The sequence below is a fragment of the Pagrus major genome, chromosome 4 (genome assembly GCF_040436345.1).
Source record: "Pagrus major chromosome 4, Pma_NU_1.0".
Lineage (NCBI taxonomy): Eukaryota > Metazoa > Chordata > Actinopteri > Spariformes > Sparidae > Pagrus > Pagrus major.
This window is the reverse complement of record NC_133218.1, coordinates 2,781,084-2,853,172: the sequence shown is the minus strand read 5'-3', so window position 1 is coordinate 2,853,172 and position 72,089 is coordinate 2,781,084. Positions and strand designations below refer to the sequence as shown.

Sequence of the window (72,089 nt, the reverse complement as noted above, 5' to 3'; positions counted from 1 at the left end):
TATGAAGAACCACCCCTGCAGCTTGCATTACTGACTGAATTGAACCATTTATTGTTGTTTTTTTAAAATGCATCCACACCGCACATGACCATATTAATAAAGGCTCTCTATGTGTTTAATATAGCCGAGCCTAGAGGTTCTTTGTTCAGTCTCTGTGTGACTGAAATGAGCCTATCATGAAGCCTAATCCTCTGAGAGCACTTTAATTTTCATTCTTGAATCACATATGTTCATGCATTCTTTGTTCTGTGGACTAAATAAAAAGGCATAGAAAAAGATCTTTGTCTTGTCATGTCATTATAGGCTGCATTATAGAAGGTATAGGTCTATTGTGTTTCATATGACTGAGCCTACAATTAAAAATATTTATTCCTATCTCATAATATATCAGACTGTCTGCCTGCTCATCTCTGTGTCCAAGGACATTCCTTTATTTAACAAGGTCTATGCTATTTGATTGTTCTATGTAGGCTATTTTGTTGAAAGTAACTTAAAAGTAGTGTTATAAGTAATATATTACTCTACGCAGACAGTAATATTGTAACGTAATTAATTTAAAATGAAGGTAACTAGTAATATGTAATATATTGCATTTTGAACCAATTGCAAATTTTCCAACACTGACCACAGGGTGGCGCATGTAACACACAAGCTGCAACAAGAAGCACGCCTTACACTCAGGAATATAATAAAGTGACTATAAAATGTGTAACCAAAGTGTCTGCTGGCTAAACTGTCCATAATGAATAATGGATAACTCATAAAAAGGTGAGTAAGCATTAACTAGCAATCAATTAATAGCTAACTAATGTGTCATTTACTGAATGTTAATTAAGGAGTTAATTTATACATTATTTAATTGTTTATTAAAAGGTACAACAATAAAAAGGGCACATGAATTAACATTAATTAATGGATTAAGGTGTTAATTCATATAGTAGTTAATAGTTCATTAACAGTAACAAAAATAACAAGGACACATACTTAATGGAACAGTCACCATTAGCTAAAAGTCAATTAATAGTTAACTATGGTGTCAAGTAATCATTTACTAATTGTGTTCATATCATTTAAAGTATTTATTCATACATTATTTAATAGTTCATTATTTGTAACAACAATAACAAGGACACATTAATTAACATTAATGACTGAGTAATCATAATAACTCACAGTCAATTAATAGTTAACTAATGTGTCAAGTTATGATTTACTGATGTACTTACTTTACTGACATGTTTTAATAGTTTATTTACAGTAACAACATAAAAAGGTTACATAAATTAACATTAGGTAATGGAGTAATAATTTACTTACAGTAGTTATCTGACTTGTCAAGTCCATTAAAGCAACATTATGTAATCTTAAGATAACAGCGTCAAAATCATTTTAGTGGCACAGTGTCCTGTAGTAGGATGAATGGTGTCTCTGTCACAGCCACTCCGCCCCCTTACCACTTGTTTCTACATTATATAATTTCAGTGAGAGGGTAGGATCACAGTGTTACATACATGTTTATGCCAAGATACAAGTTCTCAAGATATAACATTGTTATGATGTAATGAATTTTGTTAGTAGTTAGCATCAACATTACATCTGACAAATTGTTACAGACCTGGGATTTGTATTTACAACAGTGGTGTTGCCAAATGCCAATTTCTACATAATGTTGCTATAACTAATTGCGTTCATGTTAATTAACATGTTAATTCATAAATTATTTGATTAATGGAGTAATAACATTTACTAACAGTCAATTTAAAGTTAACTAATGTTTCAAGTAATCATTTACTCATGGTGTCGATCTTAATCAAGGTGTTAATTCATACATTATATAATAGTTTATAAAGCCACTATTAACGGTTAATAAAACATAAATGTTAATTAATTAATACATTGCATTAGTAAATGCGGCAATAAGCATTAACTAGCAGTTCACTAACAGTTAACTCATGTGTCTGTTAATCATTCATTAATAGTGTGTCTGTTACATATGCAACATTAGTTTATAACGATTAGATTTAAATTTGTCAACACAATAATACGCATTAAGCAATACCTATACCTTGTCACAGACAAGGCTTATATCAAGCCAGGAGTAGGCCTAAGTCAGACTAGTAAAGCTAGGTCATTTAAGCGTGGCTTACATTTGTCTTAGTTAGTCCCAGACTGTGGAGTCCTAGAGTAAGCTTAAACGAGAACACCTGGGTCAAGCCTCATTAGCCTAAGTGGGAGCACAGCCTGTTAGCCTATTGGTGCTCATAAAAACATGGAATGGAATTGAGGACAGCTTTGCTGGAGGGAATTTTGACACCAAACATGGCTGAAGCTAAAAGAACACGCTCAAAGAACTATACTGAGTATGAAAAAACTCTACTTAAACAAATTGTGGGAAATCATGCTGTTATTGAAAGTAAAGGCCATAGTACTGCCATTGAACAAAGGAAGAGGAGTGCTTGGGCTGCCATTTGCAGTGAATTCAATGCAAATGAAAATGTAACCACAAAAGCGGTACAGCAACTGCAGGTGAGACATGTCTATTATGATCTGTATATCACAGATGTCATATAGTTTTGTGACATTGTTTATATTGAATGATATCTGCCTTCATAGACTCTGTGGAAGAACATCAAATTAGATTTGAAAAAAAGGAAGAGAGAGATTTACTACTGGTGGTGGACCCCCACCTAGTAAAGACAAGACCGATGAATTGGCTGACTTGTTGACTGGGATAATAGAGGACCAGCAACCTCTGGATGGTATACCAGATGATGACCATTTGGACAGTGGACATGAAGAACTGAGCAAAAATGGTAAATATACCATAGAAAGTAAATTAGTTACCTCATTCTGTACATACAGATTATTCCACTGTCTGTGTCTATCTTTATTTTTATTTCATTCTAAGGACCATGTGAGTTTTTGTATCCAACAGTGTTCTTTTCCCAGAGGAAATCATTCTAACCCCGGTGGAAGAGCCAGTGCACACTGACTGTGCACCCTCCACATCTGGTATGGCATCCCAGAGAAAAGATGCTGCCACCACCTTCCAGCAGAGACCAAAAAGGATGTCCATGCATGAAAAGTTAGCCTTAGAATTTCATGAGCAGAAAATGAAATATCTGAAAGAAGAGCATGACATGAAAATGAGAATTCTACAGGTCGAATTGGATATGAAATTAGAAGAGAGAGCTGTTCAAAGAAAGATGCATGAGAGAATGTAATGAAATATGTTGTGAAAATAAAATTTTTCTCACTTGACAAAAGTGTGAGTATTGTAGTCACCACAACCTACATTTTAGAACAGCCTTGGTTAAGTTTCTCATTTAATTTTTCAGCACACTATTTATATATTTTGTACACAACAAACACTATTAAGGCAAAAACAAGCCATAATCAATACATTCCATGGTTAAATGTATCTTTTTTCTAACTGAAGTGCTGCAATGTGAAAGCAGCTCTGAGCGCAAGTCCTCCTTGGTTATTTCCTGCCACGGGCATGGGCACATCTGGATCATTCTGGTTTTCCATTGGAGGGTCAGGACAATTATGCTGCTTCAGGTAGTTGTGCAGCACAGCTGTAGCAATGATCACCTTGCAGCATCTTCTTGGCTCAAAACGAAGTGTATTGCGTAAAGACTGGAATCGATTCTTCCACACTCCAAACATACGCTCGACCATCCCTCTAGTGCGAATATGAGCTCTGTTGTATCTTTGCTGCTCAGTTGTTGTGGGATGTGGCCAAGGTGTGAATACATAGGAACTCTGAGCATATCCACTGTCACCAAGTAGTAGTCCACTATGTTGCCCTCTCTCAAACTGAGCACACAATGAAGAGTTGTGAAAAATCCTTGAATCATGTGTTGCTCCTTTCCAACGGGCAACAATGTTTGAAAACTCTAAATTGGGAGTGCATACAGCCTGAACATTGATGGAAAACCAGTTCTTACGATTCCTGTACTCCTCAGCATCAGGAGTTGATGGACACTTGATTTCAACATGACATCCATCTATACAGCCAATCACTCCCGGGAAGTTCCCATATTCATAGAATTGCACTTTATAGTTGGCTTGCTCAGCAGCATCAGGGAACTTAATGTACAGATTTCTCAGTTCAAAAATGGCACTGCAGACATTGTGAACTATTCTACATGCTGTTGCTTCACTGACACCACACAAATCACCAGTCTCACGATGAAAGGTTCCAGATGCCAAGAATCTCATAGTGATCAGAACTTGGAGAGAACTGGGTACAGGCCTTCCTCTTTGAGACATGGAGCAAAGTCTAGGCTCAAGCAAAGTAATGATCTCCAGTACATATTCTTTGTACATACGAAAGCGGTCTCGGAAAGTTACTTCATCAAACTGATTCAATGGATTACTCCTATCCACAAGTATTTGTCTGGATGGCCTCTGTAGCGAATATTGGTCTTCATTTAGATATTCCAAATACTCCATGCTCCCAAACCATCTGTGCTCCCTTTCACAAACAGTACTAAGCTGAAGTTAAACCTGCTTCTTTGCAGGATTAATATAAACTTCAATTTAGTCCTAGAGTAGCTCTAATCTACCCTCTTGCAATTGGCTTTGTTTAATCCAGAACAGACTAAATCTATGACTATTTTAAGATAAGTCTGTGCAAGTGACTTAAAGTTAAGCCAGCTCAAACAGCATTTTAGTCTGGGACTAGGCTTAAGCCTTGTCTGCGAAACCGGGCATACATTGTTTTACAGAGGGATGGTTACTTCTTGGATATTAATATGGCTGGCAGAATAACCCTTCAGATATTACTCTGGTTAGTGAGTATGGTGTAGACCCAAAGCACGTATAGGGAAATAACTCAAGTCGAGGCATACAGCCAACATCCTTTACTGATAGGGGAATGGGTAGCGTTATCAGTGGGCTACATTAAACCGAAATTACAACCAAATTACAACAACATTTACAAAAATAAGGTACAGCATAGGGATAATATCAAGTCAAACATTCTTATAATTAAGGTCACTTAATCCTAATTGAGACAGCAGCCCAAGATTTAAGATAAGATAAAATAATCCTTTATTAGTCCCACAACAGGGAAATTTGCAATATTACAGCAGCAAAGGGAATGGCAAAAACAGAGAGCATCAATTTAAAAACAGTAATAATAAGCCATAAGTAAAAACAGGAAGTAAGAACAATATAAACAGTATAAATAGGAAACAAAAACTCCAAAGTATTACTCCAAAATATTTACACAATTGCACATTGACGAAAATATTTACAGCATTGCACATTTGATCCTGAAATTGCCCATCAGCATATTGAGCGGCATATTGAGCTTGCTAGCTGTCAGTTGGATATGTATTTGGGTCTACTGGGAGCAGTGCTGTTTGTACAGTCTCACAGCAGTGAATTCATTATAAATGTAACTGATGATCAATTATGGTGAAGTGATGCTTATGCTTATACCTCGAAAACCCTCATTTACATTTATTAATTTGCACCGAACTCCTCGGCTGGTGCAGTCCCTCCTGACCAGCGGCTGCTGCACACAGGCTAGATGTCTGAAAGGCGGGCATTCCCTCAACACGCAGCGGTGGCAAACATTGGCTTGCTGAAACCAAGTCGTTCAAGCTGGGATTGTATGGAGCTGCAGCCCTCCCTACAGACACTCTGCCTGTCAGCTCCCTCTAGCCGAGAGACACAGCTATGAGCTGAAGGAGTCTGTGTCTTTAAAGGGGAAAGTACAGCTCACAATCCGCACACATGTATAAATGCCCACAACAAGGTAGGTCATTTGCATAGGTTACGGCGTTGGCTCTGCGTAGAGCCTGCGTGCAACCATAAATCAGCCTTTATTATAACACTAGAAGCCAAGCTTGGTGGATAACTCAAAAAGGATTTATTAACCATTGTCAGGAAAGATCATAAAAATACTCAAACACACTGGAGTGAAATGCCCAGATGAAACTGTTGACAGGAGCACCGTTTATGCAGCAAGGAATTTCTGAATCCATCGGAGTACTTCGAGCTTGAAATATCAATTCCTTTAAAGGAAGTTATTCACTGATTCACTCATCTACCAAATCCATTTGCATTGAAATATATTTTAAATGCTTACAGAAAAACATTGGTATTTGCGATTAAGGTAGATTTATTAATCACGAAGCTTGTGATTAATTAGATTAATTTTTGCTAATAATCGCTTGACAGCCCTAATATTGATAATGTGTCCTAGTTATTGTTGTTAGGGTTAATAAAATGTAACTACTATATGAATTGAACACCACTAATCACTAATTAAAAAGTTAATCGGTTACTCTAAATTGTCCGTAGGTGTGAATGTGAGCGTGAATGGTTGTTTGTCCCTATATGTCAGCCCTGTGATGACATGGCAATTTATCCAGGGTGTACCCCGCCGCCCGCCCAATGTCAGCTGGGATCGGCTCCAGCGCCCCGTGACCCTGAAAATGATAAGCGGTTACAGACAATGGATGGATGGACCACTAGGAAATGATTACTTGACACATCAGTTAGTTAATGGTCATTAATATATTGATAATGCAAATGAATTTGTCATTGTTAATGTTGTTTCTGTTAATACAATCAGTCAAATAATGTATGAATTAACACCTTAATTAACATGAACTTCAATATTAAATCATTACTTGACACATTAGTTAACTATTAATTGACTGCTTGTTAATGCTTGTCACTCCATTAATTGATCTGTCCTTGCTGTCATTGTTATTATCAATAAACTATTAAATAATGTATGGATTAACACCTTAATGAACATAAAAACCATTAGTAAATTATTACTCGACACATTAGTTAACTTTTAATTGACTGTTAGTTCATTATTATTACTACATAACTAATGTTAATTAATGTCCCCTTATTGTAAAATACCAAACAACTTTAAAGAAAACTGTACTGGAACAAAGCCACCATGACCATAACAATGTGGACCATAACCATTTTTATTTTAAGCTGCCTATACATTAGGATGTAATATGTTGTGATTCATTAGCATGGTCAGTGTCATCCATTCAAAATAATGTTTGAGCAGATTCTAGTTTGTAGGTATCTACTTTCCTCCAACAGAGGGCAGCAGTCAAGCTGCATGAGTTGCATGCAACGCTAGCTAACCATGCAAGCAACTGCAAACTGAAGATGTGTACTTACGTTTTGATAGCATTTGATTTAAAAAATCAAAATAATAATAATATGTATATAAATTGACAAAAAAATATTTGTGGCTTTTAATTAGAATTTATTTAAGAAGTTTATGTGGAGTTTCTTTAAAAAAAAAAAAAAAAGTGCTGTATCGTAGGCGAATGGACGTTTTTCAGTTTCTTGAAGACGTTTCACCTCTCATCCAAGAGGCTTCTTCAGTTCTTACTGACTGGAGGGGAGTTTGCAGGCTTTTATAAAAGGTGAAACATCTTTAAGAAACTGAAACAGGTCCAGTTGCCTACATTACAGCACTTAGAAGTAGGGATGTAATGGTTACCGGTGTCACAGTAAACCACGGTAAAATTCCCGACGGTGAAGGTTACCGTTTAAGTTTTAATTACCATGGTAACCGCCGCGGTCAATAACCACGGTGTGGAAAACTCGCGAGATACTTTATCCAAGTCTCCCTACGCAGGCGCAGCGTGCAACGTGCGCTTGTTATGTAGTGAAGAAGATATGGCGGAGGGAGGACGTGATAGTAGCGGCCCTCAAGGCATTTTTCCGCCTTCAAAGAGAACCAAATCTGAAGTCTGGGCGTATTTTGGTTATTATAAGAATGCTCAGGGACAGCTGGTCGAGGATGGCAGCCGTATCTCCAGGAGCTGCAAGAAGAAAGTTGTTGCGAGGGGCAGCAACACATCCAATTTACTTACTCATTTGCGCGACCATCACCCTCAACTGTTCAGCGAATGCAAGGTAAATTAACCTTAAGCTCGGGTGCATGATGTGTGTATGTCGAGTTTTCTCTGTCTAATTTGCTGTTGTCACTAATGTAAACTGACCAGATAGTGGTATAACTGAACGAAGTTGATCCGTGATTTGACACGTTATCTGAACCGCTTATTAATTGTAGATTTCACTTTTTAAAGTCGACCTGATATTGATGCAGAGCTGCAGTGAGGAGGATTTGAGACAAACACGTACTGGGTGGACTGAGTTAGTGAATGCAAACTGACTGAGATGACTGACTTTCATCTCAGCTCCGTTCACCGGAGCAGCGTCTACCTGTGGCTCAGCAGCCATTAGACCAATCAGACTGACCGAGTCCATTGACAACAGACGAGCAAGCAGACAGAGACAGTCAGCCAATATATATATAAGTAATATCAGAAATATATAATACTTGTGGATTATTTGTAGAATAGACTATATATAAAGAATAATATAAAATGGTGAATATAACAAGTTTCTAGATAGAGATAAGAGCCAAAATAGAGCGTTCATAATTAATTTAACAATAATCCTTTTTGTTTTGATCTAAAAGATTATCCAACCTGTTTCTCACAAAAGTGATATGATCTAGATTGTGAGTTTTGTGATCTGTTGGTTGCACCCTTAGTATTAAGTAACAATGACAGTAATAATTAATTAAAAAAAAGACATTTTAAAAATACCGCGGTATACCGATAACCGTGATAATTTTGGTCACTATTACAGTGGTGTGAAATTTTCATACCGTTACATCCCTACTTAGAAGTTTACTACATGCATGTCAGAGCCACCATTCAAACCTGCATGGGGTATTAGTTTATTAATTAACATGCTAACTTAGTCTGTATCTTAACCAAGAGGGAGAGGACTATTTTTTGTTTAATTAATCCAGAGTTCTAGCTTAAGAAAGATAAACCATGAACAAACTGTGAGTTGTGTTGTTTTATAAAGTGTGATAGTCAAAGTAGAAACAAATACTCAACATGTAAATAAATTATAATAAACATCTAACTGCAGATTGATTTTGGCCGTTACACCTGTTATTACTAAACGTTTAAACGTTATTACTAAATGTTTAAAATTAAATCACTTTCACAAGACACCAGGAAGACGACAAGCTGAGCTGTTTTAAGACTCATCCAAAATGCCAGTCTTCATAGGGTTGATTTTGTCTGTCAATAAAAATGCAAAGAAATGTGGTATCACTAACCATTCAACACTACCATTTTCACAATATGACTGAGATACAGTGTGAAATGCAAAGAAAAGTGTCAGTCTGTCTTCACAAAAAAATTAGTAATAATAATTAAGTTGAATCTAATATAAATGAAGTTTTATTTATTACCAATTAATTAGACTTAGATTTCTATTTTTTCCAACCACTTCAGAACTTATAAACACAAGTTATTCTAACTTGAAGTCTTTTTGACTTGAAATGATGAGTTGGATGATCAGAGGTCATTTAACTTATTAAAGAAATATAATAGCATATAATAGCATACTTCCCAGCATGCATTGTTTGAGAGTTATATCTCCCCTGAGACCCCACTTTTTGTCATATTTTGAAGAAAACATGTGATGGAAACCTGCTGTGTGTCTTTAATAGGCTACATTTTGAGATAAATCATGGCTGTTTCATTTACATTACTGAAAACACTGCTGACCATGATAAAGGTTGGAATTTAATTCAGTCTTTACTACCTCACACTTGTAAAATTTTAACTGAGAGTGGATTATCTTTGTACCAATACTAAAACAAAGCAACCGAAATGGAGCAGCTACAGTCAGGACCACTGACAAGTCTTGCTCAGACCCAGGACAAGATCATCTCCAAAGGCCCCCCAGCAGACTACTATAAGAGTTTGATGGCTCTTCATGACCCAGGGTTTGGGACAACTGACCTGGTGTTCCTCCACTGTCTGTGGCATCTACCGTGACATGGTTGACACAACAAAGTTACATGAACTTGTTATTTTAGGTAGGTTGAACTGTAGATAAGGTACTGTATTTTGAGCTTTGGAATTCCAGCTGAAAGAAAATCATAAATTGTTTTAACTCAAATGGAGAATTCTATAGGAACTGTATTGTTCAGTTATGTAACTAAAGAATTTAAGTACAACTAAATTAAAATGAAGTTTATATGACTAGCAAAGTTGATTTGTTTTGAATCATTACAACATTACTTGTCTTCTCAAATTTAGTCAACTTAATTTTTTATGGCAGCTCAGCTCAGCTTTTTTAAAGTTAAAACAAATAGGTTGTTTTTACAGTGTTGATTTGTGTTTCATATTTGTTTTGTGAGTCATGGTATTTCTCTGCTCTTCTCAGTTTCTCTGAGTTTGTTATTTTACTGTAAATGGACATACTATATTTGGTCAGGGATTCAAGATTGGTGTGGCTCTGCTGCTTTTCAGTTAAACGGCCAAAACTTTAACACAACACCAAATTACATAGTTTAAATACTGATAGTAAAACAATATTTTTTTAATACCTTAGGTGACTTTATTTATTTATTTGACAGGCACAGTGCACAGCTTCTTAGCTGTACCATAGTTATCAATAAGCTAATTTACATCTGCAGTCCCTGGGCAGGAGACAGAGTCAATGTCTTTGCAAAAATGTTTTATACAAATCAATTTCATTCAACTAACAAAACCAAAAATCTTAAATGTTGATGTTGTATACACACAAGCAGTCATACAGGAACTTTGTCTAAATAAAATAAAGTGTAAAATTGGCAAAATGTTGATTTAAATCAGGAGCCGTCTGATTAAAGAATAAGCAAGCAAGCAAGACATTTAGCTTTCAGAGCTGAACTGTTTACAGTGCTCCTGACACATTTTGTTAGGTGCCAAAAAGGTATTGAGGTTGCTTACCTGACCCTATCCACACCATATTATTAGTTTGAATGATGGAGTCGGTGGGATGTTAGTCAACTGCAGCTGCAGAGTCTCACTAATAAGCTGTGACCATGTGACCCATAAACACAACAGGGGTCCACATCATTTCCTAAAGTCACACACATGCACTACAAGCAAGTACACAGGAAATACAAGTGGGAAATTAGTGGAGGGGAGAGGGGGGTAAAGGATGTAGGGAGTCATTAGAAGGACCTTCACTCAGCTCAACATCTGGAGTCTCTCAGACACATGATAACTACCCGTTTCCCACAGAGACACACACAATAGTGTTTTCTCATATGGCTAGGAGCATTATCATCAAATTGTTTACAGTCTGATGAGTTTTGGTTTAATTTGAACTGATTTAAGTTTGTGTTACTGTAAATGTTACTTCCAAAGTTTTTTCAGTTGCTGGCAGCAAAACAGAATTCTGTTAAGTAGACCAAATGGCGAATAATTTTGTATTGCTTCACACAAAATGCTTTCAATGACCGCAATTTCGAAAATATGGATTCTAAAAAAAAAAGAAAAGAAAAGAAACTATGTTTGCAGCTCATTTTTCAAAGTTTTCAAAACTGTTAAAACACATTCAAAACAGAATGATAGCAAATTGAGTGCAAATGGAATGAGAATCATTCCAAACACATTCCAAAACATTAATAATTTACACTTACTACACTTATCAACAAGTTATTTCATGAAATTTCTTAGATTATTGGCAAACAGCACTCAACTTGTCAAAGGTTGAGTGACACAACAGCTTAAGTTGTGCTCTCCTGAGCTGTGTGAAATATGTCACAATTTGTAAGAGTAAAAAATGCACCTTTCTTTCTATGAACTAGTAGTTTGGGACAGCAAGCATTGTGATGAAGCAGTGGGAAAATGCTGTACATTTTCAAATGTAGATGTTATATTAAAAAAATGGGTTGTAAATTTACTTAAATACACTTCACACACTACACTACACATCAAACACAAGTGTGTGTGTGTGTGTGTGTGTGTGTGTGTGTGTGTTTTGTGTTTGTTATATTTGTATATGTAGCAGGAGGTGCAGAGTTAGTTGACCTAACATCTCCACACCAAGCTGTGTATACTCAGATGCCATAGGTGGCTGGTAAACCAATTCTCTCTGTTGGCACAGATATTGTTGCTAACCTTCTCCCGTCACTTGCTGCTCAGCTTAAAAGGCTCAGGTGATAATGGAGAGAGGATACAGGAGGCTGGGCTCTATCTTTAGTCTGGTTTATAGCCTTTAACCAGGATGGCCTAGGATTTGGCGAGCAGAAAGCTGTCATTCTTTCAGCTGAATGGAGGGAAAGAAATATACATGTTGAGAAGCTATGTGAACGCCTGTCCTGCTCTAGGCAAGGCCACAGTGCAGCAGATACACAATCAAAGTCTAAGCAGCTAGATAGAATCGAAGAACACTATTTTAGTTGTTGTTTTTCTTGATTAGAAAATAATTAGTCAGTGATCATGGATAACACATTTTAGTTTTTGTGATCACAAGTTAATTATTTTGGATATCAGCATAACCCAAACTGCATTCTCATGGTTTTCATTTGATGAAAGCATGCTGATTACTTCATGCCTGATACAATCTCTTAAAACCCAGTTTACCCCTTAACTTCCCTGAAAGCAGATTTAAAGGCATAGATCAGCAATTTAATATTGCACTTATGTAAAGACCAACGGTGCAGTCAAATAGTCTTTATGTCTTAGGAAGGTTCCTAAGTGAAATGACGCATTACAGTAATATATTTCTGTAGGCAACTGGACTTGTTTCAGTTTGTTGAAGACGTTTCACCTCTCATCCAAGAGGCTTCTTCAGTTCTAACTAACTGGAGGGGAGTTGCAGGCTTTTAAACTCTGTGTGGGAGTGTCCTTAGGGAGTGGGAGTGTTTCAGAGTCATCAGGGCCACTTGTCGGTCGTTGAACCCACCTGTCTACAAATGCTAAAAATGAGTGCTTTTTTGCTCTGTTGACATATTTTTGATGAACAACAGCGGTGCTAATTGAACACATTGCATATCCTGTAAGGAGTATATTTCAAAATAAAGGTCAACTCACTATATTTTTAAATAGAATTGTGTATTTATTCCAATTGCATATGAAGGTGTAGTTTTAATAAGTGTGATGAAGCAGCGGGCAAAATAATGTACCTTTTAAAAGATAAACGTTGTATTCCAAAAAACGGGTTGTAATTTTACATAAAAACACTTAACATTTTGAATTAACTGAAAAAGTTTTATTGATAACATTCAGCCACCAAATGTGGCATTCCATCTCCTGCCTTTCACTGCATTCACATCACAACACTGCTGTTGTTTGAATCATCTGCCCCCTACAGTGGTTGCCAGTTTGTTGTAGCCAAGCCCGTATTAATGCATGGGCTTACCGGGGCCCGACGACGTAGGAAAAAACGTCGGAAAAAAAAAAAATCACCAGGTGAAAAACAAGTTTGCAAAACAAGCTAACAGTTTCCTCTGACGGCTGTCTGAGTATAGTTGTGAATGAGAGATGGGCCCTGGAGCAAGGGTGGGCAGATTAATGCATCAAAAGCCAATTGGTTGATGGTCATCACGTGCCTGTCCTGTCCAATGAATGAGTTGTGGTCTTTGAACTTGTCTGCTGAAGCGGAAAATTGTGAAAAAAGATGCAAAAATGTCGGGAAAGAAATGTGAAAGTGGAGCTCAGAAACGTAAAAATCAAAAAGAAAAATTACAGTGGGAATCACAGCTGCTGAGAAAAATCCCCAAGCTGACCGAATATTTCAAAGCTCCAAGCCCTGATGAAGAGAGCAGAGCGGTGCCGTCAGCTAACGTAACGCGGATGCAGACTGGTAACGAGCTGCCTGATGATGCTAACAAGCCGCTACTGGCAACAACGGCGTGCCCATTGGCTACTGAAGAGCCACCTGCAAGTGAGACAACAACGGAGACAGCGGCGAAATTTCCACCTACTGCTGCCACAGGTTAGGTAGCAGGCTAGGTATTTAGTATTTAGCTAAGCTAATTATCAATAATGTAATTATAATTTAGCATGTCGTCTCATTTCAATGTGGTGCTGTTGTCAAATCCCACACTAGATAAAGAAGACACTGGAGCCTCAGAATCACACCCTGAAATCCAGACGGCAAGTGTTGTAGAGGCATCCAGCACCAGCACTGGGACATCAATAGCCGCAAATAATGAAGCCAAGTGGCGGCAAGCAGTCTCACCCCCGGCCCCAGAACCACTTGCCGCCACCCCGGAGGAGTCGTCCCTGGCCCCACCACCTGCGTACACCAGCATGGACCCTGGACACTGGACGGAAATTAACGAGGATGCAATTGAGTACTGGATTAGGAATGGACCGATCCAGTGTCAGAATCGAGAGGCAGATTTTTCAGCATCTGAACAACAGTACAAGCATCAAAAGAGAAGTTTTTCAAAAAGTTCGTTTGCCGTTTATTTGGGAACAGTGATAATGCTTCAAAGTTTGCCAGCTGTGGTTTTAACGACTGGAAACACGCAGGAGAGCACGTTCTTGAGCATGAAGGCTCAGAGGCACATTGCAAGAATATGCTTGTGTGGATTAACAGAACCACGGAGAAAGGACACATTGACTTTGGACTGCGTCAGCAGTTTGAGGGTGAGTGCCAGTATTGGACCGAGGTGTTAAAAAGAGTTGTAGCCACTGTGAAATTTCTTTCTGAGCACGGCTTTGCCTTTAGAGGGGACACACACACATTTGGCTCACCCGATAATGGCAATTATATGGGGTGCTTAGAATTAATAAGTCAGTTCGACCCATTTTTAAGAGAGCACATAGCGCATTTTGGGAATGCAGGAAAGGGGACACCATCATATCTTTCGACAACAATCTGTGATGAGTTTGTTCACTTGATGGGGGAACAGTTCTGTATGAAATTATCAATAACATTCAAATAGCCAAATATTTTTCCATTAGTGTAGATTCTACACCAGACGTATCCCACACAGATCAGCTCACATTTATTATGCGCTATGTGTCTCCAGAGGGATCTATATAGGAACGCTTCGTGAAATTCTTGCCCATAAACAGTCACACAGGTGAATCTATTGCTAATGCTATTCTCTCTGTTTTGAGCAAATTGGGCATTAATATTGACAACTGCCGCGGTCAGTGCTATGACAACGCCAGCAACATGTCAGGACTATATAAAGGTGTGCAGTCGCGAATACGGACCATCAACCCACTGGCTGAATGGGTACCATGTGCCGCCCATACGCTAAATTTAGTTGGAGTTAATGCAGTAAACTGCTACCTTCAAACTGATGAGTTTTTCACATTCATCCAAAATGTGTTCAATTTCTGCTCAAACTCAATGTCTCTGTGGCAGATCGTTACATCGAGCCTCGACCCAAATGCAAATAATAGAATTCAGACTCTGAAGTCACTGTCAGATACAAGGTGGTGTGCTCATGCACAAGCAACTAACGCATTATGCCTGAATTATGACAACATCCACAACTCGCTCATAAAAATTGCAGAGGATGCTGATCAAAACATAACCACACGCAATGAAGCTCTGGTTCTATGCAGGCAAATGGAAAAGCTAGAAATAGCTTTCCTATGCAATCTATGGAACACTGTACTCCAGCGTGTCCAGAAAACAAGTGCCAAACTCCAAGAAGAAGAGCCATCATCATGTGTCGCAGACACGTACAAGGCCGACACAGACAGACGGAGACGGCGTAAAAAAAGTCCAAATGAGTCATCTGATCCAGATGTGGGAATAACAATGACCAGCCAACAAAAATTTCACAGTGGATGTTTTCAATGTGATTATTGATAAACTTGTGGCCAAACTGAACCGGAGGTATGAATCTTATAATGCACTGAATAGCATCTTTGGATTTCTGAATAAAATTCACATCCTCTCATCGCAAGAACTTCGTTCAGCCACTGCAGTGCTTCAGAAAAAATATCATTCAGATTTACAGGAGGACTTTGTTGATGAAATAGAGCACTTCAGAGAATTCATCGGAACAAAAGAAAACAGAAGTGCACAGGGCTTGCTTCAACTATTAAAGAAGATGGACTTGTCCTCAGTTTTTCCAAACATGGATATAGCCTTAAGGATTTATTTAACTCTCCCTGTAACTAATGCCTCTGGAGAGCACTCCTTTTCAAAACTTGGACTGGTGAAGAACAGACTGCGCTCCACAATGGGACAAAAGAGACTGAACCACCTCACACTGATGTCCCTGGAAAGTGATATTGTTAAATCACTGGACTTCTTTGATCAAAGACTTTGCTTCGCGTAAAGCCAGAAGGAAGCCTTTTTAAAAGGTAGGCTGATATTTCATGCGTATTAACAAAAACAAACTGTAATTAACAAAAACATCAACACAAAGTTTTAGTGTTATTATACTGGAGTTTAAATAAAGTTAAACCAGGATTGAACTAGGTTTTAACTGGAGTTTACGTGGACTTAAAAGTGCTGGGCAAGTCTAACACTTCTACAGTAGCGTTTAACTGGAGTTCAACTGGTTTAAAGTTGAGTTTAATCTATTTTTTTGGGAGACATTGTTTATTGTATCAGTCTGTCGACTGTTGTTTGTTTTTGTGCGTGAAAGGATGGGCTCCTGGCGCGGTGGCATGGAGGGAGAAGGGGGGAGGGTCTCGAAAAGTGGTTAGCCCCGGGGCCCATGGTGGGCCTGGTTGTAGCTAATGTTGCTAATGCTAGTTAATGCTCCAAAATCTGGCAACTACCAAGCATCGTAACGCTTATGAAACACGGATAACTCGTGAGTCTAACAGCATTATGCTATTGGCTGACAAACTTTGTTAGCAGATGGAACCAACTGTCAGATTTCTTACACAGAGATAAACAAAATTATAATTCTGGATCTGATGAACATTGTAAAATTGTTAATTCACAATCATCATAATGTTTGAAGGAAAAAGATACTTTTATTCTGCACCTTTCTACAAGCTCTTTAGATGTATTTTGTGTGTTTGTTTGTTTTATTATTTGTCCAGGTAAAAATTTTACCAATATGACCCTTAATAAAGCATAGCCTGTACTAAAAAATGACTTTAAAAAGGACTAAAAAAAGCATCTTCTCCTTTCAAAATTAAACTGATTCACCTACTTGAAATTCAGTATACTTTTTAAAAGTACACTGGAGTACAAAGGGACTTGAAAATAATCATATTTGTCGAAAGGGAACTAACTTCCCAGTTAGTATACAATTATACTACTTAGTAGTACAGTTATACTACTTTAAAAGTACACTGAAGTACACCTTGAAATGAATGAACATTAAAGTGCACTGTTTGAAAGCATGGCCGTACCCAGCATTGAGGTCACCGGACCTCGGTATTTTTTTTCCAAGTACACATCATAAAAGTTGTCCAATAATTACCTAAACATAACTCTACTTGAAAGATGCAAAGATATTGTACCACGCTAAGATAACTGATTTTATCATCTGACCAGTGGCACCGGAATAACGGTGGTTTATGAGCCTACATACACAGAGAGAATCATTTTAGTAGCTTCCAAATTAAATGCTGCCGTCAATGAAACAAAGTATTACTTTGTCACTTCTATCAACTGACGATGGGGGGGCGCTGCAAAAGCAAACAAACCAGGAACCTAAAGGCAAGAACGAAAGAGAAAAAAAAAATAACAGATCAATACCAGTGATGTTTTCAATATGGACAGAGACACCAGAGTATTTGTAAGTCATCCCTCCCAACCATAGACTGATAGACTATGAAAATCAAAATGGATGTATGTTACGAGGTAGCCTACCCACTGGCAGAGTTTATGCTAGACTTTTGTGACGGTCCAAATGTCCGTAAGTACTTCAGAACCATGGCTGGTGTAACGTTAGACTCAAACAAAGTTTCTTAAAATCCACTCACCAATAACAGGCGGTGGGCCGAACGTGTTTTGTATGTATGTATAATATGAAATAAGTATTAAATCTAAGAAAAAATGTTGACAGCCCTGGTTTGATCAAGTATTTTCGTAAATGTATATTTTAATCAGTCAGTCCAGCTGGCGTCAGGTCAGTGTGTTTGCCAAAGGAGAGGCAGAGACGTACTTATTAACTCAGTTTTGAAGAAGACCAGTATCTGTACAGCATCAGTTAAAACAGGTATGGTAATAAAGTTACAAAAACAAATGCAAATTTACTGACTGTTACAACGAGTGGTGTAAAAATTTGTTGTTATGGAAACGTTGGTGCTTTTTCATCCTTGGATTGCGTCATCTGTGTAAACTCTGCCCAGTAGCTAGCCTTGGTATTTTCATGACTTAATTCTAGCAGACTGTGGTAGCATGTAAGTAGCCTATCAGTTGACCATGTGTTTACTTTATTCACTGACAGATGAAAATGAAAAGAGAAAGAGAGGTGATGGAGGTGAGAGAAAGAGAAAGAGAGGTGTAATTGTCCATTGTGTCCCTGTGCTGGTCAAAACAAACAAAAACAGCCAAACCTGATCATAACCCCATCATATTCAAATAATTCAAGGCCATTTATAGACCTAATTACTAAATAGGCCTACAAATGTTTCTGAGTGATTACAAAAGCACATTATATATTTGGTGGTATAAATTTCACATTTAAAAAATATATGTTAGAATGGAAATGTAAGACATAACAGTTAAAATATAATATCTCATTGTATTCACTTGCGCTGTCTGAGACACATTTCTATAATCCAAATTATGCAAACTCCAAAACAAAGATACTGATGGTGTAGAATTACCATTCATTATTTTAATGAATTTTACCAGGAGATACAAGTGAGGAGTCACAGGCAGCGAATACAGAGGGATCATGATGGCCTGTATTCAGTAGATGATTTGTTCATTTTTAACAGGGGGGATGGCTCAATGGGAGCACCACCCTGCCCTGATACACCTATGTACACCTCCCAAAGGACATTGTTGACGCCATAACCATAACTGTGATATTTCTAATTCTGCAATTCCATTTTATCCAGTTATCTTCCTTCTCTCCCTACTACAATTGTCTTTTTATAACTGTATTAAAGTAATGAGTAAATACACCTTTAAATTGTATGCAGTGGACTGAGTTGATTCAGGCAGGGTTTTCTCATGTTTCTCACAATACACTACAAGCAGGGTCATTTTAAGTTACATGACCTCTTGGAATTTTTTACCATCTAAATTCCTTGAAGGACACACAGTGAACATTGTGCAAAATAGTCGAAGCCTGACCGATTCATCGGTTGGCCGATTTTGTCGGCCGATATTAGCCTATCACAGATATATCAGTATCGGTGTATGTATTGTCCGATATGCACCGATATGAAAACCTTACATGTAAAAACTATAATGCAGAAAAACATGCTTGGGCTAATTTAAAATTGGTGTAATGACATAGTTTGTCCAGCAGAGCGCGCTTCAACTAATAAAACAGCTGGTGTCAGGAAATGTAAGGGCTACCTCACTAATGGTTACACTATAACACAGAGCCATGTGTGATCACTTTAACATGGCAGATGTAAGACAGCACGGAGATGGTATCCCGCTGAGATAAACAACGAGAAAACTAAAAAAAAAAAAAAAAAAAAAAATGGTTACACTATAAACCAGCACAAAAATGACAATTACCAACATAACATAAGCCATCATGTTCTGAACAGGCACTAAACACACTTACAAAAAGTAACATTTTAGTTTTAGAACAAGCAAACTTGTTGTGCTCCTCCTCTACAGAGAGACCATGGATCATCCATGTGAGAGACGCGCTGGGAATCCACTGGAAGCTGCTCTATGACGTCGCGTCTGCTACAGGTTTTGTTCCGCCCTCCGCACGGCATCATACCATGAATGTATAAAGAGAACCCAGCGGGAACGTTTCAGAAGCGGAGCCTTTTGTCTGCCCGATTTTGTTGACGTGCTCAGATTTTGTTGATCTGGTCATTTTTCGTTTTTATACAATCAGGAGTCTGCACAGGGTTGATATAGATGCTCTATGCCGTTCCTGTATCTCTGACTTCCTGCCGGCACGATCTGCTCTGTGCAGCTTGTTGCGGCTTCCGTCAAAAATTGACCAGGCAGCCGGAACGCAAAGCAGCCGTGCAAGGCCTGACTCCACTGTGCGCCGTCGATCGTGGCCACTTGTGATTTGTAACACACTTTCTGCTTTATGCCCCTGGACCCCCCAAGCATGGAGGGGGCCCAAAATTTCTAGTACCCTCTACTGCATAGCATATTTGAATTTTGGACCTTGGTATTTTGAAAAATCCTGCGTACGGCCCTGTTTGGAAGGCTACTGAAATACACCTATCATGAAGTGAAATTAAAGTAAACTTCAAGAAAGCATACTGAAAATGTATTACAAATGGCATGAACATAAATTACTACTACACTAAATTACTACTTTAAGTATTTGAAATTTAGTATCATTTTTTAAAGTAGCCTAAGTGAGTGCACTTACAAATTAGACTCAAATGTAACTTGAGATATGTGTTAACATCAGGATATTGAAATGTGTATTTTTTAGATAAACTTTCAGTGTGTTGTTAAAATGATTATTTTAAGCATACATTTAAAAAAATAAATAAAGGCTAATTACTGCAACAGTCAAGATTACAACATTACAACATTACAATAAAAATATAAGGAAATACTAAAAGACATATTATAGCAAGTGTGTATACGAGATAATTGACGCCGGTTACTGTGGGCGACTGTCCGCTCGTTTTTTGTTTTTTTTTGCGGGCGCTCATGTCGCCCCTCCACGAAAGCCGCCCTGGATGGCTGCCCATACTGCCCATATGAGAAACTGCCCCTAGTGCAAAGGTTCACAGTATAGAGAACATGTGTCATGGGATGATGGTCAAATATGTCAGCTGATATTAAGTATATAGTGAGATGTCCACTTCTGCTCCTAAAAAGACAAAGGTGTGGCAGGGCAAATAGTTTAGTTCAGACACATTGTTTTAATTAGAACACGTCTGTACTGTGTTAATTATACAGTGTGAACAGTGACGTGATCAGGCTAAGATATATACAGTGTGCTGTATACATATGTGCTGTATATAACTTGACATCCAAATAAACTCCTTCCTAACATCAAAGACTCTGTTGCTTCGTCCACAGGTTTATTGACGTTGCATGGAAAGTGTGAAACTGAAACATACAAAAGGCATACTTCACTATGCTTGCTTATAACATGTACATCTATCCTCAATGTAAATATATTGACTCAAATGTGAATGAAATCTCCTTATTTTACTGTAATAGATTGTTTGTATTTATTAACTAAATGTAATACATGAACTGATATTTTAACAATGTCCATTCATCATTTATGTCTTTCTATGAACTTTCGATAGTAACTTAAGTAGGAGTTTTCTATTGTCAAACATCACAGAATGTAACATTGCTCTCAAAATAATCATCTGAAATCTTAGATAACTGTGAAAACAATCAATTCATACCCATGATGCTGGGTCAAGCTGCATGCAGATGTGCTGTGGATTGTTTAATTACAATAGAGCATCAGCTTTTGGAGCCATGCTCAATTACATCCTGTTTACTGCTCACAAGACAACTTCCTGTTCCATGTCACAGGTCATGTTACTCTTAAAGTGACCACAACGTAATACTAAAAAAAAGGATAAAGAATTATTTTCAACAATAGAAATAATGCTTTTAACATATTATCCTTTTTGAAACAGAACAATAGTGTTTTGAATGTTTTTTGTAAAGCCCTCTGCACATGTTATATGATTAGTAGGATCTTTCATTTTAATATAACAGACAGGATTTATTCAATATTTCACTCAGATGATGTCAGTACTCATACATCAAAGTGCCATGTGCCCTCTTTCAGGAGGAAAGTAAGGAAGAGTTGTGTACGAAACTCATGATTTTATATTGTCACATAGCGGAATGCAAAGGACGGCCACATGGTTTTCACAGGGCACACAGTTTACAAAGTACAACTAACTGAGATCTTGAGCCACTTCAGACTTGATACAGCAGGATCTGCAGCTCTGCAGGCCTGGTCATTTACTCATGGGGGAAGAAGCCAGAGCTGCTCCTTGTTCTTTCCTGGAGCAAGAATTTCATGATTTACTAACTGTACACAATATCTAACAGTTTCTTTGCTGCAGTTAAACACACATAATAAACCTTGTAATGTCCTCAAAAATGTATAGCGAAGTTACAAAACAGTCTCATAACCATAATGCCAAGTCGTTACAGTATAATGAATGAATGACAATATTTGGTCTACTACTGGGTCCATACAGTCACAATTTACAGTCATCTGTTATAAATAAAGGCAGCTAATAACTGCCAGCAGAATACAGCCAGTATTAAGTAATGAGACTGCTACCTTATGATATTCACGTGTAGTGTGTAGCTTATTTAGCTCAGCTTTAGAAATGCCACAGTACCCAGTCACATCACGCTGACTGTAACAGTTTGTGTTGTCATTAGTTAACTAAAGATATGTTTCTGTGAATAGAAAACATTAGATGTTACTTACCGGTCTAAAGAAACGTTGAGAGTTCAGCTCTTTACTCACCCACAGTTGTCTCCAGCGTTGGAAAGCCCCGACAATATGTACTCCTGTTTAGCTTCTTTTTACTTTGCTTCTTTTCTCTGCCGGGGATGTCCTTTCTTTTCAGGAGCTGTTGTTTGAGATGATGATTAAAGTTGTTTTTCTGGACCACCTGCATCTTTGTGTTTACTGAATAACTAACTGAGGCTGTTCCAACTTCTCTGCAGTATTTCCCTCCAACTGGCTCCACTTCTTCATATTCTCCTGCGGCACACTAGAGGCTACAGTGACTCACTATCGTCCCCCAGGCCAGATGGACTTATTACAGAAAGATGGCCCGTCCTTAGGCTGCTTAGCAGTGGATATCTCTGCAATACAGTACATAGACATCTTGGACATCTTATCTGTTACTTGTTCACACTCCGTTGATAGAGTTAGTTAATTTTTTTTATGTTTTTAACTAAAATTTTGTCCAGATCTTACAAAATGCACCTTTAAAGGTACACCATGTAGTTTTTAGGAAGAAATTTTAATCAGAAGATAAGATCTTCATTGACTGTTTTTTTTTCTGCCTAAACAATCTAAATCAACAAATTTCTTTATTTTCATGACTGAATAAACAAACTGACCTCAAAGGACAACACAATTTCATACTGTTTTACTTTGTTTATATGTGGCGGACCCTGCCACCTGTTTAGCTTTAAACAGTGTCCTGGGGACCTTATTTTCCTCTGAGAACAGCTTGTTTATTCAGTTAGAGAAAAATACATATTTCGATGCTTTTGTGTTTTCTTTACAAGGAGCTAGTCTTAATTTTAAGGAAGTAGTCTTAGAAAATGTTGTGATTCTAATAGGGATGTAACGGTTACCGGTGTCACGGTAAACCACGGTAAAATTCCCGACGGTGAAGGTTACCGGTTAAGTTTTAATTACCATGGTAACCGCCGCGGTCAATAACCACGGTGTGGAAAACTCGCGAGATACTTTATCCAAGTCTCCCTACGCAGGCGCAGCGTGCAACGTGCGCTTGTTATGTAGTGAAGAAGACATGGCGGAGGGAGGACGTGATAGTAGCGGCCCTCAAGGCATTTTTCCGCCTTCAAAGAGAACCAAATCTGAAGTCTGGGCATATTTTGGTTATTATAAGAATGCTCAGGGACAGCTGGTCGAGGATGGCAGCCCTATCTGCAGGAGCTGCAAGAAGAAAGTTGTTGCGAGGGGCAGCAACACATCCAATTTACTTACTCATTTGCGCGACCATCACCCTCAACTGTTCAGCGAATGCAAGGTAAATTAACCTTAAGCTCGGGTGCATGATGTGTGTATGTCGAGTTTTCTCTGTCTAATTTGCTGTTGTCACTAATGTAAACTGACCAGATAGTGGTATAACTGAACGAAGTTGATCCGTGATTTGACACGTTATCTGAACCGCTTATTAATTGTAGATTTCACTTTTTAAAGTCGACCTGATAATTCCCCTGATATTGATGCAGAGCTGCAGTGAGGAGGATTTGAGACAAACACGTACTGGGTGGACTGAGTTAGTGAATGCAAACTGACTGAGATGACTGACTTTCATCTCAGCTCCGTTCACCGGAGCAGCGTCTACCTGTGGCTCAGCAGCCATTAGACCAATCAGATTGACCGAGTCCATTGACAACAGACGAGCAAGCAGACAGAGACAGACAGCCAATATATATATAAGTAATATCAGAAATATATAATACTTGTGGATTATTTGTAGAATAGACTATATATAAAGAATAATATAAAATGGTGAATATAACAAGTGCCTAGATAGAGATAAGAGCCAAAATAGAGTATTCATAATTAATTTAACAATAATCCTTTTTGTTTTGATCTAAAAGATTATCCAACCTGTTTCTCACAAAAGTGATATGATCTAGATTGTGAGTTTTGTGATCTGTTGGTTGCACCCTTAGTATTAAGTAACAATGACAGTAATAATTAATAATGACATTTTCTATTCATTTTTTTCACAGAGATGGTCTGCTGGCCAATCGAGTGCTACTGCCAGTACATCTCATTCTACCTCTGTAACGCAGACATTAAAGGACGCGTTTCAAAAACAGGCTGCTTATACCTTAACCCTTTTAATATATAATAAATCTATTCAAATATAAATCTTGGTGAAATTATTTCAATTTATCAGTGTATCAGTGTTTTTTCAACATTTTGAAGACATAAAATACCGCGGTATACCGATAACCGTGATAATTTTGGTCACTATTACCGTGGTGTGAAATTTTCATACCATTACATCCCTAGATTCTAAGAATTTTCTGAGAAATTCTTCACAAGAAGCAATTCTTTGTACTAGGGCGCTGAAGTTGGTGCACACACTCAACCACGTGTCAAGGTGTTAGTATTGTGTTTTCAAATCAATTTGGGATCTCAAGGCTTCCGGAGACTTGGATTATGCTGGACAGGCAAAGTTTGTTTCCCTCACTTTTTTGTGTTTTAAAATAAGTCCCCATATATTTCAGTTGTTTCAGAGAATGTTGCAAAATTGTATTGCTGTGAATATCCAGAAATGTTTTGTGGACTAAGAAATGACTTTCCATCAGCATGAGCATGGGCATCGCAGCCATTACACACTTTATAATTACTAGTGTTCATCACTTTGAAAAAAGCAACACTATATTGACCATGACGCCATTTATAAAAGGGGAAAACATCCAAGAGGGTGACACTTTCTTTAGGCACTGTATTAGTGGGTCTGTGGTAAGTGGAGCAGACAGTCTTAAAAAGAAGGGATCTAAATTGCTCGCTTCAGTGGAACCCCTGGAATCAATGGCTTGCAGTGCTTCAAATACAACCTAAGATGAAGTGAAAAATGCAGTTCATGGTACATACACAATCATTTTTAGTAGTGGCAGTTAGGGGTGTGAATCTTGTGCTTGCAACCGCTGCCTTGTTTGAAGATAAACTTCAAGAACAATCTAGTGTGTGCACTGTAAATTGTCCAGGTGCTGCACTACTCTCTCAGTTGGGATTGGTCTTTTTTGTTCCATCAACATCACGCTACTAATTAACATTTTGAAAATCAATTTTTGACAATAGTGAGATTCTGAATTGTAGGAGATAAGAATCTTCATTCTAATGTAAATAGATTTTTTGCCACCCCTAGCAGCAGGCCCTGTATATACCTTTTCAAATACATGCCCAGCATCAGCAAAGTGTCTGTTCAGAGCTTGGCAAACCTCTTCCTGTTCAGAGGTCAGATGGTCAAAACATTTAATATGTGCATATAGTGGCTTTGTTTTTGTTTGAGTTAATTGCTTTCCAAAATTTAGCAGGGTTTGATGAGGAACAAGTAATTAGATAAAGGTAAATAATAATTGGATTTGGCAGCTCTCACAGATGATGTGCATTTATTTCTAAGCTGTCTAAATGACGATCAGTGTGTTGGACAAGTGACCATGCTCCATTCTTCTATGTAATTAAAGCTGATAATGAGGTGAAAACTAAGGGTTTGAGCTGTCTTTTATTCTGAAAAATTTGAATGGTGCATGATTGTTAATGATTGAAAGGAGGGATTTTGTGAATTCAACGTCTGGGATTACAGATGTATAATGTCACTATGCAAAAGCTCAATTAAAAAGCTACAGGGCAATGATCACCAATTCCGAGTTCAAAGACTCCAGAAGCAATAACTTTGTCAGTCCTATTGTTAAAGATTAAATCAATCTGGGTAGACCTGGAGTAGTCTTAGTGGGTTCTGGAATCAGCTGGAATAGGTTACTGCTAACCTCTTTGATATAAACAGCTGTATTATTCAGCCAGATTTTAAAAAACCCACAACAATGAATTTGTCATTTTAATATGGAGAAATAATGACAGAATTCCAATTTTTGGGTGAACTTATCTTCCCTGATGCCATGCGCTAATTTATAATGCATAGTTTCTGTCAGATATTTGAGGTCTCAACCTGAGGTTATTTTTGGAGTTTACAAACTCCTCCAGATTACACAGGTATTTCAAAGGCTGATTTGTCATCTCCATAATGGATTAACCTGTAAAGCCAGAGTGGAGCCCAATTGGGCTATTTTTTTGAGCACCTATGGTAACATATAACTGAAATATATAGTTTGGTACCTGATACGTTTTAAATGGAACATCACTTTATTAGCATAAAAGTTGGCAGAGGTAATGTTCAGATGTTTTGCTATGGTTTGCTAGAGATTTGGAGCTGCATCTGCATCATTCCTGAGGGATTCTAAAACTGTAATTTAAAAAAAAAATCTTTACGCTGTGTGCCAATTAAATTTACTTGGACCCAGTGACATACAGTATATACTTATACTCACACATCTGAACAAATATTTCAAGTGTTCCCTTTATTATGATACTCTGATTATTTGCCCAGGTGAGGTTCGCCCAGGGCGTCATGCAAGCTAGAAGCACCACTGCCCGGCAGGGCCTTTTTGTGCAGAGTTTGCATGTTCTTCCTGTTCTTAGGTTAATCGGTTACTCTAAATTGTCCGTAGGTGTGATTGTGAGCGTGAATGGTTGTTTGTCCCTATTTGTCAGCCCTGTGATGAACTGGCGACTTATAAAGGGTGTACCCTGCCATCACCCAGTGTCAGCTGGGATCGGCTCCAGCCCCCTGTGACCCTGAAGAAGACAAGCGGTTTCAGATAACGGATGGATAGATGGATGTCTTATCATGCTTATAAAAAGGCTTTCATGTCGTGTTGTGGAAGGTACAGTGGACACTAGACGAAGAACCACAGCATTTCAACATTTGTAAATGTGACACCATTGGATATTTTTTTAATGAGACTTTGGGACACTTTACAGTCGTGTTTGTGGTGACCAAAACCGGCAGCTAATTTAAGCCAAAACAGCATGTTTTTCTTACCCTCGCCAAGTGGTTTTTGTGCTTAAACCTAACCTGGACTTGTTCTGGACTTTGAGCTGTAGTTGCCCCAGGAAACACACCACCAAGACTATCTGTCGCAAATGCAGTGTCTCTGGCCTCATTAGGTAGAACTGATAGGCCGGATGACAGAGCAGCTGTAAGCCAGCCCAGAGGCACCCTGCCTTTCCACTCTACCTAATGCACCCAGAGACACTCTGAAGAGCAGCTCCAGAGGTTGAGTGACTCCGACAGGAGCAGCAGAAGACCGGGAAAGAGGCTGAAGCGGTATTTTGTTTACCCGCAAAACTAGCTACAACTCAAGGCGAGGCTGCACCCACAGGTGTCTTTATTTTGGTATGCTCCTGACCTGAGGGTGATAGTTGCTTGGTTAAAGTGTCACTGAAATGTAATAAAACCTTTCTGGTAAACAAGGAATATCCGTTATATTGTTCAGTTCTAAACCAGCAGATTCCATCAAATCCAGCCGTCATTTTACCCTACAGAACATGGAAGTCACTGGTCAACTGTTGCTGCTACTGCTGATTAGTTTGTTTGGGTTATTGTGTGGCTTTGGTGTTTGAACACATTACTTGAAAATGATCAACTGGACCTATTCCAAAACCTTTGCACCTTGTCATTTAGATCTCAAAATATGTTTAAAAAAATAGGAACCAGGTTTAAAGATAAAGATTGTTTATTTAAAAGTTGTTGAAATTATCTTCCTCTAACTGTTAAGACTTAATGAAATAATTTGTTTTGTATGGCTGCACCATTCCATCAAATGGATGGATGGATTTGAAATGTTTGTGCATCATTTATTTGTTTTACATATTTACACAAATAACTAATTTGGTGAAAAGTTTGGGAACTTGGAATTGAAAATAATGACTGATCAGACTGATAATGACTAATCAGTGCTTCTGATTAACTTAAGGGCACTACTGGAAACTAACCAACTTTTAATTACACAGGGCCACTATTGGTCCCTATTGTGAACATGAATATTCTTATGGACATATTGGTACCTTTGTGCACTCCACCAATTTTACACATGATGATGAGTTTACTTGTGATGAGGAGTACTGTACAGGCTGTGAAGACTGTCATATAATGTCTTCTGTGTTGCTTGTGGAACTTTCTATCTTTACCTTTGGCTGGTGTAGGATTGAGAGGTTTGGGGCATGATTCATACAAGGGGAAAAAAAGTCAGGATATCTTGATCTCTGTTGCTTCAGTTTTGACTGTTCTTTTTGAAAGCAGTTTATTGAGTTTCCCTCAACTTTATGGAAATCTAATTGGACTACTAAAAGTAGATGAAAGTACTGTAGACTCTTGTATGCTGGTGTTAATTGTTATTTGTTTGTACTATTCCACAGCTTGACTCATATTGTTACTATGTAATGTTGAAAGGAAGCCATGGGTTAATACTAAGTGCTGTGTCTATAATTACCATGACCTGGATGACATCAACATGGGTTTATACATTTCAAGACTGAAATTTTGAGAAACTGACATTTTCACAAACTTTAGGTGTTGACTTTCAGTCCATAAACATTGCAGAAACTTGAGTTTGTCTTGTCCTTGAAAAAATATTTAAACGGATTCAAGGTGACAATGAGCTTAGTTGTCTGTTTGCTGTATTTGTGGATGCACACATCTGGATTACCCCCAGTCACATGCTGTCAGTGTTGGGCAAGTTACTTTCAAAATGCAATATATTACATATTACTAGTTACTTTCATTTTAAAGTAATATATTACGTTACAATATTACTGTCTGCGTAGAGTAATATATTATTTATTACACTACTTTCAACAAAATGCCCAAATAACCTATATAATAACAATGAAATAGCCTAGATCTTGTTAAATAAAGGAATGTCCTTGGACACAGTGATGAGCAGGCAGACAGTCTGATATATTATGAGATAGGAATAAATATTTTTAATTGTAGGCTCAGTCATATGAAACACAATAGACCTATACCTTCTATAACGTAGCCTATAATGACATGACAAGACAAAAATCTCTTTTTCTATGCCTTTTTATTTTAGTCCACGGAACAAGGAATGCATGAACATATGTGATTCAAGAATGAAAATTAAAGTGCTCTCGGAGGATTAGGCTTCATCATTAGGCTACAATATATGGCTCATTTCAGTCACACAGAGACTGAACAAAGAACTTATAGGCTCGGCTATATTAAACACACGCAGAGCCTATATTAATATCTCATGTTGTTGTAACGCGTTACATGATATAACTGTAGTAATATATTACTGAAAGTATTATTAGTAATGCATTATATTACTCCGTTACCACTAAAAGAAATATATTACTGTAACACATTGCTTTTGTAATAAGTTACCCCCAACACTTCATGCTGTAGGATGTTGAGAATGTATGTGTACTGTATGTGTAATCCTGTGTAATTGCTTTTGCTCTGTAGGATATAGAAAAGCCTCTAGTTAAACTCTCTTGATCACTCGTATATTATGTTGCTTTATGTTATTTACAATTCCCCAAACCCAACAATTTGCATTATACCATGAATATCCTCAAGTCATGTGTTATTATATATAGGCCTACATATTGTAAGATTAAATTATAGCTCAAAATTATTAGTATTAATATGGTGCTAATGATTATCTTCTAGCAACCTGCTAATTATTCGTCCAGCTAGATAACAGCCTAGTCCACTTAACAATATCAATAACCGCACTTGTTGCGCATCTAAGAATAGGCCTATTAACACACATTAATTTAGGGGGAATAATTAATTGTAATTCAAAGTAAAGCATTCGCAAAAATCAAAATTCAATCTGTGTCATGATGTAGTTCGAATATTATTTCTGTCCTACATGATTCAAGGAATGTTTCATAAAGTACACATTTATAATAAGTTCCTCTACACCATGTTTGTTTTGCAATGAATTGTGGGTAATTAAATCAGTGAAGCTTGTTGAAGTCTGCGAACCCAAGCTGACTCTCTGGAAGTCTGCAGAAAGTCTGTTCGAGGCCTCCAGTGGACTGGATACATTGTGGGTTTGAGCAGCCCTCCCATAAACTTCTTTGTTTTGTTTTACTGTGTCATTGTCTGTTTCTGTTGTTTAATGGCAGTTGTAAAACAACTTTTAGGCATGTAACTGCCACTAACTGACTGAGTGTGGATCAGAAGGGTTACACTCTTGCCCATTGACAAATTCTCTTGCTATTGTGTGGCAGTCAGAAGTATTCTTTGTATGACTGCATATATTTTATTAACATAAGGAATACATGCACTGTTACAACCCTAGATAAAAGACTATTGTATGACAAAAACACAGATACCAACACACCTTACATTTACATAATGATTTTATTGTCAACTTCCCTTAAGTTAGACTTTATCCATGTGCATAGCACATACAGTGTAATATTTTATTAGGCCCTGTATAAAACTACAGGACAACTGATAAAAGTAGTTGATAGAAAATTGTCATAAGACCACAGGACTCAGAATCATAGATAGTACAGTATCATCATCAGTTCACAATGGAAAACCTTTTCCCTGAATGCACATGTCCAGACGTTTGGGATGCTGTTGGGCAGTATAATAAAATCAAAAATCGAGCGTATCTGTGATCAGAGACTGTCAACCAGCACCTTGGTGTTAACCATTTGGATGGTTTGAGCAGAAAGTGCGCTACACCAGTCACAGCTGACTTTAAGAACTACGCTGGTTTGGCTGAATAACCAAATGAGCAGCTGGAGTAGAGGGATGACCCTGGGTCAATGACTGAGGGCAGAAAGGTATTCTACTGTAAACATGATGCCCGCCATGCAAAGCAGTGATACTGGAGAACACTGAGCACAGCTGTGAGCACCAGACACACCAGTATACCTGCATGCATCACTGCTGACCAGCTTGGAAAGGAGATTTAAACAGCCACATTGTAACATGAAATGTTACTGGACCAGCAGAGGGTTGCACTAATTCTGAAAATGTATACAGTGACATGTATCTCCCAGTTGTGAGCCTGCATTGCTTGGATCAGACTTGACATCCATAATGGTTTGAAAGAATCACAGCCTAAAGCCACTATAGTGACAGTTTGCATTCTATTTTCTTGAGCTATGTGTGACTTAATACCTAGCATGTGCATACAGTGTGGCTGGCCTCTACAATAATGCTAATCAGTTCTACTGAAGGCACTCTTGCTCAACAGAAAAAAAACAGTACTATCCTAAACAGGGGTTTGCTGGTTAAATGCATACATGCTATCATATGTGGAATGTTGAAACTGAGATTTCAAACCTCTTAGATAAAAGACTGAATAAGAAAAAAGGAGAGTATAGCAAAGAAAAAACTGTTAAAATGTGGTCACCTATCTCTCACCAGTCCCTTTTTTGACCGGGGTTTTTGATGATCGCTAGATTTATTCATCACTTGCACCAAAGCCAGCAAAACAAATGCACCTCGCGCCTTCAGACATCAACTTCCACCCAGCTATGTTGGTTTAAAACTGTCCTCCCCCGAAATGGAATACCAGCACCTTCAGTTACTTCGAGGTTATATTTACAAAATATATAAAGAAAAATATAGGGTTACTGGCCCTAGCCTATAGTACAGTCAAACAGCTGTCCGTAAATATTTCTCCCATGATTATCCTTTCTAAAAGTACATCATAGGGTAAAGATAGTCGGAACGTGACAAGGCGCAACTAGGACAACATGGCCCCAGAGCTAGGCTGCAGTCAACTGCAGAGACTCACAGTGAGACAGAGAGGAGAAAAATACAAGGAAGAAGGAGTCTGGGAGACATGTACACTAAACTGAACTAGTGCATGGAACAGCTTATTCTGTAGGAAGTTAGCTAGAGCTTGAAAAGGGGTGTTGGTTTAGTAAAAGAGAGGGTACAGAAGGAATAGCAAATTGGTTGTACCGGAACTGCAACAAGGTTTGTATCCTCACCAAAATGTATTTGTGAGCTTATTTTATCTTGAGTGTGTTGTTATTCATCACTGCACGAGGAAATGACTGGAGGGGAAATTCACTTAGTAAATGACACTGATGTATAGGTTGGGAAATTCCTTTAAAAACCTGAAGGAAGATTGTGCCTCACTATAAAAAACATTTACGGAATAGTTCATTATGTAGAAATATGCCTAATTGCTTTCTTGCTTGAGAGTTAGATGTTCAGATTGATACCACTCTCATGTCTGTATTGCAAATACTGTATGAAGCTACAGCCAACAGCTGGTTAGCTTGGCTTGGCACTAGCTAGCCTACCAATATCAAGCTTGTGCACCCACTTTGGATTAGCAGTTACAGTAAAGATTTCTGCTTTAAAAAAGGGTGTTAATAACATATTTTTTTGCTGTTTCTTTTGGGGTTGGGGTTGTTACATTTTAAAACAAGTGAGCAGTTAATGATTGAATTTAAATTTTTAGATGAACTTTTCTTTTAAGCTCACTAACACTATATGTCAAGTCCTCATACGAATTGAAGTATAAAATGAAGTATAGTCATTGGAAGGATCAGGACAAGCCTTTTATACTGAGTGACATGACACCTAAGGGTGATGACCTGTTCATCTATCACTGAACAAGAAAGGAAATAAGCATTTTTCCAAGATGTCAAATATTTTTTTTAAATCCAAAAACATTTAAAGTAATTCTAAAGCAAGACAATGTAACTTTTGCTGAAAAGCAGACGTTGTAGCTACAAGTGAAAATTACAGCAGTAAAATTTAATAATGACTGTTAGTGTGTGTTTTGGTGTTATGAATTCAACCTTTGATTTGTAAGAGTAAGACTGTGGTATTTCTTCTATCAAAAGTTAGATAGAGTTCCTTTAGGTCAAAGCAAAGATGACTAGGTGATGGTGATCAATTTTGGCACAAAACAGGCAATATGGCAAATACCTGTTCAATTTTCACAAACTTCCCCAGTCCAGAACAATGTTGCCCAACAATCTCTGCCATCCCCAGCAGAAGGACTTATTTGTTCCCATCCAACAGCTATTGGACAATCAGAAATAACTTGACATTAAGAAACGTCCTATTCCACAGTCAAGGCTATGGTACCTCCATTGTATTTCAGCTCTTTGACCTTGCCTTTACATTCCCAAATTCTCCACTTATATAATGTCAAAGAGGATGCCTCTCTCTATCTGCAGTCTTATAGGTCTGACTGAGATTGACGGCAGGAAAGTTCAGAGTTCATCCCCCCTCGGTAGAGCTATAAACAGAGCGGTGGAGGTTGTGGGGGTTTTCAACTCCCCCCTCCTACTCTCCTCACTGCCCCTCTCTCCCCGACAGTAAGATGATACTATTTCAATTAGACTCCAGTGCCACACAAAAGAGTTGGAGCGTTGGGCAATAAGTGCCACTTCTGACATCAAAGACATTCGCGCCTAATCTCTTTCTTTTAGGCTAAGACTTTAAAAAGTCCTGTTTTAGTGAAAATATATATATAAAAAACAAAACAGTAAAGTCATAAATGTCTCCTGTGCACTGCTGCATATTTCCTCATCAGTGCAAAGAAAACCAACATCTGAAGACAGGATTTCATTCCGTAGCAGCAAATATCTGATAAATTAGAAAATGAAAACATAAATAATGTGTTTAGCATCTTGGATCTTACTGACCCACAGTAAAAAGACAGGCCTTCCTAAAAAATATAAGCTGTGAAACATAAATTTAAATATATGTATATATATATATATATATATATATATGTATATATATATATATATATATATATATATATATATATATATATATATATATATATATATACATATACATACACACACACACACACACACACAAAAGATTATATCAAATATGATACACTTGCATAAAGCTTGGAGTAAAAGTGCATCATAGTCTGGAGTGCCCCCCCACTGTCTCCATATTGAGGTGAAGTCTATTTTTGAGGCCACTAGATTCTTGGCAAGAAATGTGTCACCGTCATGGCGGGTGACACTCGGTTTCCTCTTTTTGTTTTGCCATTCTTACTCAGGCCGATGTACATCCTTGGGTAGACCACCGACTCATAGGCGTTGTAGTTGTTGGCGAGAAGCTTTTCTCTAAACTTGCACTCGTTGTTGTAGTGTAACTGAAAGAGAAAAGAAGTAGATATAAGGATTATTTGAAAATGCTGATTGTTTGAAGGCAGAGACAAAACAAAGATGCCAGGACAATTTTTCTTTTTTATTGGGGGAGTGGGGAGGAGGAGTCTGCATTGTTCATAGTGATTACTATCAAACAATTGCTTTATTTCAGGGCTATTGTACAGGAGCTGTTTTAGTCAGAGATTTAAACAAAAATGAGATTGTGAAATGATTAATGTTGTGAGTAAGGCAGGATTCAGGATAACATGCTCTGATTGTGCTATTTTCTCTCTGTGAGTTGAGTAATAGCTTGTGACCTGGCTCTTTCCAATTTAACTTAGTTATTTACTCATTTTTGGCTATTGCTTTATATTTATCTGGTGTTGTATTCTTAACAGAACCAGTGCTGTTTGTCCACGTGGGATGCTCAAATATTTGTAAAATTGTAAATTCAACCCAGTGTTTCCCATAAATCAATTAGACTCTGGCAGCACACAAAAGTGTAATTTGGCTCGCCATAGTCTCATAATGATCCGATATAGCACTGTAGATCTCTAATGTTTTGTGCCATTGCTTCAGCAAAACATCCTTGACTCCCAGTCAGTCAAGCCCCCCACCCCCTGCTGTAGCTCATATGCCCTCTCTCACACACACAAACACACACATACATGTCATTTTTCCATATACATCTGCCGGCCTGGCTCTCCTCGGTTTGACTTGGAGCGGCAGCCCAGTATATATCACTGGGATTTGCGTGTCTTAAACCAATGACGCGCTTGTCCCGATCCCCACAGTACAATTGAAGAATCACCGCTAACAAAGTGGCTCCACTAATTCAGGTACGAACACCTTTCATTTCCATAACTTCTTCACAATAAAAGCCCCCCGTTATTTAGTCATTTAAAAGCTTTTATTATAAGCAGCACTACAGGAAACGTGTTTTCAGCAGCAGTAACTAAACATGACTCCTGAAACAGCTGAAAGTGAACATAATGAAATAGTCAAACACAGCAGATGCTTGAAAGTACAAACGGGACAAGATAAACTTAAGAGATTCAGTTAGAAGCTACAAAAGTACTGAGAGCTGAACACACTGACTTTTATGTCTTTCTCTCAGGTTTCCTGCACAGACATGAAAGTATCGATTTGAAACGCACACTTGTTTGAGGGAGAGATGGGTGAAGTTACAGTTTGGCCGCAGTTGCAAGACATCACCACAGCCCACTTGGAGGCGGGGCAGGTGCGGCTTGGCCCTACTCCGGAGCAGGTCCATTGAGTACACACATTAATATGCACGTGCACTCCAACTGTAGCCTCAACCAGACATGACAATTATTATCTGGTCTCTCAGTCAAGTTCACTTACTCTGGAGTAACTAGTTATTAATCAGTAACTAATCACCAGGAAAATCTAGGTGCTGTATCATAGGCAACTGGACTTGTTTCAAATCACCAGGAAGCAGACCCAAAGCTCAGTGTTGTGTTTTTTCCCCTACATTTTATATTTTCTACTATTTCTGATTTATGTTCATGTTTTTTATGATATAGCCTCCTATTTTAAGTGCACCAGATTGATGCAAATTTTAAAATGTGCAAAAATTTCTATCGGGGGCCATAGTTTCATAAACTCCTATGGGAAACACTGCATTCCCATGTTTGTGTGTAAAGTAGTGTTGTCACAATACTGGAATTTCTAACTTTGGCGCAAAACCTTGAAAAATATTGACATTCAAAACCATGTTTGATACCATGGTGAAAATACTGACACAACATTGAGGGCATACAATTACAAATTTTAGGCTATAACATTAACATCAGGGACGTGGCACTCAAATGAAAATAGCTGATCCACCCTTAAGGTCAGCGGGTTAGGCTTAGGGTCACAAGGTTTAACAAACCATACAATAACTTAAATTCTAAAAACATAAGGGGAAGCATATCACCAGAGTGAATGACAACTGATGCTCTTTGCTAGCTACCATTAGCTAATTAGCTAAGTTAGTTTGTCTGAACCGGTACCTCAGATCACATGGGGAGTCACCAAAGGCGATGAGGCCCAGCTCAGCAGAATTTGACAGCCTGAGAGTGAACGCAGCTGGAAACCACAAAGGGACTGAACACAGCCTCCAAGACCGAGGCACAACACAGTTCATAGACATCTTTGACAGAATAGCAACACTGTAGTTTCCTCACATTCTGTTGATAATGTTTTTTTGTTTTTTTTTGGTTTTAAACTAAAATTCTGGCCATTAGGTGTGGGTGATACAAAAAATGTGGTTTCAATCCGGTACTAAGTAATACAAGACCAATATCGCTGATACCGATACCGATACCGTATGATACTGATACTTTTTATTATTAGAACACAGGACCGTTTTTTAAAGGCATATTGCCTTACACCACCATCTCCCGATCGTCTTTAGGGATTGCAGGAGAGACTTAACAAGTTTAAGCTCAATTATATCTTTCACAATTATGCAAAAAGGTTATCATAATAGTAAACATAGTTTACCTTGACCCTGATACATATAGAGGTATATATATTGTTATTTTATCATTATTCTTGTTTTCAGTTTCATTAAATTAATTCGTTTAGATAACAAGTTTCAGTGGGCTGAATATATTATATGAATGTCTGAAGATCGTAATCTATATTTAATCAGTTTGACTAAAGTATTTATTTCATTGTATGTACAGTACCTGGGTATTCCCTGCATCTCTGAAAAGACCCTGCCAGTGAACTCTGTGTCAGAGGTCTGGGTGCTGAGGCATTTCCCTCCTCCTCCCGTCTTCTCTGCTGCAGTTTTCTTTCTCTTGTTTGTGTGTGTGTGTGTGTGTGTGTGTGTGTGTGTGTGTGTGTGTGTGTGTTTAAATAAGTTTGGGGTGGTGCACAGCCTTCCTACACACATCACAGTTCGCAACGTTTTAGTTTGCAGCTGTGAAATAGCTCCAAACAATGCACCTCTTTCGTTCAACCATCACTGCACGTCAGATTAAACTAGTCAGCTAGCTGTATGTGCACATTGTGCAAGTTGTGCACACGACAGGACAACAGCACAGCAGTGGAGAAGCAAAGAGCAGGCTTACATGTGTTCACGATAAAAGGAACGCTTTTCAACAGCTCTACTCATTCATGACTATGTGGGTTTAACGTAGATAAGAGAAACTGAAATGGATCCTTTTGTATCTATCCAATTGATTTGATCTTTAAAAGGAGTACAGAGTACTGATAGTATCGATATTTTGGGGTTGAATCGCACACCCCTTCTGGCCATATCTTACAAACTGCATCTTTAAGTAATTTAGTCTATTAGTGTAATGATTTGTCATTTACATATATGGTATGATTATTAGATTTTCAAATCTTTTCAGTTTGCATCATTAATAAATGCATTTTGTCAGGTCAAACATGTCAACCAAATTCCATATTACTTCTTTTACTCTTCAGTCCCAACAGGCCATACATCAGCAAGCTAGTCTTGTCTATTGATACAGTTATCTAAGTAACACTTGCCCTCTGTAGTCACTGGGTGTTATTATTGAGTAACAACTTCTCTGTGGTGCCACTAATTGATTGTAGTTTTATAACTTTTTCCTCTAGTGATGTGCAAATCTCCATCTAATGAGCATTTATGTTCTAACACAGCTAAACTTACAAACAGGTGGTACAACCTGTTCCTGAAAGTTTTGTTTCAGCGATTTAAAGTTTTGTCCGGTGTAAGAGTCATCTTTGCTGTTGTTTTTTTGCACAAGATCCTGAACTAGATTTTTTTATTTGAGTCTTAAAGTGTGAGTCATCGCATTATTAGAATTAACCCATTACAAGGGCTGTAGCACACCATGGTCATGTCCTATGTATTTCTCTGGGAATTTGTGAGTTTCATGAATCTGGAGGGACTATGGTGATTATTTGATATTGCTGATTCCAGTATTCTAGACTCATTAGCTTCACATCACTCAGCAGACAAATATAAAATCAACAAAGTCAGAGATTGATTTCTGGCAGTGCAGAGAAGGATTTGAATGATGCATGAGACAGTGGCAGACAGTCACAGTGTTCTACACTCACAGATCCGTACAGCTTTCCTCGCCGGCTCATGGCCACAAAGAGTCCACTGCGAACGCCCATCAGAGTCACCACTCCTCTCTCTACTGGAGAGATCTGCAGAAGACCTTCAGAGAAAACAAACCACACACACTGAAACATATTCTTCTGATGGAGAGATCCAATGTTGCTGCTCCATAGATTAGTTACTCTTCCCAAAAGATAAGTTAGACAGTCAGGAGCTCATCAGAAAGCTAAAGAGTTTCCATTTCTATTTAGGATTTGATCTGTAAATGCTGATGAGCACTTACATCTTCAAACAGTTTACAGGTGATACAGTTTGTCAACTATTTGATGCTCAATAACAAGCAGATTGACTTTAGTTGTTTTGTTTAGTTGTTTTATTGGGTTTGCCAGGTGTGGCCCTCTAAGCCTGATCTCACTCTGGGTTCATACCTTAAACAAATATATGTATGAAAATTTGTGGACTGCATTCAAACTGGGAGAATTCTTAAATGAAAGACAACTTTTCCACACCTAGTATTTCCAAGTAGTATAATTATTGGTGCAAATATGTAAACTGGATTGTTTAAGTTTTCCTCAGAGTAGTAACTATAGAACAACAGAAAACATGTATTCATTCATTTAGTCTATAATGGAGATGATGCAGACAGAAATGGTGCCAGGCTGTCAGCCTGACTAAATCAATCATTCTTCAAATGCACAGTGAAGCGAGGATTAAAGGGGACCAATCTAATTATTCTCATTATTCTATTGCCACTGTGCAATTAACATTTACTTCATAATGATACATTAAAGCAAAACACTTTTTTGCCAGTTTAAGGTTAACCAAGCTATTTTAACCCAACTGAACTCCCAAACTGGGCTCAAACTACTAAAATACCTCAGACTATCTGAAGAAAAATAGTGCGGTCATTTTGTGTGTGTGACATGATGTGAAATTGTGTGGGTTTCAGAAGTCACACAATGAACAATATTTCTTCTGAGGTTTGGTGTAACAACTGACCAAATAGCTCTCACTCATCAGTCACTGTGAGAGTAAATTAAAGTCATTAAATGCAGAGATATTTGAAGATTCAGTGAACCCCTGCTGGTGCAGTTTCTCACTTGGCTTTGACAAGCTGATGTGTTCCAGCAGGCTATGTGTTCGTCTCTCTCTCTGTGTGTGTGTGTGTGTGTGTCCTTTGTTACTGATATCATTTTAAAATGCTTTACAGTAGCTTGAATTCCTCACAGAGATTCTCTGTAATGTATCTCCCTGAATTTGTATGCCTTGTCTTTAAATAGTACAAGGAAAAAACAACAGGCAGCCTGTCAGCTCCACTGTATAAGGCGTTCTGTCCTGCACACGGGAGGACAGGGATTAGCTTTGACATGTTAGGTACAGAAATGTTTGAAATGTTCTCTTTATGTCTGCATGTGAGTCGGTATAGGACTTCGTCTGGGCCGGACTGCTTGGGTTAATCTGTCTTAACAGATGGGTCTAGGCGCCATGTCCTAACTTTAGTTGCTGGCTCGCCGCTGGCCTGGATCACAGCGAGCTCTGGTTACACACAAGGCGGAAAGCACCGGCACATGCATGCTCAGCGGCACTATGGAAGGACTCCAGATGTTGGCACTAACGCCTGGCACAATGGCTTATCTGTAGCCTGAAGTGCTCACTGACTGACAGCAGAAGCAGCATCTCATCCAGCAGCGTATACTGGAGTGAAAAGTAAAGGTTGGGATCAGGTGTCAGCAGGTGCCGTGGGCCTAACAGCTCCGTAAAACATGCTCAAATAACTGTATAGTGTTTTAGTCATTCTAATTCTCTAAAGTTCAGCCTGTTGACAGAATTTCTTAACTTCAACAGTAACCTTGCTTTTGTTATTTACGTTTGAAACCAGTAACTGTGAGTCAGACCTACACTTCCATCAGGCTGAACAAGTCGAAAGTGTGGAAATGGTCGGCAGGATATAGCCTAAATTATGATAAATAACTGACACAACTTACTGTGGCGGTTTTCGTTGTGTACTCCGGTTATTCTACCGTCCGGTAACACTTGAATATGAAAGCCGATCCCCACGTTGCAATAGAGGCGCCGCAACCTTTTTATGCCCAGGAGGTAGTCACTGTCCCGGCTTATCTCCTCCCGCTTTTCCCCCGGGATCCGCGCCAGGGACCGTGAGTAGAGGGCTTCCAAGCGATCCGCCGTCCCGTTCAGACCGGGGACGCATCCCGCCAGTCCGGTCACAAGGACCAGTACCAAGACGGTCTGCAGGGCCACCACAGAGCCCATCCCGGGTCTGGCTCTGAAAGCAGCCTCCTGACGTTTGCCTTCCCGATGAAGCGAGAAGAAAAAGAAGAAGCAGCGGCGCGGCAGAGAGCGTGTGGAAGTTGCGCTCATTCCCAGACCGACAGGCGCACTAACCTCAACGACGGGGCGACATTGATCTGCATGGACGCTGTGCAACCATGCCTCTATATTTATACCTGCAGACACATTACATCACAGCTCCACACTTAGAAGATTTCTACAAAGTACATTTTCACATTCCAGACTGGCGCAACAGACGCTTTATTGGAATGAATAGCTGCCTTATCTGAGAGAAAAGTCAGGAGTTTGTAGAAAATAAATGAATAAAGGCGTTATTATAGTAAAAAAAAACTTCTTTGTGTGCGGCTTTCATTATCAGCAGCAGAATATCATAATTTATGTATGGGAGGATGTAAAATAGGAAACGGCCAAGTTAACAGACCGTGGTGTCGAGACAGGAGACAGTTCTATAAATGAACAATAACAGGAAAAAACACAGGTCCAATTCAACCAAATGAAAAAAAGCGCTAACTTAAGACGGCAGAAGGGAAATCATGTCCCGGGCCCTTATAGAAAACAATGGTAAGACTAAATAGAGAGTTTGCAGCATGATAAGTAGGCTGTCATTGTCATTGCCAAGAGTTTACACAGTTCTGATATTACAACTGAAACACTCGTCAAGTTTGTCAAATGTCACATGTGTTAATAGACCAAATATATATATATATATATATATATATATATATATATATATATATATATATATATATATATATATATATAATATACCATATATATATATATATATATATATATATATATATATATATATATATATATATATATACACACACACACACACATCTAAAAATAAGTCCTGAAGAGTTGTATTATTTCAGCCAGGTCATGTTGTGTTAATTTCATTCAAACAGCCTTCACATGATTATTCTTACTTTTGGAGCTGAAACCACCTTTGAACTGTTGTAGGGCCACACCAAAATAAGTGGTCTCAAACACAATAAAGACAAAAAGCCTTAAATGCTTCTCTGAAATAATAGATTTTTGTTGAAGCATTTGTTGTTTAAATTATGATAATCATCTGGTGTCATGGCAGCATGTCTTTGATGTGTCATGCTTGACAGTCTTTCAGATGCACTGGTGCATTGCCTTGGATGTCCATTGAAATAAACCAAACTAAATAGCTCACCCTCCCTTTTACTTCAGCTTCTCATCACTGGCATTATCCCTGCTAAATCTATGTTGAGCACTAACATTTACCCTCTCTGCTGAGAGTCCCATTATTCATCTGGATGTTCTAGTAGTGAAGGTCTTCCCTCACTGTCGGCCTAAAGACACAATTCTTTGATCTCTGGGGTGGCTCGCTTCTGCTCCTCAATGACCACGCATGACACATTTTCTCACGTTCACATTTGGCTGATCCTCAATGTACAACTACATTGTTTCTTTGTGTGCTGAGAATGGCTCCCTGAATGCAGTCAGATCTCAGAGACGAGCCTGTGGTGTTGAGGCCCTGGTTGATAACTACAAACCCCCCAAAATGGCTGACATACCAACAAGTCAATAGGACCCAGTCTGGTGGACCAGAAGAGTTCTAAGATGAATGGACCAAATAATAGCCAGTGGCCCATCAAACCTCCATGATGGCTGACAAGGACCGGCATAAGGGCTGTTTTGTAAAACCAATCGACCGCCAGGACATTTATGTAAACCACTGATATGTTCACATTTGTACGTGTCATAGGCTTAATACCATGTTGACATTTATATTATAAATATTACATTCATAAAGACTTGTCATATCATATTCACATTACATGTTTATGACCTGATATTCATGTTGGTAGGTTTAGGTGATGGTGGTGGAGTTACAGGCAACAAGGCTGCCAAGCCAATGACTGCAGTTTGAGAATGCATTTCAGCATTTGTAAACGAGACTCCAAAAACAAGACAAAACAAAAACAGGTATTTTAAGCCAAAACATGATCTTTTCCTAACCCTAATCCTAATTGGCTTTTGTGCTAAAACCTAACCAGAGCGTAAGCACAGCATTGTGACAAGAGACATAAATAACTGAACGAAAGAAACACAGTTTTAACTTACACGTGGTTTTGCAGAAATGTACTTTGCCACCATTAATTCTGGTGATTGGGTTAGGGCAACTGATGACCTACTGGACCTGCAGGACAATTGATCAATCTAGGCTCCAGTATAGCTGTATGGCAACTGTATTACATCCAGGGGATATCATTGATAATACTATTACACCTTCAGGAAAACTGATGGATCGCTGGACCTCTGCACCATCAAAATGTTGCATAGCTGAAATTCCATCAGCACTCCAGGACAGCTGCTGAATTGTTTGAGCACCAGGACAGTCGAGCGATCCTAAATCTCTGAAGCAGAGGTCCACTCAACCTTTAGGGTGAACCCTTGAAGGAGGAGCCAGGTGGACTGGTTGACCACAGGATCTCCAGGATGACTGTTGCAACTGGATCTCCAGCAGAGCTTAAGCTGGCTGGTTCAGACTGTTCTTGAAAATGCAGGGAGGATGTTTGTGAGCCATGTAGACCAACAGGGCCTGTGCTGTTGCTGTCCATGGTTCTGCAATCCCACTATCACTTTTCAATAAAATGATTTTGAGATGTTGTCTCCTGCTCACCAAGACTTGTAAGTTATTTACAGCTTTATCTTTTGTTTATGTTGTATTGAAGTCATTGTGGTGTTAGGTTGCATGTATGCAGTGAATTATGGTAAGCGAAAGAGGTTTTAGATTTCAGTGTGTGACAGCTGGAATTCAGAGCTTAAAATGTCTCAACATTCAACACAAACATTTGTTTGCTCACTCTTTTATTCATCATTGAATCTTCTTATAATTCATAAATGCAACACATGACCATGCTTTTTAAATTTAATTAAAAAGCATTATCACTGATTATAAATATGGCGAAACTATAACGTATATTGACTCAACAGCACCCTACTCCTTTGTCTTTGTGGTTGCCTCGAGCACTGTTTTCAAATTAAAAGAAGACAAACTTAGAAGATGGAAGAACCTCAGAAAAAAGCTATTTTCCAACATATGGTGAGAAAAGTAACGCATAAAACGAGTGGATCTTCTGAATATTGGGAACATTATCAAAAAGATTCTCCCCACACGTGTACTAAGTCATAGAAATTCTCAAATGTGTGTCCGACACAAAGAGAATAGTTACCACATCAAAATCCCTATTATGGAACCTATTTATAGTATAACTGTTGGACTGGTGGGGCAAATATTTTTTTAACTGTACACTACACACAGTCCAACTGTCCCACTATTGCATGGTCTGTTATGCATACAGTAACAGAAGACAGTAGTGTCATGCTTTCCATAGAGCCCAACAACAAGGCATACATTTAGTGTCATACCACTTATTTTTTGTCTTTCATACATGAGCGCACACTCATACAGATATAGTTTGTTTTAAGTGAAATATAATTTTTTTAGGCCTATATTATACTGTTGTGTAGTGTAGGCATACACATGAACCTGAAAACTGAAATATGCATGCTCACTCATACATTACTGCTCATTGTATAACAGAAAGCAAAATCACTGACTGCAAAAAAGAGGAAACTCGCATCTAACGTCATGCGTCAAAACGAGTCATTTCACATGACCGCTCGAACATGAATGTATGACAAAAACAAACACAATAGAATTCAAGAGTTATTTCTTATCACTTAAAATATGTACAAAACATATTTTTATTGGACCTATTTTAGACTCAGTGTAGTGACATTCTTCAGCCATGGAGGCCAAAGCCCCCCCTGCCTCACTGCAAACCTGAGCACTCTGAGCTATGAATGTGAAAAAAGCCTTCAACTGTCAAACATTGTGCAGATTGTTAGAATGAACCTGACAGACAAAATAGTATTATTCTTTTTTCTCTGTTGGTATTCTCTGCTGATTCTAAGCACTTAGAATTACGATGACCTGGATGACTGAGAACCTTCATCAACATCTTTATGCTCTGATGACTCTTTGAGTCCAAACACTTGGACTTTACAGGTGTTTCCAGTAAATTAATAAAGGATTTTATCATATTTATTAGTCACTGTTCCTTCATTAGTATTTTTTCTGTGCATGCATCATTCTACACAGTGAAGCTCAAACATTCAACTGTAGCATCAAAGAGGGGGCCTTTATTTTGATCATTTGGGCAGAATTCATTCCATTTATTTCTTTTCTTCCCCTTATTTCATTATTTATTCCTTGCATTTTTATGCTGCAGTGAAATAAGTCTTACTACCTAGTGAATCACGCACTAAATGTTAATCGACCTGGATTCATAAATTCATGTAACACACGTCTGTAACTGTTAAATAGGTGTGCTACCAAAGAAGTTATGTTTTCACCCATGTCAGCCTGTTTAACACTGTTGGGGATTACAAAACTTTGACGAAGGATGGGAATAGACCCCATTAACTTTTAGTGTGGATCCGAAATTTTTTCTCACTTTCTTTACCATTGTGAGATAGAATGTTTTTAGGAGGCTGGTCTCTGTGAGGGAGTACACATGGGGACTGTTGGGCCTTGGTGGGGGTATGCACTCCATTGAGTGGCATTCAAGTTCTTTATGGTTTGCAGGAGAAACACAGTGTTGTTCCTCTCTGCACTAAACTGTATCGAGATTAATGACAATAAAGTCTCTCTTATCTCATCTTACATGCTGAGCTTTCAAAAACCATTACATTTTAAACCAGTAAACGTTTCGTTGGGCTGAAACATGGCTCTGCATTGCCTGCAGAGGACATTGATTAGCTCTACCATATGGGACCATTTACATTAAATGTTCCTTCACACAAGGCAACATGGCCACCCATGTCTGGAAGAGAGACAGTTATCGTCCTCTAGGGGTCACTATTTACAAGTGAACATGCCTGTACTGCAGTCACCTACTATGAGCTATATTTCACCATCCTACAGTAATTTTATAGTACAGTTTCAAAGCCTCTCAAAGGTCACCAGCAGACTGATAAAACTTGTTCAGTTTAAGGTTCGGAACATTTGTGTACTTTTGTGAAGTTGCCACTACTTGGAACAGTTATTACTGTGAGTACCTTTGAGTATTGTCTTATTGCAAGTCCAAAGGTTCTTCTTGTCCATGTATACTGATAATAAGTACATAAATGAACTTTCAGTAGTTCTGTGTCACCCCTTTTTTTTATAAGGACTGCTTTGCTAGCTGTGGTAACACATTCGATTCAACATAATTCTCTCTGGGCACCATTAGTCTATTTTTATACACATGTAACATGATAACTAACATTTTTAGTCATTTGTGTGAAATGTGAGATGAGTGTGCACTCAGTGTAAGAGAAAAAGTATCACCTTCTAATACGAAAGCCTTTTTAAAGGATTCATGTTATCAATAACTTTATTAATGGTTTGTAACACATAAACTAGTGCTTAATTGATCAATTCTGCCTTTAATAAGAAGTAATTTTGAGATCCAAAGGATTGTGAATCCTGTGGTTGGTTGTCTTTTGCAATTTCATATTACTGGCAATCCATAAATAAATGCTTAATAGGTTGTTATTGTGTAGATTTTGGTCTAGAAAGTAGCCACAAGGCATGTGGTCATACATGTTTTTATTAATGGTTTATAGCTGATCTATAAATATTAGTAAATAATTCATTTTGTTTTTATACGGCTGCTTATATATTATAAGGCAACTTGTAAACACAGTTTTTCTGAGGAACTTTCAGCTGGACAAATATGTGTCCCATTAATTCCTGGTTTCTTGCAGCTGTGGTGAAAATGACCCTCTGTATATCCCTTTCTGAATGATGGGCTGACAATGATTTAGATATTCTTTAATTGATGTTAAAATGCTATCAAAGGAATCCTTAACCCTGCACCCCAGCAGCCCATCGAATATTGTGGATGAATGCCTTTTTCTTTGCCGGGCTGATAAATCTTAGTAGGCCAAATTCTTCAGTGGGATGTCATGGACAGAAAGGGCATGTAGGAAGAGATTCAATAGATAAATGTGTCTAAATGAAACAGACAGGCACAGAGAGGGGCCACAAAAGGCCCTAACCTTCTGTAGTCCCACATTCCTATTGAGTAATATTAGAGTTTGGCATTCATAACAACATAGCAAGGTACTACACTTTGTATGACACAGTTTCTGCTTTCAGGGGGACCTGCCTTGTTTATCAAGTCTGTGGCTTTTGGTCGGTGTTTCAAAAAAAGCCCAAAAGTCTCAGGCGGCATCGTTTCCCAGGCCCCCCTTGGGAGGAGCTATTGTCCGAGCCAGGAAGCCTCCCCAGCCCGCAGGTATAGGATGACAAGGCTTTATATGCTGCTACCTATAGATGAGAGTGAGGCAAGGAAAAAACCTGAACATCCAAAAGACTCCGAATGCTGCTTGTGATGAATTTTGCATTGATGGTCGTCTTTGTAGTTTCTACTCGGTTGTGTTGCAGCAACAGGTGCGGCACTTTAACAAATGAGCTGCAGCAGGGAGAAAGGGATAAGGTCTCATGTGGAGAGAGAGAGAAGGGGGTGAGGGGCTAGCACTCTAAATGCACCCCCTCCCTCCAAGTTATAATAAACCTAGCTAACAGTGTAACAAGCACACCTGTCTACTACTGGTCAGGAGAAACATGGCCCAGCAGGCTGTTCTCTGTGTAGGCCTTTAATCCCCCAAATCATAATAAAATGATATGTGATTTTGTATGAAAACTATGATATTATTACTAATAATTAAGTACTATTAATTAATCAAGAGACTGCTGATGGATGACCATTTACAATGTATTGACAGTAGCTGTCATGGATATTTACCAGTGAAATTTGATGTAAATCAGGTTTCGTTTGAAGAGGGCAGCTTAACAGAAGATAAGCTGTATATAATTAAGAAAATGTGGAGAAGCAAATTGGGTCAGGATACCTGCTGTTTTAAACTTTTTGCTGAAAAAAAAACCTTCTTTTGTGTGTTTCAAGCAGCCTGCCCTCAAAGATCTGTGGCTGACAGAACCGAAGAAACACAAACTGAAAATAACACTTCATCAACTCAAAAAAGTTTTCCACATAGAATTTTTTTCTTTTTTTTTTTTTTTTTTTTTTACAAATATTGACCTTAATTTAAAAAAAAAATCTGATTTTAGAGTATAATGTCTCTTGAATGCTGGTGTTGGCATTTGTAAGTGTAAGCAGCTGCATGTTCCTCTGCACTAAACCATGAAAACACTTTTTCTTAAGGGAAAATAACATTTTGAGGGCTGTGAAAACGTGTGTCAACAAATCAAAGAAATGTTGAAAGAAATCAACCAGTTATTTCCTCAGGTCAGTACCATTGTGTTTTATGTCGGAAGCAGGTGCAGAGTGAAAACAAACAGCAACATCGTAAAATGCAGAAATAGTCTTATCAATAACTTACACCACAGGCACCAAATAAATATTCTTATCATTAGACCAATATACAAATACATCTTTAAGTTTACAGTAGACTATCACATTGTAAGAATGTCACAAATATAAACAGGATCCCGTCTGAGTGTCCATTTGCTTCTTTATGTGAATCTTACAAAAAGTGCTTGGCTGTGTTATGTCTTCTCTTCAGTATCTGTCATGTTTGCAGCACTTCAAAATAGCAAAATATTATATTGTGTTTGTCATTTCAGCTTTTGACAAATGAAAGGCTGTAAATTCACTGTACATGCATAGTACATAATGTATTTACAACAATAGCACTGCTTTGAAGAGGTTGGTAAGTTAGAAGTTGGAAGTTAATGGTAAAATGATGTCTTGAACAAAATTAGAACCTTTACAAAGTATGGACGTTTTCAACTACAATAATAAGTTTGTTTACAAGACAGTAGCATTGTAAAGAAGTCAGATGTCAGTAAATAAAAGATTACACAGCTGTGTGTGTGTGTGTGTGTGTGTATGTTTGTGTGTGTGTGTGTGCATGTCAAAGTCTCCTTAATAAATGTGCCCCAAAGCTTGGGGTGGCCCTTCTTTCCATCTTCGTCTGTGAATCCACGACCGACAAAGGCTTTGAATAATCCAGAAGGCAGGATCCAAACTGTTTTTTTTCCAGTCATCATTGTAATAAAGCTACAGTATGTGCCAAGATCAGAGGTCCATGTTTGGATGAATCATAGGGCCATGGGGTCAACTCCCCCCTCTTAAACTCTGCTCAGTTATCTGGCCTTTGGGCCTGGCTTTTCCTGGCACGATGCCGGCGTCTCCGGCGATCACCGCTGCTGCCGTGGTGATGCATGTGGTGGTGTACACTCTGACTGTCCCTCAGTCGCCTCACCATCTCATGGTCCTTGTTGCCCAGAACCCGAGGCAGGAAAAGTGAGGCTTTGTCCGTGCTTCGGGTTTTAAAGCCTCGTCGTGGCCGGCCCTTGCCATTAATGGAAACGTACCACTGTCGCTTGGCACTGGCTCGTCGCTTGCTGCTGCCGCCCCCTGATGGCAGCGGCTGCTCTGTGGAATGGTGGCGGGATGCATAGGTGTTGTACCCCAACTCATGAATCCTCTCCACAAACTCACACTCTCTGTTGAACACTTCCTGGGGGGAGGTAAGAAAGGAGGAAAGAGTGAGCCACATTTGTGATGGACAACAGGACAATCTCTCAAAGACACTGTGAAAGTTTCCATTCCTCTTAGCTCTGTATGGGCTCCCACAACACAGACTGCCACTACTGCCAGACACTAAATCAGCCACAAAACAATGCATTGTACACCAGATAAATATGTAATGTTACAGTAGGTAAACAGTACAGCATTTTGTCATATATGAGGCCTTTAACCTGCTGCCTCTGGGCCTGTGTCAAACAGGAGCTAGAAGTGTTGGAGAGAAGGTGACACATTAGATGATGACATGACATCTGTACCCACCGAAGCATACAGCCGCCCTTTATCATTCATGGCCAGATATCTGCCTGAGAAAAGCCCTTTTATGGCCACAACACCCACATCCACTGCTGTGATTTCCATGATGCCTGAAAGACAGATAAATGTACAACAGTTATACGGCTTAACATCTGTGTGCTGCATGGCTGCGGAGAATATATATTAACTTCATCATGGTAAAAAATCCTTTCAAAGATCATTCTGTTTTTCTCTGTGGATGTGTGAATCTTTGAAGCTGGAAAAGCATATGTAAAAATTGCACAGCAAATTTCAGTTCAAATTAATTTTTACAGTAAAATAATACATTTCCAGTTGTATTTGTCACCTTCTTTGCCAAACAGCGCGTTTATTGGCTCTTTTAATCAGTGCTTGATTAGTCAATGGCCTATTCAGCGCTGTAGAAAGCCTCTAATGGCCGCTGATTAGATAAATACATCTGTTAGGACAGCGCCTTTGTCCCGCCCGGATGTTACTTTAGTTGATGCTTCTAATAGAGATAAACCTGCATGTCGGCAGCTATGATCTCTCTCTCTCTCTCTCTCTCTCTCTCTCTCTCTCTCTCTCTCTCTCTCTCACACACACACACACACACACACACACGCAAACACACACACACCGACGGACATCTACGGACGCGCTTGACTAGGTTACTGCCAGTGAAACTCTGATAGATTATCATCATAGATCATCTTGAATATCACAACGTGACCTTCTCCCTTAGCAAATATTGAATACTGTAAATTCTGATACATTCTAATCATAACATGTATTGTACCTATTATTTTTGTTTCATTCAACCATTTTGCGTAAAAACACAACTTTCATTTCACAGCTTGACCACATGTCTTTGATGAAAAATGTTCACCCAATAGATCACACAGCGTTACATTAACACTCTCTGTTATTATAGGTCCACTGTCATTATATCTGTCTGTCATAGTTTTGCCTGTGTTAGTGCAGTTCGCTATTCGTAAAACCAAGTGAATACTCACTGAACTGGTTGTTCTCCTCCAATGATCCATCTATTTTCCCATTAGAATGGATTTGTAAATGATATTTAGTAGCACAGTAGAGCTTCCTGCGTCTCGGCGCACCTCCGAGATGTTCGTATACTCCTCCGCGGCCCCCAGCGTCCCTCCGCTGCCGGGGGTCGCAAGCCTGGCCCGGGGCGCAGCTGACCCGGGGACTAACGGGATCCAACAGGCTCAGCAACACCAGCAGAGGTATCATCAGCATCGTGGCATGGCCGAGGAGCGACGACTGTTGAGAAAAAACGGAAAACTCCTGTCTGGTTCTTGGGTCCCATCAAAGTTTCGGGGCCCCAACGCTCGAGAGCTCCTGCCTTGCGCACATCCGAGCCCGAGAGACGAAGCTGACAGCACAGCCGCCCCCGAGGTCGGATCCGCTCCTTGCCTCTGCTGCTGGAAATCCCTCCTGCGGGTCTGACTGAGAGCGTCTCCTCAGACTGAGCGCAGATATAAAAGAGGCTTGTGGTGACAATAGGCTGAACTCCGACCAATTGATACAAAGGAAAGGGGGAGGCAAAAGGTATCAGCCCTGTGTGAAGTGAGAGACTGCGGCGTGGATAAAATTACACAGTGGCTGAGTGCGGAACAGCTCTCTCCTCTGAACTCCTCTTCTGTAATATCCTGAAAGAGCAATTGGACATCCCAAACTATACAGGCGGACTGAGCCAGCGCCAGGGACTGCAACAGGTGAGGAATAAGACTGCTGATGGATGTCCTGGTAAATAATGAACCCACTCAACCTTAAAATTTTTTTTAAAAAAACCTTAACACATTGCAATTTTTTTTTTACAGTGGAATTCATTACACTGATGAATTCAGATCCGTAGGAATTTGATTTAAACACTTTATCTAGGTCTACCAATTTTCTGGTATTTTAAGAAGAATTCTGAACTAACAAAATGTTTGGTTTAGTTGTTCCACATCTACCTAGAGTATGAATACATTCATCCCGTTTTATCAGGTGCTTGCCAAGCTTACACAGTAAACCCATTATGACAGGCTGAGGTCAATATCAAGTTTCTGCAATTTGTAATTTGTCTTGAATCAGAGCTCCTTGCTGGCAGCACAGTCCTGCACATGGTGCAGAGATCCACAGAGTTCTTCAAGAGGTGGTGGGAAACCACCACTGCAGGTTGACTTGGGAATCAAATCCAGCCTCTCAGCAGTTAAAAGTTCCCAGCCTTCTTTGTTTCCATAGACTTCTTCCTCCACCAGACCTGTAAGCATTACCTGCCAAAGCTAAGGGTCGTTTTAAATCTGTTAGATTAAGAAAAAGTAGAAATGAATAGTCTGTCACAGGGCTCTGTCCGTGTGCTCCTCATGCCACTGAATCTCTGTCTTATGCATTATTCTTTATGCTTCACCCAAGCAATGAATTATCCCAGACTTTTCCCATTCTAATGCCCCAGCTCTGGCGAGGCAACAGCCGGTGGGCGGAAGAGCAGCAGGCTAAATGACTACTGCCTAAATTGCTTCCATCTTGGTCGCATTATGGTTTGCATTCTGGTAATTAGCACCATCATCTACAAATCTCTCTGCCCTTTGGCGCTGCTCCACTGCTGCTATGAAGGCCTGTGCTGAGTATCCCCCTGAGAGTCGACAGTTAATTTGTCTTCCCCTCCCATACATCACCCAGCTAGTAGCCTCTGTCACTTTATTTACTCCGACGATCAGAAAAAGGCAGCTCTTTTAATTACAAATGTGTGCACATTATGCTTCTGAGACCCCTTGCAAGTCAGACAGCACACCAAAACATCAGCCAGGCCGTGTGTAACAGAGGTTGTTCTGGTGGCCATTTCTAAGTGAGACGCTCTTAATGTGGTTAAATGCTGGAAGAGGGTGGAACCTCAGATGTGGTGTGCTGTTTCTCTCAGAAACTATTTTAATTACGCTCCCCTCCACACCGCCCACAAAGCATCCCAGCAATAAGCAGAGCAAACGCTCTCAATTTGTGATGCACACACACATGGACGCACGCATGCACACACACACACACACACACACACACACACACACACACACACACACACACACACACACACATCTTACTCTTCACCTTAAGATAAGTGTGTTGCTTTTAAGTTTGAATCTTGAAAATTCAATTGTGAATCTAATAAACTAATCTAAGTTTTAGACCTAATTCAGATCCTGTTTCCAGATGCTTTTGAGCAGGATTGCAGGGTCAGGGTTATCCCTGTTTGTGACCTCTGCACTCTGTATTTAACTCCATGATTCATTCTCCATAGTGTTCCCTACACGCAGCTGTATACTTCCTGCCAGGCATGAAAGAATGAAAATGTTTGCCTGGGCTCACACCAGCAGTTAAATCCAAAGACTGTGCTGCTCTGCTTATTCTCTTCCCCAAAACATAAGCAATCAGATGTACAGATTGCAGCAGTGTCCAGTGCAGTCTGTGGACACTTTGGATTTGAGTGTTGGTTTCAGCCCGGGAAAAATTTTATATGGACATACCTTTGAATATTTTTCTTTAAGTTTTGCATAGCAAACACTATATGACCAAATCATGGAGTAAAAATGGCAGAGGCCTTCATTGGTCTTAAATGTAGGACCTAATCTGAAACACAATCATGGAAAAGGTACCCAAATCTGAATGAAGGACCTGATCAAAATAGACCTAAACATAACCAGAATGGCAAACAGTACAGAGCATATCTCTGCCAAGGCCCAACAGTCCCTGTATCCATCCCTTTATCTGGATCCACCCAAAAGTTAATGGGTTCTTTTCTGGGCCGCAACCCATCCTCCATCCAAGTTTCATGGAAATCTGCTCTGTAGTTTTTGTGTAATCCTGCGGACAAACCAAAACAACAACAAACCAAAACATAATCCCAACTCAGAATGCGATTGATCTGAACACAGCCTTACACTTTGACTACACTGGACATGTAACAAGCAGACCATTTGCATAGTGGTTGTGTTGTAAAAGTTATCTTTAATTGGCCCTAACTTGCAGCACATCAACAGTGCAGGGTTGTGTGAGTCACAGGCAAAACAAGACAGTGAGCTCTCATTTTGGGATCTACAGACTACAGTAGCCAAGTGATAAAGTTACTAAGCACCTGTCAGCAAAATAAACTTCAACAGGGTGATCAACAGGGTTGGAGTTATAATCTGAGCTTTGTGGGGGTTTCTAAAATAACTAACCCTAACCCTAACTAACATTAAATAAATAAATATTAGCCAAACAGGTCAATTCACACCTGCCATTAAATGCGTCTCGAGATGTGCCTTGAGTGACCTCTTGTGATCAGATCTCATTTCCTCGCTCTATATGCAAATATACACCTACATCACTGGAACAATGTTTTTTACACAAAGAAAGACATATATTCATATTTAACATTTGCTGAATTCACAAGTATGCCTAAATAGTTAAGAATGTGTTGTGGCCAGCACTAAACAAAGTTTACACAGTTTCCCCTAACATGAAAAGGGAGTCTGGTGACTTTCTCCACGGACGACAAGAAGTAGCCTATGTTAGTTATAGCTTACTTGATGAAAAAATTAAATGTTGTAAGATAAAGTTCAGTGTAAATGGTGTAATCAGTTGAAACAGTGTGTTCAAACAGCTGCTGGGAGTTGCAACGCAGACAGGATGCGGTGACAAACTAACACTTTTTACAAGGAAAAAAACATGGTAATCTATTATATTTAATTCCAAATTTACAAGAAGACACTAATGATTTAGATATTGCTGTAGCCATTTCACAAAGTTTGTTAAGTTTCATGCAATAACTCTTTAAATCATGTGATTTGTACAGAAGTCTGGTATATTGCCATTACTAGTGACTTCACTTTATAACATGGTCTAAAGTCCACCACTTTCAAACAATACAGCAGCCCACTTCTTGCAACAATTGTATCAAGTAGATCACAACAACATACCAACATAATTTAGGTAGGTAGGAAAAGGAATGCCAGCTAGCGCACACCCCAGAGAGAGAGAGAGACTTGAAGAATGTGGTCACTGTCACTGTCATGAGAGAATATGGTGCATAGTTCCTCTGGAAAACAGTCTTTTAACCTATAATTTAAAAACATTTTATTACATTGACAAATTCATGAGTTTTGATTAAAATGTTTTGGGTAATGTATTAGTGACCCCCAGGGATCTAATATTTTATTACTTTCATGGGAGCTCAGCTCCCATTGACTCCCATATATCTCAAACACAAAGTGATTAAGACACTTTATGGCGCATTTCTGCATAGAGGGACTAAACACAGTGTTTAAGCAGCTTCTTCATGAACCGCACACGTTAAGTTTTCAGTGTAGCCAAGGGGTAATAAAGAGATAACACCAACACATGATGGTGTATGATGCGTTATTAATTAAAGAGCAGTCTCAGTAAAAAAGAGTAGCAACATAGCCTACTTGTATAGTTCTCATAGCCAGTTAAGTCACAGAAATTCCCCAAATAAGCCAAATATTAGTCCACTGAAGTATCAGAGCTCATACTGAGTACACTCAGATCTATTCATTTGTGTGTTGAACATATTATTACATAGACCTGAGGACTTTGGCAGTGAAACTAGACCCTCTCCTACCCAATTACAATGGTGCCAGCAGTGTTGTGCAAGTTAACACTTCACACCACCTCAACCAACCTTGTTGTCTGGGGTCCGCGATGTCATATACTATATCAAAATAAGTTGTATACGACATACTTAATATCACTAGAAAGATGCATGTGTTTTTCTTTTTGCCCAGAAGGATACCGTCATGCTAATGAGGCCACCGGTGCAATTGGATCCCTTTGAGCAGCTTTGTAATCCAGCCTTGAACTGCAGTGTCTTTTTGAAGACTTTCTACTGAGCACAGACACGTCCAAAAGGCGTCAGCTAAATGTCTATGTCAAACATTCAACAGACGTCCACTGAAAGGCCAGAATGAAAGTTTTTGCAACGTCTTTTTTAAGGTGTCTTTTTAATGTTCACTATTGACATCCTAGTGACATCCTTACAGGGTTCAAAATGAACGTTTTTGCAATGTCATTGTTGAACGTCTTTTCAACGTCAATTGCAGACATCCAAAGGACGGCTGCTTATGGGTCAAAATGAATGTTTTTATGATGTTTTTCATTGACTCACCCTCAGATTCCACCTGGGATCTCCTCTTTCATTCACTAGGTTATGTTATTATTCAAATTACATGGCGTTGCAAGCAAGATTCATACCGCTGACTGCAAAGGATTCCATTTACAAGGCAAGCACTTTACCAAGTGAGCTATCTAGCTAGTTGGTAAAGTTAGTTGACTGAATCCGTCAGTGTCCTCAGTGCTTATCTGAGGCTGTCTTGTCTTCATTTATGATCAGCTTTATAGAATAATGTGTTTTGGTCGTCAAAACCTTCGTCAGATAGGCTATTGTTCCAAGGTTGGGAGACCAAAACATGGTATACAGTAAAACTGATTTAAGATAAGGCAGTGTGCTTGCTTGTGAATGATTGAGCCAAATGATCACTTTGTAATTTATTAATGTTTTACACAGCATCCATATTTTATTTATTTATTTATTTGTTTTCAGGATTGGGGTTGTATAAGCTACAAACTGGACAAATATATCTGATTCCTTGGAAAATGTCTTGAAATTTCCCCATAAGTCTGCCCTTTTACAACCCTCATGTAATTGTAAATAACCTGACTTAGGTAGCATAAAATCAAATAGCCATTTTATTTAATAATTGCCATTTTCACTCTAATGTAATTATTTACCTTCATTTAACATGTATTTCACTTTACTATTTGTCAAAAAACGTATTTTAGTTTACAATAATGGCAATAAGATTGGATTAGATGTTGAACCTGTGTTAGATGTCTGTAGACGTCCAAAACGGGTCCCGACTAGACGTCAAGATATTTCACGTTCTTACATGTCCAAAAACATCCGAAGAGTCTGAGCTTGACGTTCAGATATTTAACCTGTTTTTCACGTAAACAGACGTCCAAATGGGGTCCCAGTCAGATGTCCAGATATTTAACATGTTGTGCACGTCCACAAACATCCAAGAGAGTCCCTAGCCAGAAGTTCAGATATTTGACCATCCACCTTTAAACATCCATAGACGGCAAGGGGTCCCTAATCAGACATTTAAATATTTAACCCATGTTGCACGTCCACAGATATCAAAGAGGGGTCCAAATCAGACGTTCAGCAACTAAACCTGTTTTGAACACATCCATAAAAGTCCAAGAGGTTCTCTAACCAGACGTTTTAATATTTAACCTGTGTTGAACAACTATAGACGTCCAAGACAGGTCCCTGTCAGACATTCAGATACCAAACCTGTTTTAAATGTCCATCAGACGTACAAAAGTGGGTCTGGACTAGGGCTGGGTATCAATCAAAAATTTTCGATACCGGTACCAATACCAATACCTTCACTTCGATATTGGTTCCTGAACGATACTTTTTTCGATACCAATTTTATAATATCAATTCTAACAAAAAGAAAATTACATAACACATTACAGTACAAATCTTGAGTTTTATTTTTCAGCTTTGGTATTTTTCCACTCCAAGCAGTTTTCTTACAGAAAAAATGAACAACAAATAATTTCCAGTGCAAAAGAACACTTGCAAACAAGTGACAAGTCAATATCTAATCACACTGGCTGGCCTTGTCCTTCTCACATCAGGGTCAGAGGCTACTGTGAGGAGAAGATAAACATAACAGTGAACGTTAGGTGAGCTGTTTAACCAGCCGACCCAATTGATGAGCACATCTTTACAAGCTAAGCTTTATCTGTTACTGTCAATCTCTAGTTAGCTTTTGATTTAGCTAGCTACATAGCCATAAAATAAAGCTACACACTAATATCTTAAGTTAGCATTACACACCGGAGTCCGGTGGTGGAGATTTTGAATCAGGCCGCTCGGGCTCTGTAACGTCCACAGGCGGACTTAAATGCTGAGAGGAGGATGGCTGCGGTCCACTCTTCTTGCAGTCAAACACAGAGCAACTTTCTGCTCTTAAATTGATTCCGTGCATGGTCAGGTGCTTCATCAAATTAGTCGTGTTGCCGGCCTTAGCAACGATGACTTTTTTGCATATATTGCAACCCTATCGGCATCAATCTTGCTAAAATGGAGCCACGCTTTTGACCTCGGTGGCATTTTTTAAAACGGTTCGACGACACACACAACTACAGTTCACAACACAGATACACGTGAACCCCGTCTGTGGGCGTAACCACAAAACGTCTCTGGTAACCATGTATGTATTTTTCCTGCATGCCGCAATCACGTGTAACGTTACAGCCAATCACCGGCAGCATTATCAGATCTTGATCACGTGATTAACCTCTGGGAACCGAAACTTGGCACCGAAAGACGAGGCATATTTCGATACTCCGTACTACCGAAGCATTTTGGTCGGTGCCATAAAAGAACCGAAGTTCGGTACCCAGCCCTAGTCTGGACTGAGGGATGTTAAAAAGACGTGATCTGAACGTCTCCCTGACGTCACAAGTTTGCTGGGTTTGTAAAATAAATCCATAATTGTAAATCCAAAACTGAATGTCTCCTGTGATTATTTATCTATTTTCTGTGTTATTGTTGTTGTTCACATGATTGTTAGCCCTCCACTGGCAATCCCATGATGCCTTGGGTTGATCATGAACGTGAGCATCGTTAACTCTTGCGAGAGTGAACAATGCTCATGTTCATGATCATTAGTTGCAACTGGGGCCAGATTAGGGTTTGTGCCTCAGAATGTCTCAAATGCATCTTGAGCGATCACTTGTATTATATTTCACTTCCCTGCTCTCTTTTGAATGTGGGGTAACTTCAACCACAGCTAAAAAACAAAACAAAAACACATTTATGTTCAGCCATAGAGTGAGAGGAGACGGTTTTAGCAGCTGTTTGATTCCTTGGCCCGTGTACAGTCCTGAACCTTGTCCGAACTGTTTAGCAGAGGCAAATTAATTGTGTTTGGAAGCTTTGTCCTATCTACACAACACAAAGTTGACTAATTGGTCCCTCAATGTGGCTAGGGACCCATTCGAGTTCACATTACACTGCACACTTGCATTCCTGACCGCCTCACAATGTAGCTGGAATGATCAGATCCCAGCATGTCCTCTCTACTTTTCGCATGTATTCACACCTGTGTTAAGAAGAGATTAGACAATGAGCAATGCTTTTGCTTCAGGAGAAAAGCTTGACAATTTCTCAATTATTTGCCAAGCTATAATATTTCTAAACATTCCTTTTGCCATCATCCACTTGACAAATGAAACCAAACCTAGCCACATGAAGTGCTTCCCCACAAAACCCAAAAGCATACATTTTAACTTTCTGTCTTTCTCTCCTCCAGCCATGAATGAAAGCAAGAATTTCAGGGCTCCTTTTTTAATTGACCTTCCCAAAATCCCCCCTGCCCTGCACCACTACCCCCAAAAACCCTCTTGGCACAAAAGGTTTCTTTTCTGCAATAATACAAAGGTTATTAGCCAGGTCCTTTTCTTGGCCCCTGCTTTTAGCAGAGGAGGAGGAAAAAGGAGGTACCAGTAATCCAGAGCAAATCAAAATGACCTTTGAACTCTTTTTGCTGTACTTTTTCTCATGGGCAGATTTCTTTGGTGAGGCGGTGATCAGAGGGCTGAACCCAGCCGCTGCCTCTCGTCTCCTGACAAATCGCTGCTGAGCCTCTTTTGTCCCCATGACTTTGATCTCACCTGCTTGTCAGGCACTTCAGAAAGAAGTCTTGTACAGTTCCAGCACACTGCAAACAAATTGGCAACAACTATTTTATTCGACCATCCTCTTTCTCCCTCTCTTTCATTTCAGCTTAACCCAGTTCAGTCTTCAATATTAGCATGTTGGTTTGGTTAATTGTGATTCCAAAGCTTCAAATACAAATTAAATACACAGTTTAAAACAGTGCTTGAAATGGAAAAAATAATGATGTGTTAGCATGGGGGATGGTATGGGGTTTGCCTGCTCACAGCTGCACAAGCAGACAGAGCTGCCATTGGAACTGTTGGACTGGCTATCAGGAAGACTGGCCAGTATGACTATATTGCCATTTGTGATGGATACTGTGTGTGTGTGTGTGTGTGTGTGTGTGTCTGCTCGTCTCTCTCGCTCTCTCTGTTTAGACACAATGTCCTTACTAATATGAGGAATAAATATGTAAAAACACAATGACAAACAGCAGTAACACCATTTTCGATAGATTATCAGTGTATTTTCTTGCCAGAGTCACTCGCCATAGAACAGACACCAAAACGACTACTGCAGATGACCCACAGGAAGTGGGCGGTTCTTCAGGGCACTTTGCGATGCTTCATGGTATGCCAAAGAGTAAAATCTGAACGTGCTGGTACTGTGTACCAATGAGTGCCGGCCCACTTCATATCATTAAAAAATCATTCATTCAAATCATTTACTTGTATTAGCTCTAATTAAAGTTGCACTATGTAACTTTATTTTAGTGACAAATTTGGGTAGTCCTATGTTCTTGAACTGTAGGATTTCTAGATCGGCAATGCACTTTTTTTCTCCCCCTCACCATAACTCAAAACACAAGCCCATTTTTGTTCTAACGTTTACAAATACATAAGTTAACATATGGCTTTAAAGTACATCTAAAACTCAGGTCAGCTCTTGCAAACAGCCGTTCCTTTTATCAAGAGATCTGTCTCTGTTTGTTTATAGGCCTGTTAAGAAGTTGCACAATGCACCTTTAATGAACTCTTGTAAAAAGGCGGCTCAGGAGCAGATAATAAAAAGACACAGCAGAGAAAAAACTAAATGTTTTAGAAGGTAAAAATTTATATGACTAAGTTTAGAGTTCAGCATTTTCTTGGATAAGCAAAAAGGGACTCGATTTATCGGCTAATATTGCTTTTAATGAATGATTGCAGTATCGTAATGACAGATTCTCATGTAGGGTGGAAAGCAGACCTTTGTTGGCCTGTTTTTGCTATGTTTTTCAGGTAAGGTATCTGGTTTAACGGAAAAATTGTCATGGTTAAACACTGAAAATGTTACAGGTGACTTGAAACAGATTGCAACATGCATTTTGCTAACCTAATCAGAGGCCTAAATCTATCAAAACATAAGACGCAAGACTTGAACCCCAGTCTTTGTAGGAGGGTCGAGTGTGGAGCTAGTTCGTAAACTCAGCTTCATTAGACTAAAGGATCAGCATTTATTGTGACTTCATTTAGCCTATGTGGTTTGTCCTTATTTGTTATAAACCCTAACGTAGTTATTTAAAACCCAAATGATCTTTACCTAACCAAGTAGTTTTTGTGCCCAACCCTAACCAAGCCACGGCCATTGGACAACATCAATAACAGTCTAAAAGTCATAACATGTCATTATAAGTGAACTGTTTGGCAGCGAGCTTTATTTTAAAAGTCTTACCCGACTAAGCATAGTATGTATTATTGCTTACTTGACCACGTAGCCTTTCACGTCCAAAACCGACACGAGAGCAGTAGGTAGAGTGTCAAAGTTTGAAACAAAAGGCCACTGGGGCGGCTGTGGCTCAGTAGGTAGAGCGGTCCTTCACCAATCGGAGGGTCAGTCCTTGGCCCCTGCTTGCTACAAGTGTCCTTGGCCAAGATATAATATCCCAATTTGCTCCCAGTGGCTCCTCCATTAATGTGTGTGAATAGTTATCGCTCCTGATGAGCATTTATATTAATTAATTAATTAATTAAAATAAATTAATAAAATCAAATTAATTGATTTAATCATGCAATAGCCTCCAAGGCTAAATAGCAACAACATAATGGTGTGTGTCCATACAGTGTTTGTCTGGCAGAAAAGAGCTGGCAGGACACTGGGGAGCACTTGTGCGGTGAGAGTGAAAAATGCTTTCACTAAGGTTACTGTTTTAAAATCAAAGAAATCATTAATTAATCAGAGCACTCATAACAGTGAAACACTGGCACTGCGCCAAATATTTTTTGAATTTATGAATGATTGTCACGATGAACAGGGGGAGTTTATGGCTTGCCGCTCTCTCTCTATCTCTCGCTCCAGTATCGGCTTGGACAATTTTGTTCTCCCATTGTTATCCACACGCTTTTGTCTCTGACACATGCCCCGCTGTGGTGCCTATATAGTGTCCCCCTCTCCAGATGTAAATTAACTTAGACGCTGTTGCTCTTGACCCACAGTACACATGTATGTATCTTTTAATAGAAATCTAAAATTTGATGCCCCTAATGTTGTGTCAATTTTTCCCTGTGGTATCAAACATGCTATCAAATATTGATATTTTTCAAGGTATTATATTGAAGTTAGAAATTCTAGTATCTTTACAACACCACTAGTAGTGGCATGACTAGTGCAGAATTACCAGGACCTGAGGCCTGTGTCTAAAAGCCAGTTATTTTGGTGTGTTAACCCACATGTTAATGTTAATAACACTACTACTGAGAAACCCTCCACATTAATATCTAGGTCTACATTTCATGACAAAATGCATCAATATAACAACCATCTACCACCTTTCATGAAAAGCAACAGTCTCAAATGGATAATGTACATGCATAGCTGTATGCATGCTTAATTTAAATCTTGACCACATTTCAGGGATATTGGAGTGAACACTGTTATAGTTGAACAGTAACATTTGAACAAGCAGCAGACGTGGATTTTTCTGTCACATGGACACATCAAAGTCAAAGGATTCCCTTTATGAGGATATAGGAGAGAAAGACAAACAGCAGGATTTGTCTGTGTCTCCCATGTATTCATTGTGGTATAAATTGGTTCTCATGCAGAACAGGGAAAGGTGAGTGAGCAGACAATGCTGAAAGAGCAGAAAGTTGGCCAGAGGGCAGAGGAAACCTCAACAACTGTGTTTTGCTCTTTCAAAAGAAGCGGTATATTCAGAAGATAGATGAAAATAACAACCTCTTTAATGTTTTACACCCTTTTGTCGTTCTAACACGCTTTTCTCTTGCTGGCTACTCTCTCTCGTTCTTGCACTGTCAATCTTTGTCTCTCATTCACTAGCTCTCCCTCTGTAACCAGATAGGTCTGTCCTATACTCCTACAGCTCTTTGATTGTTAGCTGCAGGTTTCAGATGCCTGCAAAGCGGCTGCACCTTCCAACAGGCAAATGATTGTGGAAGAATGAAACTCTAGAGGCCATCAATGGCTGTGATATACTTGCACACGTAAACTTCCACACGCAAAAAACAAAAAAACTATTCGAATACAAGCAACACACACCTCTACACACACACACACACACACACACACACACACACACACACACACACACACATTACAAACTGTATACTACATTCATATACTACATGAATGTAGTATATGAAATATCCCCAATATACTACACCCCCAACACAACTACACATGTACACTGTCCACGCAAACACATTCGGTATGTAAATACCAATGAAAATATATACAGAATACCACTCATAAACATGTGTAGACATGCAATACACGCACAGAAACACAGCCACAGTAAGTATTGTCCATGAGAGTGTGAGATTTAGGATGGGCCGATCTCTGTGGAGACCACTAAAGTAGTTGTGGCGTTAAGTGTTTAAATAACGGTTTATCTGTTGCAGTCCAAGAGTGAAGCTTTTCTTTTTCCAGAGACAACTTATTATTAATTATATCTCTAAATATCTCTAATATATTAGTAATCAATCAAATGTATGGATAGAACCAGTGTTTAAAAAGTAATGTATTAAACATTACTCGTTCCTTTTTTTTAAAAAAAAAGAAATGCATTACTTTACTCTCTGTAGAAAGTAACGTATTACTAGTTACATTACGTACAGTCACGTAATTGCCAGTTAACAATATAATGTTAAAACATGCCCGCATAACAGGCCAAAGTCCCTATCCAAAGGAAGACATCTTTCTTTTATGATCTTTATACCACAAAGCCGACATACAAGTTGGTGAAAAACCAGCCCATAAACCACTTCACAGGAAAATGTTGTGGCAACAACAAGGCTCAATTGATGCCTACTTTATTGTTTCTAATAATATGGACTTTTTTATGACTATTGAGACATTACTGTCACCAGGGTACACTATTCGACTGGTTGAGGCTGGGCCACCAAACTATGCATGTTTTCACATTTCAAGGTCCTCTTGCAGATGGGGTGGTCTTGCTGTTTTTTTATAGTAGTTAGGTTTTAAGTGTCATTCTGGTACATTTGGTAATTTTATTCATTTGAAGTTTTAAGTTTTTTAATTTCGGACCCTCCTGTTTTACTCTGCATCTTAATGTATTGGCCACCAAAATCAGTACATTTTTCCTCTGAGTTTTCTGAGCTTTTATCAATTGTTCAATTGATTTTAATATTCATGTATGTATGCATTCCCTCACTCCTCTTTTTTTAGATCTGTTGTACTCTTTTAACCTCATTCAATCCATCAGAGAGGCCATCCATTCTAAAGGTCACACCCTAGACCTAGTACTATCCTCTGGTCTCTCTGCTGAAAGCCTTAACTTACTTGATGTAAGTGTAACTGACCATAAAGCTGTTGTTTTAAAGTTCCACTGCCCTCCAACTTGTTTTCGTATTCTCAATTCCAATTCTGCAGTTACATTTTGTAATGCTTTTCCTTCATCATCCCTCAATTCCACCATATCTTCTCTAAATCCTAATGCACTGTTAGACATGATAAAGTGAAGCAGCTGTCTTGATAGATAATTTGCTGATCAAATGTGTCATATTTGTTACAGTGATATTACTGCATGCATGGAAACGTTTAAAATAACTGAAAGCAGCCTCTGATCATAAAAAGTGTATGCGTGTTGTGAACCCACCCATGTAAGCACATCTAACCATCTGAATAATGAGCTCTTTAAATAGCAGGAAAAATACTGCGCCTTTGAATTTAGACCAGCTTTTCGTTGTCATTTTCTGCTGCTTCAAGAAAGCAATGCATCTTCAATGCACCTGACCAAGCCTCATTTTAAAACCTACGCACCCGGGGATGCACTGGTTGGCGCAGATGCAATTGCTATTTACACAATATGCACGGATACAATGTAATCCTTTGGGGCAACTTTGACCGTCAAACCTTCATCCATTAAAAGTGCTTGTTTTTGCCACTGACAGGTTGAGGTTGTTGTTGTGTCTGATAACATTACAGAAACAATTCCTACAGAGAAAGACCTTTTCGTTAAATAATACGATCATTTTTGTAATAGGTACACAAGTGTCTTGCAAGGAGAAGTCTTGCTCTGAAATCTTGCAAGAACTGAGTTGCTGCAGGAAGACAACGGTGGAAACGTGAGTCAGTGTGTTGGGGAGTTTACCGAGAGGAACCGCCAGCAAGAATTTATTTCCAAAGTCATGGTTGAATATTTAATGGATTTTGACAAACTAGATGGCAACAACTCACCTTATGAGATTTCAGATGGAAGCACTTTTGGGGGATCGTTCGCTCACCAAAACATGTAGATATAGGGCCTGGGTTTAAAAATACTGTAATATAAGTAATGACATAATTATTTTGATTTGTAACTATAAGGTGATTACTGAATTTAGGAACAGTAGGGCTTGGCATTACTGCATTACAGACGTGATTACTTACTGACACTGGATATATCACCTAGAAACAAGTTCAACTGCAATGATAAAAACAGTTCAACAGACAGTTCTCTTTACCGACCCTAATAAGAACTATCTAACCCTCTTCAACCCTAACCTAAACCTACCTAAACCTAGGAAACTCAGCACAATGGATACAATTTTCTCAATCTCTTACAACTAGAACTATAAAAATAACTACAGTGTAAATGCTCTGTAAATTAATCCCAAATGTACAGATTGCTAAATAGACATACATACCCTGTAATAATAGAATAGGTACCCAGTAGTTAAAAATAACTACAGTATAAATTCTGTCTAAATTTACAGGACCTTAACCAGTGTGCTTTCAGAACCAACTGATCCACAGAGGATGCCATATCCACTGCCCTTCACTCAGTCTTCACACACTTGGAGAATAAGAACAGCACCATATGAATGCTGTTTGTTAATTTCAGCTCAGCATTCAACACAATCTCACCCATGAAGCTGATTGGAAATCTTAACACTGTGCTTGAATACCACACTCTGCAACTGGATTTTGGACTTCCTCATAAGTAGACTGCACAGATTGGCAGTCACACCTCCTCTACATTAGTGCTCAAGACCGGAGCCCTCAAGGGCTGTGTGCTCAGCCCCCTCTGGTTCACACTGTACACCCATGTCTGTACTGCCAGACATAATAAGAACTGCATCTGAAGTATGCCGATGACACCACCATCATCGACCGCATTACAAACAACAATTAGAGTTCATATCGGTAGGAAATTAACAATCTTGCAGAGTGGTGCACAGAAAACAATCTACTGTCAGTAAAACCAAGGAACTGATTGTTCATTTTAGAGAGATTTTAGATCCCTTCCTATTTGCCAGATCTGAGGTTTGAGGTTCAGTTTGCTCTTGGCTGATATGTGACCATGGTTTGGCCTGCTTGAGGATTAGCTCTGGCAAACTGGAGTGGACAGCACAAGTGCCATCATTGCACACAATATGTGGGCTGGATGGGGGTGTCTGGTACAGTTTTGCTATCTGGGGAGAAGCAATAGAAAGCATCCTGACTGGAAACACGACAAACTGGCAGGGTTCGTGCATAACATAGGACAGGAAAGCCCTGCCCAAGCAAGTCTGTTCGGCCTGCTGCCATCTGGCAAAAGATACAGAAGTATCTACTGCCTTACCACCAGACTATGAAGCAGCTTCATTCCTAAGGCTGTGAGACTTCCCAAATCATCCTCCATACACCAGTTTATAAAAAATATATTGTTCTGTTTTTCCCTGTGCATGTAGCATAAAGGACTCAAAACTAGTTTTGTTTTTGAAACCCTAGTGGTGATAATAGTTTACCCTGTACCTTGTACCTTGATGAACTTAAGGTGAGGAGGAGTCTCACTCCTTTGCCTCAAATACAGCCGCCTGATCAGTGGCCCTGCACTTTTAAGTTGGATGCTGTATGTATCCCTCTAGTGTCAGTTCTTAAAGTGCCCCTCTAGTGCAGTAGTATAACAAGAGAGAAAAGAGTAAGGGGTCGGCTGGTCTATTCACAGAAACCACCTGTTTGTGTGCAGGTTGTTTATTTTAAGTTACTAGCGTGGTGTCCTTTAAAAGGTGCCTGTTTGATTGCTGCTTGTACCCTTCTCAAGAACCGGACATGTAAACTACTTCACAATCACATTTAGCTTTGATGCACTCTACATCAAAAGCGAACAAAAACATTATGTTTCAGGGAGTCCACTTTTGTTTTGTTTACTACAATTCAAACATAAATAACTCACCATCACCAGTATGAAATGAGATACAGAACCCAAATGCTAGTAGTCCGGGTCCAAAGTTTCTCGGATTTGTGTGTACTTTTCTCTTTCAAATATTTTTATTGTGAAGCATGAATATAATAACAATACAGACTCCAGTAGAGAGATATCATGCCTCATTTCAGGTACTGAACAGACGAAACAGCAAAAACATAAATAAATAAATAAATAAATAAATAAATAAATAATTTAAACAAGACAGAAAACAAATTAATAATGAATAAATTAAAAAAAATAAACATTTAAAAAAACACACGAACACAACAGAAATGGATAAACCAAAACAGTACCATGGAGTACAAAGATAAGGGAACTAAACTAAAACATAACCCCTGGTCCCTGCCCTTCCCATCCCCAAGCAGTGCCTCCTATAGGCAGTAGAGATTACTGTTTGCTCGGTGCATCCTAACTGACCATCCCTTCCATAAATGAAATCATTGGTCTCCAAATCTTCTGAAATTCCTCCAGTCTGTCATTAAGGATATGTCGGATCCTCTCTAAGTGAAGGGTATCGGTCAGTGTTGTTATCCAGGTTGTAAGAGTTGATATGTCTTTTTTTCTTCCAGAATAAGAGAATAAGTTTCTTTGCACAAAGGAGACCAGTAAATGGTGTTGTAGATTTTTTGAGTTTTCAGATGCCCCCAATATGATCAATAGTGGGTCTGGTCTTATTTGGACTTTGACAATCCTTGAAAAGAATGACAATACTGTAGCCCAGAATTGGAATGTAGGGCATAATGCATAGCTATGTAGCAAATCTGCATCCGCCTGGTCGCATTTCTCACGGCTTGGTGACATATCTGGGAAGATTTTATGTAACCTCACCTTTGAGTAATGCAACCGGTGCGACATTTGAAATTGAATCAAACAGTGTCAGGCGTTAAGGGAACAGACATTCACATATTTTAGACCCTTGTCCCAGATGTCCTTATTTATTTCTATCCCTAATTCTTTTTCTCAGTCCTTTGTTATACAGTTCATACTCACTTGTCTATGTTCCTGTAGTATATCATATATAAATGAAATTGCATGTCTTTCCACTATACAAAGACACTGGTCAAGTCTGTCAGGTGTTGCACTCTCAAAATTGTGAAGATGGGTCTTCACAAAATGCCTAATCTGGAGGTATCTAAAGAAATCTTTCTTCGACAGACCATATTTCTCCTGAAGCTGCTGAAACGATGCAAATGTACCCTGAATGTATAGATTCCCAATGCAATACAGTCCTGATTCCTTCCAATGATCAAAGGCTCCATCTATAATTGAAGGAGTGAATGACGGATTTGCTGATATTGGTACTGTAAAGGATAGAGTTCTAAGCTTAAATTGTTTTGCTACTTGTCTCCAGATCTGAATAGTACTGTGAATAATGGGGTTATGGCTGTAATTTGAATTTTTGAGACAAATGGGAGACATTACAACATTTGTGTGTGCTCTTAACAGTAGCACAAGAGTATCTGACTTCTCTGGTGTGATGACATTTCCAGCTGATGCATCCGAAAGTTGATCACCATGCCTCAGATTAAGATCTACAGGAGTAGAACTGGAACAAGTACTTTATGACAGGAGTGACATGTAGGGCTGGGGTTGGAAACACTGGTGTAGAGTCTAATTTTTTAACATTTTTGTCTCTCTCTCCATACAGGACATGACTTCCACCACATAAGCAAGTGGGGGCATGAAAAGAAGTGATAGTGTGGTTTAGAGTGCTATTGTTTGTTTATCTTCAGAAAAACTTTTCTATAATTAAAGATCTTGCATAACTAAAGAAGTTATTTTCATGTTATTGTTTGAGGTAGTGAATGAACACAAAGGGACCGTGAATACAGTTTTTATTTTACTCTGAGGTGCTTCTTTGTAGCCAACATAGTTCCCAAAGTGTCACTAACAGATCCAGGTCCTGCTCTTCCCCTGCCCGGCACTCCACCTGCACCTCAGCCTCTTCCCAATGAAAAAACAATGAAAATAAATAAAATGGCTAGTTTTATTGTGTTAATTCCATATCTGAGCTATTCTAATTGACACCTCCAGTGAAATAAACACTGGTAAGCTGTAGTGAAACAGCAAGGTTATATTTTTGTCAGACCCGTATAGTACAGTAATGTAACTTGAAAACAAGCAAAACTCTGGTATTCAAGTCTTATTTTTTGCTACATATCTGTTGTGTTTTTGCCCACAACAAATTAGAAGCCTGTGAGTGCCGTTGTTTTGTTTGTTGTGATGCTTGTCATTACTTTGCTACAGTTTTGGAGCAGTGCAGCTGTTGTTCTTTACTAGACCAGTCACGTCACGTAACGTTACTTTGCCATAATTTGAATATTATGCTCAGATATTAGTGCGATGATTCAACGAAATAAGCTGTAATGGCAACACACTTGTAATATTCTGTCTCATGTAAACTCACTAACACTTAGCTTTATCATCCTAGAAAGACAGCTACGCTAACATTTCAGAGCTTCTCTGTGAACGCTGGGATATTATATGTACATGTAGTCAATGTATCATGCAAAGACAATGGATTTGTTCTATATTTTGCTAGGTGGAAAGCTGATAATGCTTTATAATTCATATTTAGGAGTCAAACTATAGTCTTGTCTGTCTCTCAACAGGGTCAGATGCAGTGCAGTCTCAAATATAGTTAATTTTGAAACAATTATGAATGTGTAACTTTACTTACTTCAGCTGTCACCATGATGCTGGTTAAGCACGTTACGTCTCCTGTATCTTGTGGCTGATGCACAGGAAACTCGCTCCTGCTTGTGTGAGCACGCCTGCCAGATTGAGCAGCAGGATGCTGACTGCAGTTCACTTAACGGCCACCAGTGTTACTGAAAATTACGTACTTCTGGAAGTTGCACACAGGGCTTTAAGAGTCAAAATTGTTCACACAGCAAAAGAGCCTCAGGAAAGATAGATAAAAGGCCATAGGACAGTTCACTTGATTTGGAACAATGGATCCACAAGGACCTGAAGGTAGTGGAAGAGGACACAGGAGAGGAGGAGGAAGATTTGAAAAAAAAAAGGTCTTAGCAGGGTGGTGGAGAGTGTATGACTGCAATCCTATACACAGGAAAACCTCCTAGAGTAAACGGTGATATATCTGTGGAGTCTATCCAGGGTTTGAGAAGGCACAAGCAGGAATTCAATTGGCACAATTAAACAAAGATGGCATTGTCTGTTAAGAAATGAAACATGAACATGGAACAACATTTTTGAGGTTAGAGATAAAAGCCGGGGTTGGTAATTCTGTTCAGAAGCATTTTTATTATTTGTGAAAAATCTCTTAACATCCAGACAGCAATCAAAATATAAAATGCTTTGGGGGAAAAAAGGGCAAAAAATCCATGAGTCTGTAGCAGCGACAGGGCTGTAATAACTTCATCCAATCAATTTTAGTGGCCCGAAGATATTGTTTGGACAGCCTACCTGTCGATCAATCTGTCCTTAGCTGCCCACCCTGCGCTGACTCCGCCCACCACTCATTGCGCGAGACCAGTGTCTATGCATCGCATTGCTGGAGCTGTGGGAGAGTGAGTTCATTGTTTACAGACAAGAATCGCAGAGAAAGTACAGACACACGTTTCATTTCCAGCTGATTACTTTCTTTAGAGCAGCAGATCCACTGGCAGCAAAACAGCCCCACAGCATAATACTACCACCACCCTGTTTGACAGTAGGTATGGTGTTCTTGGGGTTAAAGGCCTCACCCTCTCTCCTCCAAACATATTGCTGCTCACTCCGGTCATCATCTGACCACAGAGTTTTCCCCCAAAAGGTTTTTTCTTTGTCCATGTGATCAGCAGCAAACTTCAGTTGAGCTTTAAGGTGCTGCGTCTGGATTGAGGGCTTCTTTCTTGCACAGTAGCCTCTCAGCCCATGTTGATGTAAAACACACTTGACTGTGGACACTGTCACCTGTCTTCCAACAGCTTCTAATTCATTGCAGATTTTCTTTGTGGTGGTTTTTGTTTGACTCTTGACCATCCTGACCAGTTTTCTCTCAGCAGCAGGTGATAGTTTGTTTTCTTCCTGATTGTAGCAGTGACACAACTGTGCCATGCACGTTATACTAAAAAATGTTTGTACAGTTGATCTTGGGACCTGTAACTGCTTTGAAATGGCTCCAAGTGACTTTCCTGACTTGTTCAAATCAATAATGTGCTCTTTCAGATCAATGCTGAGCTCCTTAGACTTTCCCATTGTAGTGTTTGTGGCTGAGTCTAATGGGTGTATCAAACAAGCCCTGAATGGGCCCAGAAAAGTCACCAGCTGTTATCAATCAGAATCAGTCAGAAGAAGTTAACAGGCCATGCTACAAAGAACATTTGATTCACACAACTTCGTACATCACCAAAATGGATTGTTCAAGTTACTGTATGTATATTTTTGATCCAGCAGATTTGGTCACATTCTCAGAAGACCTATAATAAATTAATTATTGAACCAAACTTAGTTTGTGTTCCATTCATTCGATCACAAAAATAATTGGAACTCAAGACTGTCAGGATATACATGTACTTTGCAAGCGTATGTAAACTTTTGACAACGATTGTATACAACGCTCTTTATATGTATGTAGCCTGTTTTTTAGTTTGTGTTAAATTAAATAAAAATATGTAAATAAAAAAACAAAAATGTATGACATCCATGTAACCACTCCACATTACGCCACATTGCGAAGTGAATTAAAAGTAAATTATCATGAGCACTGTTTTGCTCATCTAACAAAGGTAATAAAATACATCAGAAGGCAAAGCAATGGACACATGATGCAGCTGTGACACACATCATATTTAATTGATGTTGCTTAAAATTGACACTCTGGAGCGCAGATGTCTCAATTAGTCAAAAGACTTCTCTCTCCTTCTGTGTCTTCCTCACATCCTCTGCTCGCATCTCATGTGGGAGGGACTAAGACTCAAGGAGACAAGGTGAGGAAAAGAGTCCAGGAGTTACAAACTGTTAAATGAGAAGAAAAGCCGATGTTGCCTGCCTGGCTCATACCGCATTACTGCTGCCCTGCTCCTCATATTCACCGCTGCCCA

General features: G+C 39.0%; 2 protein-coding genes across 2 annotated transcripts; both read right to left on the bottom strand.

Moving 5' to 3' along the window:
- Positions 1-34,167: 34,167 nt before the first annotated feature.
- On the bottom strand, positions 34,168-40,790 carry fgf4 (fibroblast growth factor 4). Its single transcript, XM_073464982.1, has 3 exons — positions 40,397-40,790; positions 38,408-38,511; positions 34,168-34,344 (listed from the first exon to the last, which is right to left on the bottom strand). Exons 1-3 carry the CDS (start codon positions 40,788-40,790, stop codon positions 34,168-34,170), a joined length of 675 nt encoding a protein of 224 aa, XP_073321083.1.
- Positions 40,791-48,914: 8,124 nt separating this feature from the next.
- fgf3 (fibroblast growth factor 3) lies at positions 48,915-50,875 on the bottom strand. The gene is made up of 3 exons (XM_073465186.1): positions 50,632-50,875; positions 49,625-49,728; positions 48,915-49,295 (listed from the first exon to the last, which is right to left on the bottom strand). The coding sequence occupies exons 1-3, from the start codon at positions 50,873-50,875 to the stop codon at positions 48,915-48,917; spliced, it is 729 nt and encodes a 242-aa protein (XP_073321287.1).
- Between the last annotated feature and the right edge of the window lie 21,214 nt (positions 50,876-72,089).

What these genes read in the sequence shown, in the direction of transcription:
- fgf3 (XM_073465186.1), bottom strand. Translation starts at nt 50,875, where the DNA reads ATGCTGATGATACCTCTGCTGGTGTTGCTGAGCCTGTTGGATCCCGTT. An exon ending in GGAGGAGAACAACCAGTTCA is followed by an intron (nt 49,729 to 50,631) that starts GTGAGTATTCAC and finishes TCTGTCTTTCAG; the next exon opens with GCATCATGGAAATCACAGCA. An exon ending in AAGGGCGGCTGTATGCTTCG is followed by an intron (nt 49,296 to 49,624) that starts GTGGGTACAGAT and finishes ACCTCCCCCCAG; the next exon opens with GAAGTGTTCAACAGAGAGTG.
- fgf4 (XM_073464982.1), bottom strand. Translation starts at nt 40,790, where the DNA reads ATGAGCGCAACTTCCACACGCTCTCTGCCGCGCCGCTGCTTCTTCTTT. An exon ending in ACACAACGAAAACCGCCACA is followed by an intron (nt 38,512 to 40,396) that starts GTAAGTTGTGTC and finishes TTTTCTCTGAAG; the next exon opens with GTCTTCTGCAGATCTCTCCA. An exon ending in GAGGAAAGCTGTACGGATCT is followed by an intron (nt 34,345 to 38,407) that starts GTGAGTGTAGAA and finishes TTTCTCTTTCAG; the next exon opens with TTACACTACAACAACGAGTG.